The sequence below is a fragment of the Pinus tabuliformis genome, chromosome 9, assembly GCF_031772625.1.
Source record: "Pinus tabuliformis cultivar Carrire ecotype Pingquan chromosome 9, CPIR1, whole genome shotgun sequence".
In the NCBI taxonomy this organism is placed as follows: Eukaryota; Viridiplantae; Streptophyta; class Pinopsida; order Pinales; family Pinaceae; genus Pinus; species Pinus tabuliformis.
Genome location: NC_142307.1, coordinates 1,335,431,909 through 1,335,502,435, shown reverse-complemented (window position 1 = coordinate 1,335,502,435; position 70,527 = coordinate 1,335,431,909). Strand labels below are relative to the sequence as shown.

The window sequence follows — 70,527 nt, the reverse complement described above, 5'->3', positions numbered from 1 at the left end:
GGAATGTAAACAATCATAAATGATAGAACATTGAGTTGCGTCTATTATTCACAATGATACATATTTATAGTACATTGCTGTGACTCTTGGACTCCGATGGATGTTCACATTCCACACCAACTCATAGAGGATTAGGTGTCCAACAAAGGACAAAATTAAATTAGGATTTTCTTGTTACATTTTTTACACTCCCTCTCAACAAGAAAGAGATTATCTGCTACCCCGATCTTGCCTATGTGAAACTCGAATTTGCATCTTGACAATGCCTTTGTCCAAAATATCTGCAACCTGCTCCTTTATAGGAATGTACTCCAACAACATGATTCTGCTATGCACACAATCTCATAGATGGTGATACTGGATGCCGATATGCTTGGAGCAATCATGAAAAACTGGATTCTCAGAGTTTGATACAACTTTGATTGTCACAGTAAATCACTGTAGGATCCATTTGCTGACCAAATAACCCAACAAGGATCTTCCTCATCCAGATAGAATCACATGTTGGTTCACTAGCAACCGTGTACTCTGCTTCTGTTGAATTGAGTGCAACTGATCTCTGCTTCCCGTTGTACCAATAAACTGTTGCTGACCCAATGCTGGAGATTCCCCCTAATGTGCTCTTTCTATTAGATGGACTCCCTGCCCAATCTGAATTTGTGAAGCCTTAAAGCTTCACTCCCTCTGTCCCTCTATACCAAAGACCAAACTGAGTGGTGCCTCTTAGGTATCTCAACACATGTTTAGTTTCTTTCCAATAATGTTTGGTTGGCTTAACCATGGCTTGACTAAGTTGGTTAACTGCAAAACACATGTCTAGTAGTGTGTTCACCAAATACATAAGTGAACCCACAAGTTTTCTATAAATAGTATCCTCCACTACTTCACCTGAAGTAGCATCTTCCTTCCTCCAATTACCTACTAGGGGACTCTCCATGGGCTTGCTGCTCTCCATGATATATATATATATATAAACAGTCGTGCACACATATATTGGTATGTCCGACTCCGAGACCTCTCGACGCCTTGATTCCCAATGCATGACTCACTACAACAAAACCTTGTGATTATCATCCATTTTTTCTTCCTCTTTTGTGTCTAGAGCCCAGTTTTGGTGCTATTTGCATCCATTTATCAAATATGGTTCAAAAATTGATGCAAAAATTGCACCATGTTTTGCACCAAGTTTAGCACCAAGTGTTGCACAAGGTTTTGCGCCAACCTTTGCACCAAGTTTTGTGCCAGGTTTTGCGTCAAGTTTGGCACCTAATTTTGTTTCACCTACTTTTGCATCCTCTATTGAATCCATTTTTTTGTGCCTACACTTGCATCAACTTTTGCTTCATTTTTTGCATTCCCCTTTGCACCAAGTTTTGCATCGAGGTTTGTGCCTATTTTTTCTCTATGTTTGCATATACTTTTTTTGCATCCACTTTTGCATCTTGTTTTGAATCCACATTTGCATCTTCTATTGCATCTATTATTGTGTCCACTATTGCATCCACTTTTGTTGTGCCACAATTTGTGCCTATCTTTGCACCCACTTTTGCTTCTAATTTTTCATCCACGTTCGCATCCCCGTTTGCATCTAAGTTTGCATTTAATTTTTCATATATTTTTGCATCCTTTTTTGTATCCAATTTTGCGTTAGGTTTTGCATCAGGGTTTGCATCTACTTTTGCATCAACTTCTATTGCATCCACTTTTGTATCAAAATTTGCATCCACTGTTGCACCCATGTTTACATCCACTTTTGCATCAAAATTTGCTTCTTTTATCGCATCTTTCATTGCATCCACTTTTAATGTGCCACAATTTGCGCCATGTTTTTCATCTACTGTTGTACCCATGTTTGCTTCTAATTTTTCATCCACATTCCCATCCTCTTTAGCATTCAAATTTGCATCAAATATTGCATATTTTTTTGCATCCACTTTTGTGTCAGGTTTATGCATCAAGTTTTGTGTCCACAATTGCACCCATGTTTGCGTCCACTTTTTTTTTCCTTTTTTGCATCTTGTTTTGCATCGAAGTTTGCATCCTTTTTTTTGTCTACTATTTCATCTACTTTTGCATCTAATTTTGTTGTGCCATAATTTGTGCCATGTTTTGCACGTATCATTGCACCCATATTTGGTTCTACTTTTGGATCCACATTTGCATCCTATTTTGTGTCCAATTTTGAATCAAATATTGCATATGTTTTTACATCCACTTTTACGTCAAGTTTTTCATCATGTTTTGCATCTCATTTTACATATACTTTTCAACCTACTGCTATTGCATCCACTTTTACATCTAATTTTGTGTCCATTGTTGCACCCATGTTTATATCCTTTCTTGCATCTTATTTTGCATCCATGTTATGAAACCAACTCACAAAAAGATAGAAAAGATAGATCAACGCCTTAGAAACCGGCCTCTTCGAGGGGGCAACCTCCTTTTACATTACACAAATGAACAATTCTTGGATGATACAAATGAAAATACCTCCTTTCTATATATAGGAGTCTAAGGGGTCATAATATAATCAGATCTGACATAACAATAATAATGTAAGGGCACAACAATAACAATAGTGGGCTTTTATGGGGCGCAATAGCAACAATATGGGGACTACATGGGCACACCAATGTAATAAGGGGGTTGCACTAATAACAAGGGGTTACACTAGTAGTATAGGGACCTATATATCCAAGTCTTCCTCCTTTTTGCATCCAAGGTTATGTCCTTTTCTGCATCCGTTGTTGCATCCATTTTTGTTTCACCACAATTTGTGCCATGTTTTGCACCTACTATTGCCACCATGTTTGCTTCCACTTTTGCATCTGCGTTTGCATCATATTTTGTGTCTAAGTTTGTATTGACTATTGCTTCTTTTTTTGCATCCACTTTTGTGTCAGGTTTTGCATCTACTTCTATTGAATCGACTTTTGCAACCAATTTTACATCCATTGTTGCGCCCATTTTTGCATATGATTTTGAATCCATTTTCCAACGCTCATCAATTTTTTTGCATTGATGGTATTTCTTATGACATTTACAATTATGAAAAACTGATGACAATGCCAATAATCATTACGATGATGATAATGAAGATGATCATGATGACATGAATGGAGATTATGATGATAATGACAATGATGATGATGATGATGATGACGACAATGATTATGATGATGACGAGCTAATGACCTTAGAAAATATTCCCAATTTTAAATGTTGTCATTGTCATAATCATAATCATTATCTTTGGCATCATCATCCAAGTCATCATCACTTGATCATCATTATTATCATTGTCATCTAGGTCATCATCAACAATAATAATGGGAATAATGATGATGACGTCGATGATCATGATGTCCATGACGATGATGACAACAATGATGATAGAAATTACATTAAAGACGATGATGGGGATGATGACAAAGATAATGGTGGCGATGATGATGATGATCATCTATAAAAAAATAGAGTTGTTATTTCTCATGCATATATCATATGTGTCCTAAACAACCCTTTTCTAACACTCATCACATTTTTTTGGGTTGATGATATTTCTTACGATGCTGATAATTATGAACAATTGACGACAATGTTGATAATCATGATGATGATGATGATGACATGAATGGTGATTATGATGATAATGCTAATGATGACAATAGTGATACCAATGATGGTGGTGTTGATGATGATAATGAAGATGATGACAATGATTATGATGATGCCAATGACCCTACAATCTTATGGATTCATGAAATTACTAGTTTCAAGACCATATTTTGCATACATATTACACACAATTTTCATGTACCTCAATTTACACACACAAAAAAATTCTTTTGTAATACAGTAGACAATAATCACTCTCCAGTTGGGGAATACATCACTACAACCAAAAAGGTCATTGGTGAGGGTCATGTCTGTGATAGACCTTTAAGGTCTGTCACCAATGTCACATATGGTGACGGTCCTTAAAAAAACGTTGTTGTAAGTGCATATAGTGATGGTCCTTTAAGGTTTGTCACCAAAGCCATTTTTAATGACACTTTTGGTGAGAGTCGTTAAAGGACCATCATTAATTCTCTATTTTGAGACACTTCTAGTGATGATCTTTTATTGACCCTCACCAATGCTAGTTTTGGTTACTTTTGGTGACGGTTAAAAAATGTTTGTCATCATTGATCTTTCCAATGATTTTTTTTATGATGATATGTGCCCGTTACTATATTTTTTGTCAAAAGATAACGATTTAAGACCATTTTTGTGGAGTCTTTTTCATTATTTGTCCAAGGCCATAGTGGTTAGAGTTAGTCAACTTGTTAAGAAATAATCCGTGTGTATAATTTCCCTCAAGTAATGAGAATAGAGTTTTCCTATGAGTCAACACATGATTCATCTCTATTAGGTTTATTATTTAGAAAAATACCTTTAGATAAAGTTCCACTAGTGTGTAGGAAATATATTATTTAATACATAATCAAGCTCTGTCAGTTCTATTAATGAGAGAGACCTAACACTCCTCAACAATTCTGGCACACCTTAAGATGCTTTGGCACACACTAACATTTATTGGAACCTCACATGTCTTGGAACATCTTTCCATGACTAGGACGCCCAAACACATGTTGGCATGACCTAACACAACGTAGCACTCTCCTAGCATGTGTTGGCATGCCCTGTAGTCCCTAGCATGCCTTGGAACACCTTGGCATACATTGACATACATTAGCACTTGACACATATTGGAATTTGGCATGTATTGGAACCTATTATTAATGTGTCTAGCATGCCCCTTTTGAAAAAGATAAAGTCCTGACTCATTAACCCTCTTATGTGTCAATTTCCTTGCATTTTAGCTTGGTTCTTCCTTTTGTTGCCTTGACACATATTGACATACCCTGGTGCCTTGCACATCCTAGCATACCTTAGCACCTGTCATGTCTTGGCATATCTTGGCACATATTAGCACACCCTCAAACTCCCTAGAACACTCTGGCACTTCTTGACATGCCTTGATATTCCCTAGCACGCCTTACCAATGCTTAGCATACCTTGTCACTCCCTCCTTGACATGAAAGTTAACACTCATTGGCACTGCTTGGTGCACCCTCAATTCATTCACTTCCATGAATTTTGACCTAGTGCTCCCTTGTATTATCCTAGTACTCCCTAACACTCCTCAACATGCATTAGCACTATCTAGAACACCTTAGCACTCTTCGACATGCCCTGCCACTTCATAACATGCATAACACACCCTGACACATATTGGCACTTGCCATGTGTTGGCACTTGGCAAGTCTTAGCATGCCTAGAATGTGTTGAGATTCCTTGGTATGGTTTGACATGGTTTAATATTAAATTTATTTGAGATCAATTATTCGAAAGTAGATGAGAAGTAACAGAGGAAGATTTGACACTTAGAATGCACTAAGACTTGGCACTTGGCACCTATTGGTAGCTATTGTTGGTGTGCCTAGCATGGTCCTCTTGGCAAAGGTAAATTGATGAATTATTAACCCTCTTATGTGTTCATTTCCTTGTAGTTTAAATTGTTTATCCCTTTTGTCACCTTCACAGTTCCTCGCACGCATTGTCACACCCTTGCACATCTTTGAATTCCTTAGCACTTGGAACATCTTAGTATGTTTGGCATGCCTTCGCACTATCTGACACATGTTAGCATTCCCTAGCACGACTTGGGAACCTAATTAAGTCCTTGGCTACTACAGTTCATGTTACATTTGTCTACTTCAACCGCAACAACTTGACCAATTGCACCTACCACAAGTAGACCATGCCTTGTTCACCTAAGAATTGCCTATAACTCATCTTAAGCCACTCATGTCCAAGATCGACTTTTCCCACTTAACTAGTTACCAAGACAAGGATCACATCTAGCCATGGCCATAAAAAAAACTAAGCAACATAACTTACATAGATAATATTTCACATGTATTTTCAGTTCATATAAATAGTAGAGCATTTACTGAGAGTTTGTAAGAACAAAAATATGCACAAGACACACAAGATATAACCTGACACATGCTGAGTTTCCCAAAACTTATACACAACAATGTACAATATGTAATTGTCTAGAATAGTTTAAAACATGAGCATGCGGCCAAAGTGTGCCACATCTCATATAAAAATAATAGCTAAAGGAAAAACAATGTTGTCCCTAGCAAAAAGTATCCCTTTGTCTAAAACTTCTATGTCGAGACCCTTATTGCAACAATAGGCTTGCCTCCTGTAAATCCTATTATGAAATTCTCCTAACACACTTTGTTCTTGCCACACTTGAATTCGTTGACACTCCCTCGCACACACTCTTATTCATTTCTTTCCATGCATTTTGACCTAGTTCTCCCTTGTGATGCCCCGACACTCCCTAACACTCCTCAACATGCATCGACATTTTCCAAAATGTGTTAGCATGCCTTTTCATTCCTTGGCATGCTCTGATCCTCCCTAGCTATCATGCCCTCACAAATGCCCTTTCTTAATTTGCAACTTGGGAACCCAACCAAGTCCTCGCTTGACTACATGAGCTTGACCAGGTTACAATTACTACAACTAGGCTATGTTGTTGAATTATGTAGCTTGGGAGGTACTCCACAAGCTTAATGAGATGGGTTTGTGTGAGTTTGGTCACAAAACGATTTTTAGGCAAAGAACCCAAGCGAAGGGATTTTGGACCCAAGATGGGGTTTAAAATCTAGAAGAAAACTAAAAAGGAAAATTAATATTTCCTAAGGTCTAAGTGGATAAAACCCATAATTTATAGAGGGTTCCTAAGAGGGATAGGAAAAACTATTTAAAGAGGCTTTAGGATGAAGGCAAGAACATCAAGTGAGAAGGAGCTCATTTGACCAAGGAGGCCAGGAGAGATGTAGTACTAAAGTAGTTTAAGTTAGAGGGTTGAATAAGGGTTCCTAAAGGGAGGCCATGATCATCCACCAAGAGCAAGATCATCATGTTTTGGAGCCATGGTTGTTGGATGGATTATGGCCTATATTTCTTCTGTGAACTGCACCGTCATCATTAATGGGATCCCAACAGGTTTTTTCAAGGCATCTATAGGTCTAAGAGAGGGATGTGCTCTGTCACCTTTACTATTTCTTTTGGTCATTGATGGTCTGAACATAGGCCTCAATGAAGCACGATTAAAGGGAAATATAATTGGGTGTAGGATCACCAAGAATATTAGTATATCACACACTATGTTTGTAGATGATGTGCTTTTCATTGGGAAAGTATATATTTTAGAGTGGAAAGCCTTCCATCAGATTCTTAATAGTTTTAGAGAAGCTTCAGGTCTCTTTATGAACAAAGGTAATTCTGCACTTATCTCAGCAAACAAGGAGGAGGAGGTGATTAAGGAGATAGCTCAAATCTATGAGGTGGACATGATTCCTATGGAGGGAGGATTAAAATATCTGGGGTTCTATTTGAACATAATAAATATGAAATAAGGGACTGGGAATGGATGATAAAAAAATTTGAGCATAATATGTTTCAATGGTTGAATAAGTGGCTATCATTGGGAGCAAGTTTGGTTATGATCAAAGCAGTCCTTCAAAATATTTCTATATATTGGATGCATCTCTTCTATCTGCCTAAATATATAATTAAAATAACTAATGCTATTATAGCTAGGTACCTTTGGGTCGGGCATAGATCCATAAAGAAGATACATTTTGTTTGTTTAGAGGTGCTTGTGAGACATGAGAAGGATGAAGGGTCGGCTATAAAGGACACAAAATGTTTAGATAAGGATTTAATTTTCAAGAACTTATGAAGAGATTTATAGGGAAAAGGTATTTGGCAACAGGTTATTAAAGAAAAATATCTAGAAAATAGGAAGCTTGATGAATGGATTAAAGAGGGGGCTCCTGTGAAGAAGGTGGCATCTTATGTATGGAGAAACAAACATTGGCTACTAGGAAATCTGAGATGGGAGGTTGGAAGGGGTAATAGGATAGAAATTGGACTGGATGCTATTAAAAGAGTGAAGGGAATACATACTCTTTATGTTCCCATCCTTAAGCATTTACATAACAAAAGGATTTACTTTATGAACCAAATCTCTTATGACTTAATGCATTTGAACTTGGATTGTCGAAGGATCTATCAATGGAATGGGCATGTTTCACAACAAAAAAAGTGTAGTAGGTTAAGAACTGACTAAGAAGGAATATAAGCTATCATGTGCAGGTGTTATGTATAAAGAGAAAATCTCGGTTAAAGAGATTTATAAACATATTTCTCAGAGACGCGACCCAGACGATAATGCTTTTTGGTTTCATAAGACATGGAAATGGGATATACCTCTCAAATTAAAATGTTTTATGTGGCTAGTGGTCCACAATAAGCTTTCAACTTGGGATAATATCCATAAAATGGGCTTTCATGGTCCTCACAAGTGTTCTTTATGCAAAGAAGATTTATAAGACGTGGAAAATCTATTTATGACATGTCCTTTTGCGATCTCGGTATGGAGTGAGGTCCTCAAAATACTTAAAATACATGTAGTCTAGAACATGGTTTCCATTGAGAGATGTCTTGCTCAGTGGTTTGAAGGTTTCAAGACATATTGTTCCCCTGCATTTCTATATTTTGTGGGGCATATGGAGAAGCAAGAATGAGAATATTTTTGAACAAACATAACCAAATACTAGAGGCACCTATTTAAAGATCTGTGCATATTTTATGGAGATAGGGCCAATGAAGGAGGAACAACCTAGGAGACATTTTTGACTCATGGAGCTATGGTCACACTTTCCTATTTTTTTTTTTATGGAGCATCCACTAACACGGTTTGTAGAAGTGGGGCACATTTAGTTTTGAAGATGGACAACGCCTTCCATTTTAATTGGTATAGTGGCACAAGGTCAAATAATAGAGTTGAGCTAATCACACTTTGGGGGGCTCTTCTATGTGCTACCTAGCTTGGAATTGAATATTTAGCTGTGTTTGGAGATTCCAAGGTGATCTTGGATTGGGTACAGTTGAGAACAAAATTTGGATCACCTTCCTTTACTTTTTGGATGTAATGCCTAAGATCTTTGATGAAGACTTTCCAAAGACTGGCCTTTAATCACGTCTATAGAGAAAAAAATCAAGTGGAAAATCTCCTATCAAAGAAGGGATGCAATTGTGTGCCAGGGAGGATTCTACTAAGGTTTTGACAAAGTAATCCTTTTCATCTCGGGGAGTTTTAACTTATAAAGGGATGCCCTTGACAATTTTTCCTTCATCTGGTTTATTTGTCATCAGTCCATGACAGTTTCCATAGATCATGATATGTTTTTGTCATGTTTGAATCATATATGTTATATTTTTCATCATGAAGAATTTTAAGATCACATACAAATATTCTGTTGTGAAGATTGATATAGTAGACAATTGTCATAGATAGAAGAACTACAATTTAGAGTAGTAAGATACTTAGAGATTTAGACATTTTATTTTGAGATCTCATATGTGACTCACTAATGCAAAGACATGAGCAATGAAATACTATAATATATATCTACTTTTTATTAATAAAAATTAAATAGATTTTTTCTTATTAAAAAAATAAAAATTTAATCTATCGAAATATTAATTAACTTCTATCCATACTTGATTAATCCAAATTTAATAACAATGTTCAATTTCCAATTCCACTCGACTAGTGCACAATACCTCATTCAATAGCGTTGTGAACCACACAACATGTAGTTAGATAGAGTAGTCTCACCCAATTTTAAACTTAGCTTCATCAAAGAGCTCTAATTTCAATCTAGACCCGCACCTGGATCCCAAACGAATTTTTGTAACTTAGTTAATTGAGACACCAAATAACCAATGCTACCATGTACCACATGGTCAAAGTCGTCAACTGCGGATGCAATTTGACTTTCATCGTAACTAATAGCCCATTCGATTCATTAAACACACTAATTTTTCTCCGTTCTAATCACTCGGGGAGATTTTTAGTTTTGATTTAGAATTTCAATTGCGAGTAACCCAACTTCTTATTTTTGGACCTCCTGTTTCAATCATTAATTGTCTACATCCACACTAGGAATGTAAATTTCAAATTGGGCTATGAATACCTCATTTTATACCCCCACCATAGACATATATAATAGATCAGAGATTTTATTCGGTGGAATTTATATGCAATGGGGGTTGATTTTGAATCTGTGATAGAGGCAACTTCAGGAGCCATAGGAGGGCTCATCAACACTACCATATTGTATCCCTTAGATACATGTAAGAAAAAGTACCAGATACCAGGTAGAGGTTCATGCCGGTAGTCGACAAAAATACATGTCTATAGCTCCAACGCATATTTTCCTTAGAATTAATATGGGTTGTTTCTTCTTTTTTGGAATGGGTTTTGTAGAATTCAGTATCTAACACATGTATTGCCTTAGAAATCATCTGGGTTGAGTATTTTGAAATGGGTTTTTGTATCTGGTTGCAATTTGGGTCACTGGATCCTTGGGTTGGTGTGCTTAAAATTGGTAGGGCTAATCCTTCTGTAAGGATTTGTTGTATCTAGACGATCTATTGGGTGCATTGAAGATGGACACTAAAACTGACCCATATAAACCTTGCATATGTCAAATTCAGACAAATGGTCGACATTCAAATATTAGAGATAGTTGCAACCCCAAGGTGAAAATAAGACCTTGGTTTAGATGGTTTTGTGCCAATAATCATTCATTCTGCTTTGAAGATTAAAGCTCGATTGAGATTGAAATGCATGCAACCTATATATTTTGTTATGGATGGTTCTTGATCTAGGATTTATTGTCCCAATCTGGCATTTGTGTTTGATTTTGAGTTTGAAAAAGAATTGTCTAGCCATTCAACTTTGGTACAAAATTAATAGGTCCATGGATTCACCACATTTTGTTTTTGAGCTGTTAATTTGCATGGATTAAAAGTAACTCCATGCTAATTAGGCATCTATATTCTCACCATCTCATCATGGTTTAAGAGGGTTGCACTGTTTGCTTAAAGGTTTTTGGCCATCATTGCATATCTACTTAGAATTTTATTAATAATAATCACAGTAAACTATGGTACTTTCCCAATCACCCTCTCTAGAGGGTTTCACTATTTTCTTAAAGGTTTTTGACCATCATAGCCTATCTACTTAGCATTTTATCCATAATAGTCGCAGTAACCTATGGTACTTTCCAAATCACCCTCTCCAAAAGCATCCAATAAACACTTTCACTATGGAATAGGATGCATCTATTTTAGGAATTAGGTCCTTGAACACCTTGACTACTATATTTTAGTCTGAGTTGGAAAAGGTCATGGCTTAAAGGTAACTCCATGCTTATCAGGCACCCAGATTGTTAGGTTGTCTTAAGAAGCTTGTGCTGGTTGCTTATGAAGTTTTGATCATCATGGTTTATTTGCCTAGGATTTTGCTCAAAATGGTCATCATGATTCTGGGAATTCACTGAATTACCCTCCCCAAAGAGATCCAACAGATAGTCTCACCATGGAATTGAGTGTCTTAGATCCACAAGTGTGCCTTCTAGGTGAATTCATTGCTCAGAGTAGTTGCGGTGGACAAACTGTATATAGTATTTTACTATTTTGGATAAATAACAGATGTTATCATTTTTGAATTTTTAGGAGTACAAAGCTTTCTTCAAAGTTAGTGGTTTATAAAATAATAATTTAGTTATTTATCTATTTTGGAAAAACCCCAATACTTATATATCACTGAAAGGGATATAATTGTCATCTCTTCAAAGATTACATGCTAAGATATCATTACATCAAAATAGCTTCATCCCTATCACCCCTATGAAAGTGTGGCCTTCGTGAAATTTAGCTCACCTGTCTAGCTTGTTGTGGTCTTTTCTCAAGGCAATCAATTGAGTGGAACATTGAATAACTGCAGAATCCAAAAGAAAGAACATATTAATTCTAGCTCCCCTTTCTTTGGGCAAATCTTAAAAATTCTTGTCACATCTATTTTGCCATAGGAAATGGAGGGAAACCATCTTGATTACCTGCCAGACACTCCAGACAGATTTTTGGTAGTACCATGGGTTCTCGTGAAGAAACAAAAATGATTTATTAGCATTGTTTGTTTGTCTCGACCTGCAGTTATTTCCGTTTGCATGTTTTTTTTTGTCATATGAATCGATTAGCTGTAATTTTCAGCATGAGAGACATAAGTCTTCATTGCCTATGTTTGGGGACAAATCTTAAGATATCGCTCCACCATTTGATCAAAAAGTTGCAAAATATTTTATAGTAAAATTGTTCAGACAATCTGATAACATTCTTTTCTATCACCTATAATATGTATCAATAGATGAATATGATAAGGATTGGTTTAGCTATAGTGTTCTGAGGGTTGTCGTTTTTCTATTGATAATTGCATCTTGATCTTGTGGAGGTTTGTTGCTTTGGCATGTTCATTGTTTGCATTGCATATATGATATTATGATTGCTCAACGCTGCCTGCTGCTATTGAAATTTTTGTATACACTATGTTGTCAAGGTTTTGGAATTCACCTTAGTTTGAAATGTTTTAATGATTCCAGCTAATTCTAAGTAAATAGGATTTTTCATCCTAGTCTTCGAGGATTATGAGGGTTATTAGATAAATTATGTCTTCTTCCCTACCATAGGCTTGTAGAATAGTTATGCATCGATGAAAAGTACTATAACTCTAGAACCCCCACTGTAAATATGAGTCATTATTACTATAGTCTGCAATTGCACTTATGGAAATGAATTGTAAACAAAGCTGCACTTTTTACTGATTCTCGTTATATTTTGTGCTTGAATGTGCAGACATCTATCTGTTGTGTTGTGGGAGGTGGTTTCCACTAGGAAATTTCATTCTTTGTATCAGGACCTTGGCACCAAAAATTTACAATCATTCATATCTCAATATATTTACTTTTATAGCTATAGTTACTTTAAGAGATTTTACTTGAAACAAAGTAGGAACAAGTATATAGGAACAAAGGAAAATTTGGTTGTAGCCGCGGCAGCTAGAGCTTTCACAACGGTGATGACATAGGTAAAGCTTCTTTTCTTCCTGTGTTGCCCTAGTGATTTGGATTTTCTAGCCAAATTTTGGTATTTTGACTTGTACATTTCTTGTGCAAATTTATACATCAACACTTTGTTATGTGGTGGTTTATTTTGTTTTGGAAAGCCACTGGACATAGCTTCTACTCGGATGCAAACTAGCGCATTTGGGAAATCAAAGGGACTTTGGCAAACTCTTACTGAGGGTTCTTGGAAAGAGGCATTCGATGGACTTGGTGTGTCTTTACTACTGACATCAAATCTTGTTATACAGGTACTATTAACACCACATTGTCTATTGAGTTTCTGAGTTAAGACGTTCCATTCTGCATTTGTATATCCTTTATTTGTTCTATTTTGCATGCTTAGCTCTAATTGATATGTTCTTTGTTTGCTAATGGTTTGTTTTATTTCTTACTTGGTATGGGAAAATGCATAATTGAAACTAAACTATGAAAACTATATAAATCTAGAGAAAACCCTTTAACTATATTTCATCATGATCAAAGCTTATGGCTTTGCTAAAATATGCCTGCAACTTTAACAACAGAAAAGCTAGAGACTCATTGTAGGTTGAACATGGCTTTAAGGTTATATAGCATCAAATCAACACCTCTGAGTAATTGCATGTGTAGCTTAACAAAATACTAACATTTTGTTGTACATTAAGTCAATTTCCTCTCAATCTTGGGGTTTGAAACAATTTATTTTCCCATTGAGATGAATTTTCTTAGAACCATGCTGTAAATTTTGTGTTATCTATGGCAAACATTTATGAAAATAACATTAAATAATGCAGTGTATTGAATCACTATTCGATCTATACTTTGTTTGACTTAACTCTGTGTCTTCCCATGCTAGTCACTCTTTTAATGATTCAATTTATCACTATGGTAATATTTTTTTGATTAGTTGGTTCATATCCTTTGTTAGATTTTATACCTTGTTTAACTATGATAGTTTTCCCCACAGTACCAGGGTGCACTTAGTCGGTGGGCACAACAATAGTAAGGGTGTACTTTTTGTACGTCCATACAACAACAATAATGGCAACAGTTTGACATGGTTCTTGTGCACATTATAGTATGAGGGAGGTGATGTTATGTAGGAGATTAGAGGGTATATTTCCAGTTTGGCTACCCTCAGTTAATTTCAGTTTGCATGTTGTTTAAGATTTAGCAATTCCAATTTTTCTTCATTTAGTTCTGCATGCATGATCTAATATTTGGAGGGCACGAACCCCTAGTTAATTAGAGCGCTTTTGCATAAGGTTCCAGTCTAGGTAGGGGGCATAGTTCTCAAGGAAGGGGATGGATGTTTCTGTTTGTCTTCCAGTTGAGATGCACTTACTTGGCACACTTATCCATGCAAATAGGGTACACTAGATGATTAGACTTGAGCTAGGGTTTGATTGAGTCACCTTCGATGCTTCATGCATGTGACCAAATACTTTGTATCTTTTCTCATATTCCTTGTCTATAAAGGAGATGTAGGGTACACTACCGTGTTGTTTAGTGAGTTTTTGGTTTTGAGGTATTGCAATGTATTTTCTTTGCCCTGCATCTAATAGAAGATATATGTTATTGAGAGTTCAGATCCATGTACATGCTCTTATTATTTTTCTGTACAATGTTTTTGTAGATTCTAGTATACCCATCAAGGGCTTTAAATTACCTAGGATCTTAGGATTATTATTTTAGTGAAAAAATTACTTACTATTGTATGGATTACGTGGTATCAGAGCACTTTCAGTGAAACTAATAGGAAGTTGTGCATGGATAGGATTGCAACTTGTTAGAGGGAGTTGTTGAATAGTTTCAAGGGTGGGATGGCTGAGCTTCAGTTTGTGAAGCATATTTTATTTGGTTAAAGGTTGTGGCCCATGGGGTGTGATGTCCCAGTTTCTCCAGGGATTGGAGTGTTATTTTGTGTGTTTGCAAAAGGTGGCCTCCACTTATAAGAGGTTGTAGGTTTGATTCTTAGTTTTCGATATGTTTTCATGTTTGGTTGAAGAGTTGTAATCACAAGTAGTCAGAGTCTTTAGGATTGTCACATGTTGGAGGGAACTTCCAACTCTATATCATTATAGTTCAGGCTGCAACATCTCTTGGAAGAGGTTGAATTGTGGTACCTCGTGGAGAAGGAGGTCGTACTTTTCACAGATACCAAGGAGTTGGCTGAGCATAATTAGAAGTTGGTCATACTAGAATGAAAAGTTTTGGATTTGATGAAGGATCATATAATTCCTTTCATTGTAGAGAAGAAGATGGATAAGGAAATGCATATTGTCTTGATCACATTGTATTGGAGCGAGAACATGTCTAGGGGAATTCTCTTAATGAAGGAATCGTCCATTACTACATGAGAAACACTGCTACAGTAACTAGCTATCTGATAAAGATCAAGAGTTGAGCGATCAATGAGTTTCTCTTGGTGACAAGGTAGAAGAGAATGGACTAATTTGGATCAGTTTGAATGGCTTTGGTCCATCTTTGCACCATTTTGTACAGTATGTACGTGTTTGTGAAAATCTACCCTCAATCGAAAGGTTATGGGATGCATTTATTGAGGAGCAAATGAGATTGGAGATGGTTTCAGCCAGTGATGAGGATGTACCAGAGCTAACACTCATCGGGAGGGTGAGGAAAGGAGGAAATAAAATAGGCTTTGTGAAGGGTTAGAAGAAGAATAGGAAGGAAGATTCAAGCTCTTCTAACCATCAAAAGAAGAATTTGAGCCATATTAAGTTCAAGAAGCATGGCTAATATGATTCTTAGTATCTTGAGAAGTAGAGGAAGGGTAAGAAACAATAAAAGTAAAATAGTTTGCAAGAAGTGTAGGAGCTTAAAGTATGGATGGCCACTATGCTACTTAGTGTTATAAGAAGAAGGGGAAGGGGTAAGCAACAACATCAATAGAAACAATTTGTAGGAAGTCTAGAAGCTTCATATGCATACAAGTTTATTGACAGGTGTGGTACAAACTTTGCCATGGTGTCATGCCTTTCCACCAACACTGTTTCAAGTGTTGGTGGTATGTTGATAAGTGGAGCCTCAAGACATGACAATAAACAAATTATATTTTTTCAATTTAGAGGACAAGTTATTGGTATGCAGGGGTAGCTTAACTTTTGGTGTCTCTTATCTTTTTGTGAATTATATTTGTATAATTGTTTGATGACCTGTGAGTTGATTCCTCCAATTTTCCACTCTAAAAGCATTGAAATGGATCACAAATAATATAATGATCCAATACAAATCAAACCTCATTGAGAACACCTCTTGTTGGTCTCCCACAAGTAGCCTACCAAATGGTTTCACCATCTTATTTGACAATTCAGACATTTATCTTGAAAAACAAAGCTTGTACATTAAAAACAACATACTTCTCAACATTGTCCATTTTCCCTCCCATATATTGTTTCTCCCTTAAATGGAATAAATTTTAAAGGGCAAAAGAAAGAGGCATATGCTAATGTGGATCCGTCCATATCCATAAAAAAATGTATGTGTTTGCATGGATTTGTATGATCATTAATTAAAAATATGCATTTGTTTATGCTTTAACATTAAAAAAGAATAAGAAAGGAAACAACATTTTTCCTACCAGAAAATGCAAGGAAATTCCTAGGAAACATTCCCCAAGATCCTCCACTTTTCTATGCGGGTTTCTAGTGCAGACACCTGGAAAATCAAGACATTTCAGTGAATTTGGTATTTATCATAACAATCTCATTATAGTTTTAACTTCATAAACCCATATTCATGCATACATACACATTAACTCAAGACACAATCTCCTTGGGTAGATGTCAAACACAGACATGTAAGTATTTTGATTGCATGGCACTTAATCTGCCCCTCAAAACCTGAGGATTACAGATAAATCTTAAAGGTTTCCCTGAGGATTCCAAGTAATATTACCCCCATAACAAAAAAAATTGACACTGAAACTGATTAGCTACTAATTACAACAATAAAATAATCCCAATCTACCAAGGAAGTATACAAGTCTAGTTGTATGAGTCAAACCTACCAAATAAAAGAAGAATACATGACATATTTTATGTGTCCTATTTAAAAAGTTATACCCAATGCCCAGTTCAGATTGGGTTGCCAGTTCTCAACAAGGAAGGGAAAATGGTATTAGAACCCTAAAGCATTTTGCACACCTAAGCCAAATCACTAAGATTTGGATTGAAAATCAAATACTTAGTAAGGTGAAGAAACCTATCTTGGGGAAGCTAGAGGTTATAGGGGTGGAGAAGGGTAGAAGAGTCTCATTATCTACCAAGGAGGATGAATGATAACTAAGTTTGCTTGGAATATTGAATCAACTCCAAAAACATGGAAAAAAGGTTGGCTTTAGGCATTGGTCTACAATTTTCTTAGAACTCAAGCATCAAGTGCCATGGGGGTTCAATGGTCATCTTAGGCATTATGGATAAGGTCATAATCCCAAGAAATTAATATCAATAGGTTAAACCTTTGGAAGAAAGTGAATAAATCTTTTGAAATCATTTATTTTACACGTTTAAGGGGAGGTATAATTTCAATCGATGTTTGTGTTGATTCAATCTTTGAAGCAACTTCTGGCAATGGCAGGTTTTAGACTTTGGCTTGTGCATTTGGATGACAAGTTATGAAAAGTTTCAGTTAAGTTTTCAAATAAATTTTTTGGTTATGTTAAAAGACAAGTGGACATTTTTAAATTAGACTGAGAGGGCATTCTACATAGATACATATTATCTAGTTAATTAGTGTCTGAATTAAAATACCTATCAAATGTGTGAACAATTTATATATGTATGAAAAAATCCATGACATCAAAGGTATGCACCCTCGAAAAAATAAAAATAAAAAATTGAACCTCTAGATATGGCCAAGGTTCAAATTCATTTTACCTATTGTACAGTAAGATAGATAGCTTATGTTTCTATTAAAACCAAGGTGGAGAAACCTATCTACTGATGAAGCATCAAGGAGAATGAGTCACCACCATTTATTAATATGTTTCTATTAAAACCAAGGTGGAGAAACCTATCTACTGATGAAGCATCAAGGAGAATGAGTCACCACCATTCATTAATAGATTTATTCATCTAAGCCTTGTAAGACAATCATCATTAACATATACAATTATATATTTTTATATTTTCTCTACAACCTCAGATGTTAGCAGAGATAGCATCAGGGGATGTTGATCACCCCCTACAGGCTTGGATGATAGGAGATATAACATCAGGGGGTGTTGACAGAATTTGGTTCTCCGGAGTAATTGTATGTATCTACCCTACTGCTTTGTTTTCCTACTCCATGATCCTAGAATTTAGAACCTATATAGCTTGGATTAGATCTGAATTTATCATGATTTTCTAGGAGTGGCCTTTGCACTCCCACTTTGTATTCCACATTTTTGTACTTAGAAGTCCCATTGACCTATTTGTGGTCATTTTTTGAACATTAATAAAAGTATATTATCTTATCACTAACTGTCTAGTCCCTTCTCCTCAGCCCTTACTAGCATTTCAATCTCATGTAGTCTACAGGTGTTTGCTTGATAGAAAAACATGAATACTGACTTCCAAGGAAGCACCCTAGGTCAAGAATGGATGCAACACCTCTTCTCCAGTTAATGTAAAGGTGCTCGTGGAGAATTTCTCAAAGCCTTGAAACCTTTTCTAGAACTTCTGCATCTACCACTCCTGTTGTGTGTGGGCTACTAATTGGATGAGCCACACCTATTTAGCTGATTTTGGATCATATTACCAATTTTTGATAAGAATGTTAGCACGATAAAGATATTACATCCCATACTACAAGGACTAGCCATGCCACAATTTGAATTGCCTTAACATCTGTACAATGTATATTACCACAAGATTTAGGTTGCAAGTAATTTCAGTCACATTGATCGATTTCAGAGATTTGGGGATGTAATAATTCCCTTTGATTGTACTATGTGTCAATCATTACTGTAGTTTAGCATTTTATATGCAATGGTAAAAATTTCAGAGATGCCTTCTACAGTGCTTGCTAAAAAATGCTACATATAATAATTTCAATATTTAATTAAGATAAGATGATGAGAAAAAAAATGGGAGTCATACTTAACAAATAAACAAGGAACAATTGTTAAATAATAAGCAATTACTATGGTCATGTTGTTACCTCATTATATGTGGTCTAACCCTTGCTCTCAACCTTCTGACTGACTGAACATAGTTAAACAATTGACAGTAAGTGAAACAAACCCTCGAGGCTAATGTTTAATAAGACTATAATTACAAGCATGCCCTAAGGACACCATGTATAACAAACAAAAACATTATCTACCAGTGGACCAAGATTTTTTTTGAGTTAGTCAACCATAAGGATTAAACAAAACTCCACACATATTAGCTAGTACCCACATTTTCTCCATGGATGGGGAGGTCCACACCTGGCTTTCATTTGACCTCCTCCTGTGCCCCATGAATAGCATTACGAGAAAAAACACATATGAATCTACTATCGATTTATATCAATTCCATTACCTTTAGCAACATAAAGACGTCCATCCATCAACATGTACCAAAAGAAAATTTCAGTCAGAAAAAGAAAGAGAATAGGTGAATTGTGATGATACACCTTTCATGCTGAATTGTCGGAGTCCCCTCCCATCCTTCTCCCCACCATTGAATCTAGGAACTCTTTTTCTATTCCTTGTGTTGTTGAAGTGCAAAGGTACAATCGATCAATGATGCTCAATCTCAAACATGAAAAATACACAACCCCAAGAAACCAGCAACATAGAGTAAGGCATGAGACTCACTCTGCAGTCTCTGGAGAATCTAAGTCCTTCTCATGAATATCTAAATGTTGTACCCTTTCCATATGATTGTTTCTGGAAGGCGTTGCAATTGCTGCATCACTACCTCTTGATAAAGAGCCACCACCTCCACTTTCCACAGAAATTGATTTCCTTAGTGCACTTGCAGAAGTTCCTGAACATCTACCAGCAAATGCATTTGAAGGATATTCTCCTTCCCCTTGCTACAAAGTTGATTTATTTTCGTCAACATTCGTTCCTGCATAGAATAAAGTTAAACATTTGCTCAAATTAAGAAAGAAATTAAATATCTAGAACTTTGTTAGGAAAGAAGACTAAAATAAATTTACAATCCAAATTCCCATTAACAATTGATAGTAATTGGAAAGCATGATCCTTCATTGGCAACTATTCTCTTCTTATTAAATCCAAGCATGTTTCTATTAAATAGAAGGCTGGCCACTTCAACACCTTCACTGAGCTAGTAATCAGTACTATGATCCGATGTCCTTTTTTTCCCAGTGCAATATTATAAAATAAGTTTGTATTGTCAAGACCTGATGTCTTCTACAAGGGCAGAGGGGAAGAAGTAGGAGGTAGGAGTAAAGAACAACCAAGGAGAGGCATATGCCTAGTACAATCTTCTTAGTTTTGAATAATGTTGTTCAGAACTACTGTTGTTATAAGTACATAAATCTTACTCCTTTAAAGTTTTATGCTTTTATTGGTTTAATAATTAATTGCTAGCAAAATTTGGATGTCGACAGGTACATGGTCCAGGAGCAGATCTAGACACACTATGTGTAGGGCCTTGCTATGTGATTAGGGAGGTGAGTATTGAATGGATTTCTTCTTCTTCTTTTTTTTTTTTTTTTTTAATTTATCTTTTTATTTGTTCGTCAAATTTATTTTCATGGTGGTGGATTGATTTGACAATATATTGTGTCAATTTTCATAATACTATATGTGGGTGATTTCCTTGGACACAATTTGCTTGGTTGTCCACATGGATACAAAGTATGCAACTGGCTTATTCTGGTTGAATACTACTAATCTGAACAATAAATTTACATTGATCTTCCATAGGATTTTTTTGGCATTTTGCATGATATGTTAGTTGAATTGCCATAAGTCTCTGAACTTCGTCCTCTCCCTAATGCATATGTACTTGCCATGAAGTTTAAGATCAGAGGGATATCTATTTTTTTTTGGCCAGTTAGCTTAAAACCTATGTTTTAACATGGATACAAAGTATGCAACCGGCCTATTTTGGTTGAATACTACTAATTTGAACAATAAATTTACATTGCTCTTCCATAGGAGGATTTTTTTGGCATTTTGCATGATATGTTGGTTGAAATGCCAGAAGTCTCTGAACTCCATCCTCTCCCTAATGCATATGTACTTGTCATGAAGTTTAAGCTCAGAGGGATATCTATTTTTTTTTTGGCCAGTTAGCTTAAAACCTATGTTTCATTGAATGCTTAAGCCATACAATACAATAAAGATTATAAAATTCCTTATATATATCTCACTTCGATTCTAGAATTTGCACTTGAAAATTGGAAGCAAAGCTTTTCTTTCACTTCATAAAAATCTTAATGTTACAAGCTCATATGATACTTGCAGTAATAATAAAGCCATAGATCTACATCAGGGGGATTTATTTACAAAATGTATTGATCTGAATGGAAAATGGAATCCACTCATGGTATTCATCCACCCATGGTATTTATCCACCCATGGAATTTACCCCATAATATTGTAAGTGACATTCACCCATGGTATTTTCCCATGGTATTGTAAGTGACATCGACCCTTGGTATTCATCCTCCCATGGTATTTATCCATTCATGGAATTTACCCATGGTATTGTAAGTGACATCCATCCATGGTATTCATTCACCCATGGTATTTACCCACCCACAGAATTTACCTGTGGTATTGTAACCAAAAAAGGCTATAAGTAACAAGTTGTATTTTGTAAAAGGACAGATTGTTCACCACAATGTAGCTTTTACAGTTATTGTCATTTTTAATAAAAAAAAATCTTTGTGGTTTTGTCATTATGTGTTCTCCTCTTTTCTTCTCGCATTTGAATTTTTTAGACCTTGGGGGCCTCCCCCCCAAGATCTGGATTAGTGGTACCAAATTCAGGTTACGACTCCATGAGACTGAGGGTTTGATGCATATTTTAGTTTCAAATTTTTGCAGAAATATTCAACGAACTTTAGGCACATGCTACAACCTCCACATAACACTTTCTTGGACAAAGTGGGAAGATTTTTTTTAATTATTTTTTGTAGGAATTTTTTTGGGCGGTGAGTTTTCATATTAGATATAAAAATTTTGGTGCAAAATTTACAAAAATAAATAAAAAATATGGATTCCTTGCGAAAAATACCCAAAAAAATTTAAAAAAATCGGCTGAATTGAAGTCCGGATGAGGGAGATATCACTGATTTAAAATCAGCTATGTTGCTGATTTTTTTTCTAACGACAATTCATGGACAACATCTCTCCTATCATTTTTTGCAGTTTTTGTGCTAGATTTTAGAAAAATTATTGTCCATCTAAGCTCCTCTTGAAAAATCACCCAATTAAAAAAAGAAATTAGTCGAATCAAAGTTCGGATGAGGGGATATCGTTGATTTAAAATCGACTATTTTTTTCAGAGATTTTGTGACAGTTCGACAATTGCAACGCGAATCTGAGTTTCCAAAGTTTCCAGGTAGGGTTTTCAATCACATGGGAAGATGCAAATGGTCATTCTATTTCCAAAAATAGGTAATAATAAATATTTCGAGTTATATTGACCGAGTTATGCCCATTTTAAATCTGGAGTAGCATTGAAAGAGGGTTCCCTTTGGAGATGTGCCGCCCCACCCCGCTTTAGTAGGCACCTTCTTCACATTCATTAGTTTTAGCATAGAAACATCCGACTTGGGAGATGTGCCCTCCCGCGCTAGGCTATGTAGGCACTTGCTACTTTATCAACAATCAACATCACGATTATGGATTAACCACACAAATTCCTTGTCATCAAAGTCCATTTGTTAGGCTACACACTGTTAGTATCACAATTGGTCACAAGCATTACAAGGTATCTCTATCCTCGGATCTTCGTTTTTCATGGTTATGGGTCATCCACAAACCCACACTTCATCGAAGTCCATTTGCTAGGCCGCACACTGTTAGTATCATAGTTGGTCACAAACATTACATGGTATCTCTATCCTCGGAGCTTCATTTGTCATGGTTATGTGTCATCCACAAACCCACACTTTATCGAAGTCAATTTGCTAGGCTGCACATTGTTAGTATCGCAGTTGGTCACAAGCATTACAGGGTATCTCTATCCTCAGATCTTCGTTCATCATAGTTATGGGTTAACCACACAAAACCCTTCTTTTCAGTGCTTCTGCATATTCAACAAAGGTTTCTCAGGAGGGAACTTTATGCAATGTGGACCATTGCTTCTTAAGGAGGGAGGAATGATCCGAATGGACAATGGCATCCACCCATTGTATTCATCCACCCATGGTATTTATTCACCCATGGTATTTTCCTCTGGTATTGTAAGTGGCATCGACCATTGGTATTCATCCTTCCATGGTATTTATCCACTCATGGAATTTACCCATGGTATTGTAAGTGACATCCACCCATGGTATTCATTCACCCATGGTATTTACCCACCCATGGAATTTACCTGTGGTATCGTTACAAAAAAAACTATAAGTAACAAGTTTCATTTTGTAAAAGGACAAATTGTCCATCACAATGTAGATTTTACAGTTTTATCTGTTTTAATTAAAAAAGATTTTGTGGTTTTGTTATTGTGTGTTCTCCTCTTTTCTTCTGGCATTTGAATTTTTCAGATCTTGGGGGCCTCCCCCCAGGATCTGGATCATGTATGCATGCACGGGATAACACAAATATTTATGTCAACAAAATCCATTTAATTCCTTACCATTGTTTCTTGCCCTTTCTCTTTTTCTTGCTATTTTTGTCATGATTCCCATTCTTCATGCTCGCATTTTCTGGTACACCATTACTAGTGTCAAACATCCTAGATGCCACTACATTTTGAAACCAATCAAGAAACACTTTTGTCATATTTTCATCTAGGTTTGTAGGTACATCAATGTTTGTGCCAACTTTGTGAGTTGAAGTGCCTCCTCGAGAATAATCTTTTCCAATAAGGGTAGTATTCACATGAAAAGGTGGCTTGGTTGTGTTTGGAGGACACTTCATACCCTGTCAAATGGCCCGCTCAGTTGCATCATATACTTTGCTTAAAACACAGGCATATGCACATGGTGTGTCCACCTTTCTAAGCACCCCAAAAAAAAATGCATGGCCTGTTTTTTCAACCCATCCATCTCCATCTTTTGCTTGATGGTAATCTTGGCAATCCTAGCACCACCTAGCTTGTGCTTTTTTCCTGTCAGTATGTATCCAAATATGTGAACCATTGCATTTTTTGCAAGCTATTCTTCTTGAATTTGCTTGAAGACCATCCCTCTCATCCTCAACATTAGCATGCCTATATATAAAAGGGTTGTGCCTGCCACTCCTTTGAACACCACTTCTAAAACTATGAAGGTGACTGACTAGCTCCTCCCTCCTTAGTTCATTATCATAAATTTTCCTCTTAACTAAATCCAATAGAACCTCATATCCATTTTGGAGTTTCTTAAAAGCTTCCTTAGCTTTTACATTGTCCATATCTGTCAGGATGAACCAAAATTTCCTTTTCCTCTACTCCTTTTTTAGGACAACAATGTCTATGTTCTCATAATGAGATAAACCCAACACTGCATAGTGATCAAGGCTATCTAATAGTTAGAATAATTCCTCTTCAGAAGATGGATCTCCTCCAGCCAGGCCACTGGTTGAGGTCCCTCTTTCACTATCTCTAGACTGACTATACTGAGATCTTTCACCAAATTGTCTAGCTAAAGCAAAATTACCTTCTTCACCATGAGGACCACTGTATCCAAATGCATGAGAGAAATTTCTTGCCCTGCCATTAGTCCCTTCAGATTGTGGATCAAAACCTCTCCCTTTACCTTCTTTTGCATTGTTCTTTAGAAAGTAAATCAAAATGTCACTAGATATGAAAACCAAGTTCATGCACAGAACCATGCCAAGCCATCCCACATGAAATTTAGCAGAATATATAGAGTACATAATTGTAATCAACAATGCTAGATGTTCATGATTCATAGAAAAAGCAATACCCTTGCTGCTATAGTCTATAAGCTAGTCATCTGAAAGCTACCATGTATACATAGAACCACCATCCCAATAACAATTGTTGTCAAAATTGAAGTTGTGTAGCCAAAAACAAATGCCATTGTGCAAACTACACCCTGAATCAATAAATCCCAAGCTCAGAAAAACATTGAAAATGTCTGCCATTGCGGTGAAGCTAAGAAAGTTGCACCAAATAACCACAAAAGAGGATGATGTGCCCAAACGAAGAAATGAGTCCATGCCTATGAGACAACAGTCCAACCAGAATATGAAAAGTAGCAGGAATAACCTCCCCAAATGCAATAGCCATGTGCAAAATATGGGCCATGTATGCCAAATCCTATGAACAATAAAGTCTCTTGCCTGTAAAATAGTTGCAATGAATGTCGTTAATACAAGATTTTGCTATTGGATCCATTCTGAAGCTTGTCTAAACATAGTAGATGCACATGAAAATTTACTCATTCCCATTCCCTTCTAGCTGTTGGAAAATGACATGCATCCCATTCTCCATGCTTTCTTGCATCTCAGAGTACTGAGTATTGGTGGCTCGAGTGTATGTCTTTGTTGCAGCTTTCAACATTCATCAACCTTTCCTCATACTCCCTTGCCTCATCGACATTAGTTCCATCACCATCTCCAACAGTTATTTTCCCTCCATTTTCTTTGGATGTACTTACTTCTTTTTACTTAGAAGAATTTAGTTTTGTACTTGGTTGTTGTCCGGATAGGGAAGTCTTGCCCTTAGAAATGTTGGGTTCTATAGGTGTTGCACCATGTTTAGGAACTCTATGATTTGGTCCTATAAACATTGCTCTGATTGTCTGGGAAATCAATATTCTGAGCATTCTCACCATTGTTTCCATATCCCTTGTGTATGACTAAAGTTGCAAACCTTGAACCCATTTTTCTTGAGGGCATACCAGTTGACTTTGAAGAGGCAACATTGTCCACTAATCCATTCTTTTCAAACCCCTTACCATGAAAGTTACCCTTTCTATCCATGAAACCAAAATCTACATGCCTTCTGATCAGTCCCATGCTAACTCCAATATGAATGATTCACCACCATAGGTTTCCACAAAGGCAAGAACTACATATTTATGTTTAATATTTTCTTTGGTACAATGGAACTAGAGTCTCAACATGGGGAGAGTTAAATGGATTTCAAACCTTGTTGGAAATTGTTTTTCCACTACCTTCTTCTGCCAGGACCAGCTAGAGAAAAAGCAAAGTCAAATGTATTCAATAAGTCATTCGATAGCCAAAGGAACCACTTAAAAATGGCACCAACTAGGCATCGAATATGTCCATCATCAGTCATTAAATGAACCTTAGTCTACACTGGAGATGTTGCAGTTTGCGACTTTTTGGTTCAGCTTTCACTTATGTGAAAGTAGAGTAATGGGGCTTCACTCCAGGTGCAAGGCCCTATGGAGAGGGAGGTCGTGAGGGATATCTATTGATTTGATCTATGCTAGCATATCACTTTGGGTTATTATGAAATAATTAGACTGATAGGCCTTTCTTTTGAATCAGTTCATTTCATAATTTTTTTTTACCTTTTTCCTCTGCACATGTGTGTACCATAACCACATTTATGCCTGATATCAATGTCTTGCTATACGAAATCCATAGAGTTTGTGTTGGGTCGTTGAACGCACGTCCTGCCTTAGGCTTTTCCAACAACATAAGGTGAAGAAAACCATGTGTAACGCATGAGTTTGATCATTGCGATACCAGATCAAAGATCGAATCCGAAATGGGGCACTCAACAACTTAAAGCAAAAAAAGCCGGAGGAATCGCTGAGCATTATCCAGGCCCTGTTGCAATCGACATAGTTGAAGTTGTGTCCATAGTCTCAGGGTTCCATGGCCATGTCGATCGCAGCGGGAGTTGCATTTTATATGCTACCTTCGTTGTCCCCCTCCTTAGAATTGAATAAGTGTAAGCCCTTGAATTCTAATACCCACATTCACTTCAACCATAACAGGAGCCTAAACACTGCCAGATTATTAGCGAGAGCCATGTCCTCATTGACCAACATCTTGACGCAGGATCAGTTGAAGAAATTGGCTACAGAGAAAGCTATGGAATATGTGGAGAGTGGAATGGTATTGGGATTGGGCACCGACTCCACTGCTGCCTTTGCCAAGGCCATAATCGGAGAGCTTATGAAGGTTGGGGAGCTGAAAGACATCATGGGCGTCCCCACCTCCAAGTGCACTATCGAGTAGGTCGTGTATCTGAGCATCCCACTCTCAGTGCTTGATGATCACCCCAACATTACTCTCGCCATTGATGGAGTTGACGAAGTTGACCCGGAGCTCAATCTCGTTAAGGGCCGCGGTGGCATGTTTCTCTGATTAGAGGATGGTGGAGGCTGCCTCTGCCAAGTTCGTGGTCATCGTCAACGAATCAAAGCTCATCAGTGACCTCAGTGACAACGGACTGGAAATGCCTGTGGAGGTGGTGCCCTTTTTCTGGAAGTACAATGCTTCAAGGTTGCAATCCCTCTTTCAAGCCAAGGGTTGCGAGGCGAAGCTTAGGATGGACCATGACAAGTTGTACGTTACGTATAACGCCAATTACATCGTGGATTTGTATTTCAAGACTTCGATCAAAGATTCGAGGGCCACGTCCAAAGCCATGTTGGATTTTGAGGGTGTGGTCGACCACGGGCTCTTCTTGGACATGGCCACGGCTGTAATCGTTGTTGGGGCAAAAGATGTTAGGGTCAATACCAAGTGAGAATTTTTTGGGTTGCCATGATGAATGTTGGTGTCCGGGTAGTTTTCTGTAATCAGTCAGAAATAAATGCAATATAAATATTGCATGCATTTGTATCCAGTTAGTAGGTAATGTGTTTGATTAAATTCAAATCGTTTAGGCCATTTGGTGCTTTGGGAATTTGGATCACTGTACCTATTTGGCAAGAGACCAATTGTTTCCTTTCGACGATATTTTACATTGAATGAGGTATACAGTTTCTCTTAAAACCCTGCAAATGTTGAAGAAGTTGTTTGAGATTAGCAAATGACAAACTTTTCTATCCAGTTATTATTCAATTGCAGAGGCAAAGTTGCTAGATGTTTCTTTGTGATGCTTTTTTCCCTTTAAAGGCAACATTTTCCATCCTTTGCTATAAGATGCTACATGTTTTTTATTTAGTTGCAACACTTATCTAAAACATTTTGTCAACAAAATCATATTTCTTGTTCTACTATCTGTTGTTTAAATGTTTAGCAATTAAGATTGTTCCATTTCAGTAGAAAGATTTGGTATTGGATGTATCAAATATATTTAATTTGATTATCATTTTACACTAGTCAAAAATATTGTTGCTCAAACCAAAGTCTTGCACTTAAATTTTATGCTTCATGTCATACGTTTAGAACAGTGTTTTGTGATTTTGCTTATCTATTTGCATTAGTAGATGATGGTCTTAAAATGATGCACTAAACTAGTCCATAAATTTGAATTTTCCTCCACCGTACTTGCGAGTACGCTGGTTACTAATGGAAAATTGGAATCTTTTATCGCATTTATCTGTGATTGATAATTTGTTCTTCTGATTGTTTGCAACATGTTTTGCATATTGTGCCATCTGACCATGGAACATATTTCATTTCTAACAACTACAAAGTGGTATATTTATTTTTCAGAAAAACCACTTCTTGTTTGAGATTTTTGGGTACAAAATAAGTAAAAAAATTTGGATATTTCACACGTTTTTACATATTTTATATCTAGAAAGCTCAAGCAACATGATGACTAACTATGAAAACTTACACACTCAAACCACTTATTCTTTGCATAACAGCTCTAAGATCTTCCCAAGCTCTTCTAATAAAAGGTAAACTGATTTTCCTACGTATGGCCATTGCATATGTGGTGCACAATGTTCAAGGATTGCTAAAAATTGCTTGTGAGCTTATAAGTCTGGTGTCTCGCCATGCCAATCCTTTGGAGTATTTCTAAAGTCGGATCAAATTCTTAATGCAACATTGGAAAACTTTAGCATTGCATATTTGCAAATTTTTTGGTTGAAGGAAATTTGTTTATAAATGATCTTTGAAGGTTCAGGAATAGGAACCATCTTCAAATCACCAGAGATGTTAATTCAACAATCTTTTTTGACAATATTGTATGCCAAAATAAGAATTTTGTGTATAGAATGTTAGTTCATCATTAAATTATAGTCTAAACATATGACCTACTCGTATCAGTTTTAAAAATTATTGGATTCTATTCAATTGCGTTGAGAATCATCTCTTATGATGTTTTTGAGCCACATTAGTATGTGTAGGTTTGTGGATAATGAAAATCCAATGAGAGATGGGGTTCATGTTATTCTTGTTCAAAGGTAATCTGTTTCCTCTTAGTAGAAATTTCCCATTCTAGAAAATCAATATTTCTTCACAATGGTTTTAAATATTTCATTGGTAAAAAAGTGGCAAATTATATCTCAGTCAACTTTCACCATCTCAATATTTCAATTATTATTTTAATTGTGTATTACCAACTTAACACAAAAACGCTAAACAACATAAATCTAATACAACAATTATTATTTCAAATCAAAGTGCAAATTTTCCAATTTAACAATCCTATCGACCTATCTTTGCACGTTTTGGGGCAATTGCTAGTTTACTCCTACACATAGGATAAATCAAATATTCATATTCAGAAAATAATGCTATGGTTGGTTCTATTTTTTTAATCATTTTTGCATTTCATTGGAGGCTAATTATGGCGTCTCCCTCCTGCCACTAATTATTTTGTTTAGAATCAGTGCATATTTTTTAATTTGAGTTGTGCATATCATTTGATCCTCATTAGGGAATTCATTTCTGATTTACAATTTTTGTATTGGCATGTATATAGGATTTTAATATCTCTCAAGATTCAGTACTTTGTGATGTTGATGAACAAAGTGCAAGGATTATGAATAAAAATTAGAGAATAAAAATGTGCAAAAGCAAAAGCAAAGTGGGCTTATGTTTTTGTTAGTTGTGTAGAACTAAGCGTTTGAATTGGTATAACAATATTTACTAACAAAGTATAATAAAACTAGCTTGGAATTGTTCTTTGTACTTTTGGTTTACACTGGTAAATCATTCAAGGATTTTTGTCTATTAATTTGTTCTTGGTGGATCATAACTGGAGACATAAATGAATCTTTTTATCAGAGGTTATTGTCATTTTTTGACCAGAAAAACAATTCCATGGAACTTACATGCCTTATTTTCAATAAATTTGATGAGTGATGTAAAACTTAAAGGGAAAGCATTTGTATTCATGTTTTGAATGGAAATGCAGTGCCTTTTGTAGGGTGTAATTGTGTGCATTCCTTAGTGATGGAAGAAAAACTCCATCTTATGATTTGCACAAAAGGAAATGGATTTAGTATGACATGGTGCCTTCTTGGTGCCAAAGACTGTCGCTTTTTCTTACCTTTGCCTAGTTTTTCTCATATACCTTGATAGGTTCACCATTGAGTTATTAATTTTTCTAGTGGCATATTAACCAATAAATATTAGATTTGGAAACTGGCCTTACATATCATTGTTTTCACATACTGCCCCTTTATGTTAATGTTGTAAACTTAGCCACATTTTTAACAAATGAAGTTGCAACCACTACATTATACTGAGGGATTTCATCTGCTTTGTTGCTTTATATTTTTTAAATTTCCTTATTGCTAAAGTTGGATGAACCTTTTGGGGATTAGTTTAGTCTGGACTTGCTACACAAAAGATATGTCAGGTTTTCTTTATTGGATTTTCATTCCTATGGTCCTTTCATATGAATTTAATCCAAGATTGGAATTGTCACTAAATATGTTAAAAATGTCAATAATGGATTCAGGTTATGCTTTTACAGTAATTATTAAAAAAATCCCTCCTTATGAGTGGTATGGTCATCCTTCTATGTGACTGGAATTTATGAGGCACTTGCAACTGATATATGCATGGTTGCTTCTATTTATGCAGGTATTATAGTCTGGTATCCTCCATGGTAAAAACTGGAGAGTGGGAGAATGAAGATGATATCACCTTGCTAAGGAGGTATGGAGTCAAGCAATACTGATTATTTATATTAGTTGATTGATGAGTTATTTAAACCTGAGTTGGTAATCTTTGAATTCGTAATGTTGATTTACTTGGCAGAGAAGCTACTGAAAATCTATGTTATGATAATAATCATTCCATTCTTCACTTAATACCTTGTTAGACAACTTTAAGGTCAACATTATCCTATTCTTTACTCTCACTGCAAAGTGATTGTATCATAATCTCTACACATAGGTGTCATTTTGGTCAAGTTATTTAGTCAATTGGAATTTTTCATTCAAATGACTCCATTCTTACCACTTGCATGTGTATTGTGGAACTACCAGTACTGAGAAATATATGTTTTAACCTTTTCATTGATTTGAAGTCATTTCATTTATTTAATTTCTAAATAACTGAGACCTTTTTCAATTAATTTCTTCTATCAGGATTCAATATGTTAGTGGTGTTTCCCATGTTCTTTCTCATAGATGATGCAACTTTCATAAATTTGGTAAGGAAATGACATAGGACATTTTAGCAGAATGCTTTGTTTGAAACTGGGTTTACTGAAATACATTTATTTAATAATATAACTGAATCCATCACAAAAATATCAACCCTCATCACTATCTTATTGCTTGATGGGGTATTCATACCTAAGTACACACTTTTCCCTCATCTTTCAGAGGGAGAAGACCCTGTAGACTGTGTCCTTTCTACAACCACATTGGTATAGATTCACTTAAGAAATACTAATGCTTGTCTACTACTCAGAAATAAGAACTTGCAGTAATGACAGGTTAGTTTAATCACTATTACTTGGTTTGGTGGGAAAAACCATGGGTCAACCTTTATACCATTACACCAAAGACGTAAAGTCTCAGTTGCTGCAAATAAAATTATTAGTCAATTTCTCTAGGTTATTTGAGTTGACTGAGGGTGGAGATTCTTTGTCTTTGGAGTCACTCATTGGATAAAAGGGTGAGGCCTCATGCTGCCCTAGATTAGTTTCCTTTCCATTTCCTTGTTGAGTGCTCAGAGTTGGAATACTCTATATTCCCAGCATTGGGTGGAGTTGCTGAGAAACCTCAGGGTGGAGGCAAATCTCTGGAACCCCTGAGATGAGGGTGGATATTTTTATCTCTTGAATCCCTTACTGGTTGATGGGTGGATATTTTTATCTCTTGAATCCCTTACTGACTTATGGGTGGAGATTTTTATATCTGGAGTCCCTTGTTGGCTGATGGGTGGAGAAAAAACTACCTCTGGAACCCCTATATAAGCCTTCAATTAAACAACAATATGCAGGGTGGGGGTGGGCAAACCTCTGGAATCCCTGGTCTAATCATTGGGATAGGTTTTACAAGCTAGGGGGTGGCAGTTGCATGGTTGGCAGTTGTCAATGGTTGGGAGGAAAATCATGAAGCCGATCCATATGTCCATTCAGAGGTATCCTACTAACTATGATGCTCAGAATTCATCTAGATAGTTCACCACATATCATGGTTACAAAATTGCAAGTACTTCTTAAATTGCATGATATTTCATAGTTAATTTGAAGCCATATATAGGCGTGGACAATTTGCAGTCATGGACAATGTTGTCCATTTAGGTACTATGGCTGATTTTGTAGTCATGGACACTGTTGTACAATTAGTCATTGTGGCTACCCCATATGATAAATGTATTTCCCCAAGCGAGATATTTTACATGACCTATGGGTCGATATTGTTCTTAGGGAACATTAAACCTAAGGCAAGGTCTGGCAAGGTCTTAAGTCTCATTAAGACTGGGCACTTTAACAAACCTTATGATATTAGGGTAGAATATTCCTTATTGCCTCGATTGCAATTCGTGAGGTTCATAGGAAAATAGCCTAGTGTTTTGAGGACACCTTGAGTGACATTACTTATTTTATGCACAAAATTGGGCATATTAATGGTGGCTTGCTATAACTTTGTTCCTGATGTAGCATTGATTGAAGGTGGCCTATGATAACTCTATCCCTGTTAGTTCCTTGTATAAGATCAGTTGTTATTACTACTATTCCTAGCATTCATTTTTATGCGACCTCTCTAATAACTGCACAACTACTAGTCTTCTCATACATATGTATAAAATCGAGAAGAGGAGCTCGTACTATATTAGTCGCTATAATTTTACTAGACTTCCTTCATAGACAACAAAGAAACTTGGGACTGTATGCAATTTTTGTACCTTTCTAATTGTGTAGCCATTGAGTGAAATTGTTATGCATTACTCTATTACAAGCATTGCTACAGACAAATGATAGATAAAATAGGCTATCCTTGTGTAATCACGGTTGGGCATGATGTCAAAGTGATGCCATGGTGTATTTCTCATTGGCTATGATGTCATAAGTAATCGAAACATATTGTTGCTAGATGTGGTGTCCTTTATGGTTAAGCATGATGTTATTATTTACATTATTATAGGGTACAAAGCGATGTTACCAAACCTATGTAGTCATGTTTTGTTACTGGGCAGAATGTCTTGCTATAGCAACAGGGAAATGGTCATCGTTGAACTGCTCATCTAGTGGATCAACACTATTATTGTCACCAACGTGTTGCCCATTGATAACCAAACTAGTGGACTATCCAAACTTTGGTATGTTCGTGTTAATCCACTGAAATTAGATGTGCATTATGCTTACAAATTTTGCAAAAGACAGTTGAGTCATGGAATCTTTTAAACTGTAATAGTAGCTCAACACTAATTTGAACATTTTGTGTAATTTCATATGCATAGGTTGATATTTGTATGAGATATATCCATCACTTGAGTGTGTAACCATGCTAAGCACCAGTACATAGACAATCAATTCTTGATATGGTATCTGTAGCATTAGGAACTTAGAATGTTAATTGATGGTTCAATTTCAATAATGCATATGGATTGTAACATAGAAAAATATAGGTATAGATATTGTCTATCTTTTCACAGGCCAAGTGGTACAACCATACTTAATATAGATTCTCTGTATACTAATTTGAACTAGGTGTATCACATCCTATCCTTAATGTTGGTCTCAGGTTCCTTAGAGATTGATTTCTAAAGGTTACTATGATGGTCTATTGCCTTAAAGGCTTTGTGTATAACACCTGCATAACATCTTGGTCTATCACTTCAAGCTTATATTAGGGTGAAAATTTCCCTAGTCGCTTTAAGTGCTAGCATGTGGAGCTCTGGAATATGGAAAGTACCTCTAACTATTTCTTAAATATGCAAACAAAACCCAAGTTTTCATTGCAAGCACCATTATTGATTTCCATATATTCATATATGTGAAGAGAATTTATTCATCATGATACCTTATTAGTAATAGGCTCAATATCATGAATTGCACATTTGGCAATCTGGTGGATTAGACATAAATCTATGTACATACACATAGAATTATTCCTTGATTACAATTAATTATTCTAACTAGCACATGAGTCTACAAGTTAAAACCATTCTACAGTTAGCACATGTACAACCAACATACAGGTTGAAATTGTAGGGTTTATTTGGGCTTGTAGCAGCCATTGCATCAATGTTATAGTTGCTCCTTATGCCATATGAGTCGTAAAAACGAGAGGCCCACAACATGAAGCCACAAAGGGGTTGTGCCCTTAATAAAACAAAGTGGTTAACATTTGTAATGGAAATAAAAGCACACTCTAAATATCCATATGGTTGTATAACATATTTTCACACAACAAACAAATTAAAGTTCACTTAGGCTATAAAGTACACCTCATGAAATTATATGGATTACATTATAAGCTTCGAAAACCTCTCTATTACAAATGTGTATGAGGGTTATTAGTATGTGATACACCCTCTATGTATTTAATGTAGTCATCACCATATGACTTACAACATCAGTAGTAATGCGATAAGGAGTCATCTCCAAAATTTACACATCCAGTCCTTCAAGGAGTGGTGTTACAAAATGGGTAACCCAAGTGTAAAAGAAAATCTACTCAATTTAGAATTATGCCATGACCATGATATAGTCTCACTAATGCTAAAATTAGAATAATAATAATAATAATAATAATTTAAGAGGGTTTGTTACAGGTACGATACAATATATTTAGTAATTATTTCTGTTGTTATCTTCCGATATCTTTGTGATGGAGCTATGATAATATTCACAAACCATTTTTAAATAGTTGTGTACTATGCAATTATGATATACCCTTTCATATGTAGCATGGTCTAAGATTTATCATGTTGACCTATTTAATGTAGGGTTTTACTATTGTGTTATTGGTGGTCTGCATTTCCATGGACATCTTGAATATCCTACAACTTCTTTAGGCTGAGATTGTTGTATCGTGTAATCTAGCTTCTCTAGGTTGACACTGTTGCATCATGTAAACTAGTTGAGATTGATGATAACTTGAATTAGTAGCCAATTTATTGTAGAAGTTGAGGCCGATCATTTTCCTTTCAAATTACGAATGTGATAATTGTTTTCATCTTGATTCTTAACCCAGTAATGATAACCTGAATCATGGTGGTAGATTCTTGTTGTGAGTCCCTTGTGCAAAATGTTCACAATTTGTGATTAAGAAGATTAGTCACTTCTAAATTACAATTGTAATTTGAACTAAAGCTTCTAGTAAATTTTAATTTACCAATGGTGTATGGACATCATAAGAATCATTCACAATAAAATATGAAGAACAATTGAGTACCTACTTCATATGCATTAAAAATTGATTCTACTAGTTAATGTGAATTACAAGCATAATCTTAGCTGGATCTTCAATATATCTTCAACCAAATTTTCATTTTATTTTTTAGTACTATTATATGTTATTGTATCCTACCTCATTTTATGGTTAGCATTGTGACCAAAATACGCATTGTGCTATGGAATTAATACTAACATGTAATATTGATTTTTTTCTTTCAAGAATGCTATAGGTAATGACTCTGGAGATGATGATTCAGACTATGTTGAACATATATTAAATATAGGAGACGATGATGATGAGGATGGTGATAGCGTTGGTGATGATGATGATGGTTATAGAATTGATGATGATGATGTGGATGAAATTGATCATGATGGTCAAGATGATGATCATGAGGATGACCTTGGTAGTGCTAACTAGTGACATCCTGATAATCTTGGAACTTTCTATTTTTAGATGGATGCTATGAATTTATCTTAGAGTAATGGTATTTATGAAATATGAAACATTTTGATTTGATTATCATACATTGAATTTTAGTTGATTTGATTAAAGAAGATGATGATATTATCATTATTATTTTGTTACTTAATGAATATATTGAAAATTATCAACATTGTTTTGATGGAGAATTATTATGTATGATAATATTACTATTTTTGAATGGATGTTGTGAATTTACCTTAGAATACTGATATTCATGAAATATTTTGATTTGGTAATCACACATTTAAATTTTAGTTGATTTGATTAAACATGATAATGATATTATTAGCATTATCTTGTTACTTTATATATTTGTTGAAAATTGTCATTGTTTTCTGATGGAGAATCATTATGTATGATGATATTACTATTTTTGGATGAATGTTGTGAATTTATCTAGGGTGTAGCACTATACACAAAGAAGGGAACCAAACATGGCAGACAAAAGGATGCCAAATTGGGTGCAAGAACGAACACAAAAATGGACACCAAACTAAATACAAAAAAGGACAAACAACTAGACATAAAATTGGATGCAAAAGAGGATGCCAAGTTGGGTGCTAAAAATAAGAAAAAAAGGATGCAAATTTAGATGCCAAATGAGTATGCAATGAATGGTGTAAAATTTGGATGAAAAATTCGGTGCAAAAATGGATGTAAGAAAAGACACAAAAAAGGATGCAAAATGGGGATAAAAAAATGGTGATACAATGACGTTTGGCATAATATTGGATGCCAAAAATAATGCATAACTAGATGCAAATTTAGACTCAAACCTAGGCAAAAATGAGATGTTAATGTGGACACAAAATGGAGTGGAAAAAAGGATGCAAATTTGGATGCCGAAAAAGATGCAAAATTAGACAACAAAAATGATGCAAAAATGGGATGTAAAAGAGGGTGCAAAAGTGGACACATAAGTAAACAAAAAAATAGTGCAAAAATGGGCATAATAATGGCTCCAAATTGGATGCAAATTGAAATGCAATGTCGGATGCAAAATGAGGCGCAATAAGAGATGCAAAACTTGGTGCAAAAACGAATGCAAAAGTAGACATAAAAGATGGCTCAAAATTGAATGCAACATTAGACACAAAATGGGATGCAAAGATGGACAAAACAAATGACTCAACATAAGATGAAAATCTAGATGAAAACTTGGATGCTCAAAAAGATGCAAAATTGGATACAACAAATAATGCGAAATATGGTGCGAAAAAGGGAGACAAATTAATGCAAAAGTGGTGCAAAAAAATATGCAAAAATGGACACAGAAATGGATGCAAAATTTGACGTTAAATCATATTCAATCTATGGTGCAAAATTGGATGTAAAAAATGGTACAAAATTAGAAGAAAATTTGGTGTAAAACCCGATGAAAATGATTGCGCAAAACTATAAGCAAAGAATGGTACAAAATTGGAAGCAAAAAATGATGCTAAAACATATGCAAAAATTGGCACAAAACTAGAAGCAAAATCTATCGTAAAACCAGATGTAAATCCTATTGCAAAATTAGAAGCAAAAGTTGTCGTAAAACAAGGTGCAAAAGTAGATGCAAAAAGTGACGCAAAATTAGACGCAAAATCTGATGCAAAATTTGGTGTATGAATTTTGGCTCTTCATGAAATATTAACCCCTATTTAGGTTTTTTTATGATGATTACTAGTGAAATTAAATTCTTCAAGAGTACTTTCTCCTTCTCCCCATCTCTTTATCCCAAGTACCCTTATGGAATTTATCCATAATAAAAGTGTTTATCTCTTTATTATTTGTGGGGCACATGTTCAAGTGAATACCCCATTTACTAAACCATTTGTTATTTTGTGGCATCAAGTCTTCTTTCTTTTGCGCAATGTCATTGAAGACAACTTAGGCCATGTGTTATCTACCATTTGCTCAAATTCTTTAAATATCTTATGAGTGGTACCATAGCAATTGCTTCAATAGGAATAGCCCCCACTTCACTTAATAAGATATCATAGGAGACTTAACTTTTGATTTTGAACTTGTTTGTAATAAAAAGTTTTTGAATTTTCCCAATTTGTTTCCACTAGAAGCTAGATGTATTGTTGGCTCACAATTCACATCCATAAAAAACCCACCAGAATCACTAATAGCCCAAACAAAATTTGAATGCTCTTCCATCCACTCTCTCTCCCCACCTATTTTGAAAAACATAAAATGCTTTCCAACGTCCCAAAAATCATTTCTTTCTACAACATTCCCAACTTTCATTTCTTTCTACAACCTTCCAAACTAAAACAACTAAAATTTATAATGAAGCTAGACCAAACATGAAGTTGTCATGATGACCATCACTATGCCACATGGGTATGCCACAAGAATTACTATAATCACCAAACAAAGATCCATTTCAAGGTTACCAAGTATGTCAAAGCACAAGAGTCACTTTGATACCATTTCAAAGTTATCGGCTATGTCATAGAACACGATAGTCAGTTGGATATAATACTTTTTACTAGTGTTCCATGGGGACGCGTCCCCCAGGGCTGGGTGCGCACACCCCACGCACTTGAGAGGGGACGTTTGGGGAACCCTTGGGGAGATGCAGAGGGGGACGTTTCCCCAATGTGGGGGATGCAACTCTCCAAAAGGGGGACACCCCCTCAAAATGGGCTATGCGTCCCCCCCTTAAATTTGCTTGTAACCAATGATTTATGACAGGGAAAACCTAGTATTTGACCATATTTCTCTACTAATGCTATGCAATTCATGGTAATGTTAAATTCTTAAAGTAAAAGTGACATTCTCCTTTATTTTTCATTTTCATCTTTTTACTTAAATTTTTAACATTACCATGAAATGACTCAAGATGTTTGAGAGTGGTTTCTACCTCATTGGATCTCATATGGAGAAAGTAAAATCTTCGATCTGACTCAAAATCCAACAGACTTAACAGTTTTTCAAGAATTCAAGATTCGATAGATTGCAATGTTTCCATTGGCATTTTGTCATGTACAAGGAGGTATGGAATTAGTATTTAATCAAAAGCACCGATCCCTCTGTGTATTTTAGAGTGACTTTTAGACTCACCACTCCACTGTTTTTGAGTTTTAGCTATATCAATTTACTATTCCAGACTTTATATTTAAATATCTATTATAGTCTATTTTTCTTAGTACTAATTAGATTCTAGAATGATGAATGATGAATTTAAATTTCAAATCAATTTAGAATCTAGAATGATGAATTTAATTTTTAAATCAATGTAGATTCTAGAATGGTGAATAACGAATAATGAATATGGATCAAAGTATTTCATTATTGAATCTCGTGGTCTATGGATGAATCATGTATGTATTAGTAAGGATGATGAGCATGGATCAATGTATTTCATTATCTAATTCAAATATGTATGTATTATTGTATTTATGAAAGTTAGAATATGAATTTGATATATACCGTGACATCTCCAGTGCCCTCTAAATTTCTCTAAAATTTTAGGGATGCAACAAACAACAGTGAAACGTGGCAGAATTTAATAAAAACATGCAAAAATTAGTAATAAGGATTTTTTGAATTTGTTATCACTTTTATCAGATTGCACTAGTATTTAGAGATCAGAGAAAATAATTGTTGGTATAACTACTGAGGAAAAACAAAAGACCTTAGAAATAATCAATTATTGGTCGAATGGAATAATTATATAAGTCTTTATTAGTCATTTGCAGTTATATAAGAGGCTGTTTATACAGCTGTTTCATACACTAAATGTAACAGTTCGAAATGGAATGAAAAGGTAAAATTTAACAGATTTTTCGTTATCAAAAGTGCTACTATCCCAATGTAGCTGCTTCTTATCTATTTGCATGTTTATTACAGGCTTTCACTTTTATTAAACCCCTTCGAACAAGAAAATTTTCAGATGAGACCAAAAATTGTTGTGACAAAATATGCCGAATCATAAAAAAAAATATTGTGGGATGTAAAAAAGGCAAGATTCAATTGCAATGCCCCATCACAGCTAAATCCCAATAACTTCCGTTGGGAAACAAAATCCGGAACTGGTTCTACATATTGCACTTTTGATAAATGTCAAAATACTATCTAAAAAGGATCAAAATATGATAAAAATCCTACCTCTAGCCAGACTTGAACAACACTGGCACTTAAATCAGGTATTCGAAGAATCAGATATGAAACCCATAATCGAGGTTGCCATATTCAATAGTTTGTTGACAAAATTTGAAAATAGTGAACCCTAATGAACCCCAAAAAACGCAGTCTGCTTTCAAGGAAAAATCCATCTGCGTCTTACCTCACAGTTTCAAGCTTTCTCCCACTTCAGGACCTTTACAGTCTCCCAAGTGAAATCAGGATCCTCCCGACCAAAATGGCCATATGCAGCTGTTTTCTGGAACCTCATATTGCCTCCCCGTTTTAGGTCAAGATTGATAGAAATCATGCCAGGGCGGAAGTCGAAATTTTCCTTGATCAACTGCAGGATTTCAGTATCTGCAATTTTTCCAGTTCCATATGTGTCAACAAACACAGAAAGTGGCTCAGGGACACCAATGGCATATGAAACCTGCACAAGGCAGCGGCGTGCTAGCCCAGCAGCAACAACACTCTTGGCAGCTTGCCTAACAATGTAGGCACCACTACGATCCACCTTGGTGGGATCCTTTCCAGAAAAGGCTCCTCCACCATGAGCACCCCAACCACCATATGTATCAATAATAATTTTCCTCCCAGTGAGTCCTGCATCGCCATGGGGCCCTCCAATTACAAAACGCCCAGATGGGTTCAAATGAAATATTGTATTTTCATCTAGATATTGAGAAGGAACAACCGGCTTAATGACATGCTCCTTGAGATCAGCTGCAATCTGATCATTGGTAACAGTTTCATCATGTTGAGTAGAGATGAGAACAGTGTGAACTCTTAACGGGACCATTGCCCCTCCCTCATTTTTATACTCAACAGTAACTTGGGTCTTTCCATCTGGTCTCAACCAAGGGCAGGTTCCATTCTTTCTTACTTCAGTCAGCCGTGCTCCAAGCTTTGTTGCTAGCACATGAGTGAGAGGCATCAACTCCGGGGTCTCATCTGTAGCATACCCGAACATGTGGCCCTGATCCCCTGCACCAATCTCTTCAGGCTTCTTGGTAAGATGGCCATGGACACCCTGTGCAATGTCAGGGCTTTGCTGTTCAATGTTCACCAGGACCTTGCAATTGTCTGCATCCAAGCCAACATCCGCTGATACGAATCCAATTCCTCTACAGGTGTCCCTCACTATCTTCTCATAGTCTATATTAGCTTTAGTTGTGATTTCTCCAAAGATCATTACCATGTTTGTCTTTGTACAGGTCTCGCATGCAACCTTGCTTTCGGGATCTTGCTCCAAGCAAGCATCCAAGATGGCATCAGAAACCTGATCACAAAGCTTGTCCGGGTGTCCCTCGTTGACAGACTCCGATGTGAAGAGAAAGGTGTCCATCTAAAAAATACAGGTACATCAAAAGATCAGCGGGGATTAAAAAATATGACCAAATATGAAACAATATGACTGCAATTAACTACAATTCTAGCTGAAGCTTATTGAAAAACTTGACTCCTTGGATAAATCTTTGGCCAAAGCCCAACCAGTCTATCACCATTCGAATACAGCTTAATTCTTCAGATACAATCTGTGATTCGCTAGGATACAAGACCAGAAGATGCGCTATAGTGTCTAAGAAGAAAAGGGATTTTGAATGGGATCCTTTTCCTGGGAAAGATATGAAACTAGGTTTAAACAGGGTTGTCAAGGAATGAAATGGCTGCAAGAACTTGTCTATAGCAGGCAAGGTGAAAGTAATTAATTACGAGTTAATTGGCATAGATATGTGCTGCTAAGCATATCAGTGCCCCTCCAAAGGTGTTTATGATAGCGTCATCTAGCTTATAAGATGCTTCCTCTGGACAAAGCAGGATGGATACAAAGGACCCCTGGGCCAGAACTAAGGAAAGTATGTTGGCGATTGTTTTTTTAAACGTGAGGATAGTCAGCTGAAAGTGTTGTCATCCAATTCTAGGCTTGAAATCATCCAATTTTATTTACAGAAATCACCCCATTTCTGGCCCAGCAAATTGTATACTCCCGAGACATGTCGGTTCAGGGATTCTCAGAGTCCATACAGCAATGCGCTAGAGAATCTATCCTGAGCTTGTTGTGGTAAACTCCGACATATTTACAGATCTAAATAATGTAGAAAGATAAGATCCATCGTTCTAACCTTTGGAATAAATAGAAACAGCCAAGAAAACCTAAAGAAAAACCTAGCCTCAGCAGAAGCAGCTTGAGGGATTAAAAAACAAGGACAATACGGGAAAAGTGCAAAAAAAAAAAAAAAAATATTTATAATGTATGTGACGTGACAGAGAAAAATATGTTTCAGAAGTTTGGCAATGGTTGAAATCTCATATAAAACATGATGTCCCTGAAAACCTTCGTCAAAATGAGCTCAAATGTTTACAGATATTAAGAATTCATCTGATTAGATCGCATCCAGAAAAGGAAAGGAAAAATAAAAAATAAATAGATTCATAAGAAGATATCGGTGCAGAAATTGTACCTTAGCTTAAAACTGAGATGAATGGTATCCCTCCCGAGTCCGGAGCGTAAGAGGTATCAGATGAAAAAGAGAGTGAAGTGATAGAAACGGAAGATCGCTCTCTGCTTTTATAGTCGTCACTTATCGCATGAGTTCAATGAATCTGGACGCAATTTCAAGCTACCGACGGTCAAAACATATACATCATGATTCATGGTCATGGTGGGACCTTACTAGCTCCAACAACCCACTTACTAAACGCGTAGTCCAAGGAGGCGGGGAGTTGCCCGGAAAGTTATGGAAATTCCGGTTATATTTAGAGAAAATTTGGGAAGGATTTTTGTAAATCCAAGTTATAGATGTTAAAATTTAAAATTTTAAGTTTCCTAGACGTTTTTGATGGTGCTGAATTCATTTCCACCATCAAAAACACGATTCAGATACTGCTTCTACAAGATTTTTTGAAATTTTTTTGCCCAAATTCCAACCACTTTTCACTCTCCGAACAATTCCCCCACCTCTCCAAACAAAACACTCACTAGAATTGACTTTACCTTCTAATATATATATTCCTTCCTATAAAAGCATTAAAATATATTTAAGAGATATATTCCTTCATATAAAAGCATTAAAATATATTTAACATTAATTTATTCATTAGAACTAAAAATTAAAAAGCTATGAGAAAGTTTTTATATAGTATTTTTTATTATAAAAAAAAATAAATATCATCAAAATTGATGGACGTTGAGGCCACAACACCGCTCACGTGTAGATAGGTATCTTATGTAGTTATGGAAGGCGTTGTGTACGAGGTCAGTTTTGTTTAGATAGACAAGTTTTGTTTTGGAAGTTGGTGATTTTTTTTCTTTGGTTTTTTAAAATTTGGTTGACAGAGTGTTTCAATTATTTTTTTTTTATTTTTTAAATGCTAAAATAGATTTAGTATTATTAAGAACTTAAGGCTACTTAAAATTTGGAAGTTTTATAATTGTAACTCATAATTTTAGAAATACTTATCTGATTTTTTTTAAATTTTGGTAATTCGGAAGTTTTATAATTGTAATTCATAATTTTAGAAATTTTTAGTTGTTTTTTTTTAAATTTTGATAAATTGAGCAAAATTTGTTCTCTTTAAATTATTAATTCAAATTTATTTACTTTAAATTATTAATTCAAATTTATTTATTAGAGAAAGATAACATCCAAGGTTTTGATCTCTTTATGAGGTAGCAAGAATATTTTCAATGTAATTTTAGTTTTACATTTATTTTTGAGTACTTTATTTTCAAGCATTACGAGAAAAGTTTGTTAAGAAATCAACATATAAATGTGTAGGAGACATCGATACTTTGTTTGTCTAAATCTACTAAATAAATTCCCTACTACTTCTTAGTCTCATTTAGAAGTTCTATAAAACACTTCCGTGTCTTGCTTATTACCTTCTCTCCTCTATCTGAAATTTAGTATAGAAATGATGACCAAAGGAAACAATTTCTTGGCCAGTGAGAAAAGGAAAAGCAAAGTGGAAGGAAGGGCAAAAGCATGCCTCTAAGTTAAGAATAACCTTAATATATTACTAAAAGTGAAGTCAAATGATGAAAAAGAGGCAAGGGAGTGGTTAATTTCTACTTATCAAGTTTTCCAAATCAAGGAAAAATTACATGATTCGGAAAAAAAACATTAAAAAAAAAACTAAAAATTGTAAAAAAAAAAATTCAAAAAGCTTGAAAGTCACCCACAAGGCATTAAAATTTCACATAAACTAAATAATAAGTTTATTAAAATTACTAAATTTTATGAGTAAATCAAAACCCTTATTACCTAAGTTAGAAAAGAAAAAACTTCCATTAATAAGTTTCTTTACAAAATCAATTTGTTAGATAACAAATTTATAGTAAAGTAAAAAAACTTGTAATAATAAGTTTTCTCTACAAAATTAATTTATTGAAGGTTTTTTCTTGGATGAAAAATTTATAGTAATTTTTAAAACAGTCGAAATTATACTCTATAATTTCAAAATAAAAGACATTAACACAATAAAAATGAAAAATAACCATGGTACTTTTACTAACACAAACAACTTTATTTTTAGAAAAACTAACTCTCACTTACCCAATAATTCACTTGGATAGCCACTGTTATAGGAATGTTTAGAAATATATTTGTTTTATCTAACTCTTTTATCAGGTTGTAAGTTACTAGCAAGTACACTTAATCCTTTTATGCAGAAGACAATAGCATGTTGTGAGTTACTAGCAAGTACATTTAATCCTTTTATGCTCAAGACAGTATAAGACAAAAATATAATGGAGTGATGTTTTTTTTCCAGCTGTTAGAGGCCTTGGTTTCCTCTATCTTCATGAGGAATGCTAGTATTCATTTATATAATATAAATATATATTTGAGTTTTAATTTTAAAAAATATTAATATTTTAATAAATTAAAATAGGTTTTAATAAATTAAAATAGATTTTGGATTTGAAAAGGAGGATGGAGATTGCAAGCGAGGGTTTCAGTTAGGGTTTCTATCTGCAGTGGTTACTCAGACCAGCCGCTGTATACCGCCCGGTCCGCATCCCGTTCTGTCGTTTTACTCTCCGCCCTCAGCTTAACCTGTTGCGGTCACTACACCGGAGGCACCTGTATTGTGCGGGATTCTCGGAGTTTATTCTTTCTGTTCCTCAACCGTTCCTTTCGTGGCGTGCTTGCGGTTACTGTGTTGACCGGTTTGAGGGTGCCTGCTTTCCGTCTACCAGCAGCCGCGAGGAGTTTTTTCTCTATTCCAAGGTGCAGCTGTCATCATGGAGGACTTGGATGCCGTCGATTACTCCGAAGACCTGTTGGAAGGGGTTTCCATCTGGCGTACCCCTTTTTCCACGTCGACCAGCTTATTCAGCTCCGGATTCTCCCTGGCTGAACCCTCCCGGCCTCCTGTGGTCCTGCTGGACGATCCCCCCACTTGGCCTGCGCTTTCCACTCCTCCGGCATCTCTGTCTACACTTGGTTTTGTCTCCGCTTGTCTAAACCCTAACCCTGGTTTAGACCCCCCTTACCCGGGCTCTAACCCTAGCATTCTTTCACCGATGACCGGGTATCCTCCTGTTTCGTACACCCTCACATCCCTGGCTCCCCCTTCTGGCAGTTTCTCCGTTGTCCGGCCGCTCGCCGGATCCCTCCTTTTTGCTGATAATATTCCCCCCTCCTCGTACAGCCATTGCCCCACCCATACTTCATCAGATCCGTCTCATAACAGGGCATCGCATCCCCCTCCCCCTCTGGGTACTAAGAAGAAGCACAAGTGTTTTAAATCTAAAGCAGACGACATTTTTTTGAGACTTGAAGAGGACATACAGTGGGGAGAAGCCATGGACTTCGCGGACAGAGTCCTCGTCAGTCGCATCAGGGGAAGAAATTACTCAGCCGCGCGACTGAAGGCCTGGGCAACTGAAGTATGGGGTCACCATCTGGTCGACATCCCATTCGTGCAGACTTTTGTGAGAGGATGGTTCGCTCTGAGATTCGCTCGTGCCGACCACACAAATTGGGTCCTATCCTCCTACTGGCATTTCGAGCACGCCCCGGTACTGCTGAAACGTTGGACACCCCTCTTTGATCCCGAGACTGAACAGATCGGTATAGGACCTGTATGGATTCGACTGCCGGGCCTCCCATTACAATACTGGTCCGAGGACATCTTCAAACGGATCGGTAACGCGATTGGCACTTATATGGAGTACGACAAATCATACCTACAAACGGGTATGATGGCCTACGCTCGAATCCTTATTAATCTTGACACCAGAGGAGGTCTATTGGAATACATCACCATCCAATGGAGGGACACATCTCGTAAGCAGATTATAGATTATGAAGGTATTCCGTACCGCTGTCGCAGATGCCATAAGGTTGGGCACCTATACAGGGATTGCCCTCTCCTCCACAAAAAGAGGGGCCCTGAGCAGAATCGTGAACCTGAACCGACGGAGGGTGGTCCATTACAGCCCCAGGAGACGGAAGGAGGGCTCACACAGCAACCGGTGGACAATGCACCCGAAGATTCGAGAGATATGCAGGGCACTACCGTCACTGAGGCATCAGATAAGCGTCCAGCGGACTCCATACCTTCCTCGCCTCCTCCGCCTATCAGCTCGGGCACTACAAGAGATATCGCCTCGACTGCGGGTATGTTTCTCCCTATCTCTTCCTCTGTATCTGGAATATCACATATTTTTGCATCGCTCTCATGCATGGGTATCTCCTCCCCCCTCATCCCTTCTGGTTCCCTTCCGATACCCCCTTTCCCTCTGGGCTTCACCCCCCCTCCTCCCTCCTCTGCACCCTTCCCTTTCCCTCCCTCTCTCCTTCCCTCTGTCCCCCCTCCCTGATATCCTCCCCCTCCCCTTCCATCCCCCCCCCCCTCTGCCCACCATACCCCCCCCCCTCTCCCTCCTCCATCCCCCCCCCCCCTCTTCCCCTCGGTACCCTCTACGGTCCAGAACAAAGGGAAAGGATGCCGACGCGATTGGTATTGAACCTATATGCCCCCCGTCCTCCCTTAAATCGGCTAGAGGCCGCCCCTCCCGGCTCTCTAAGGCCAGACATACTGCGGGGGAAGAAGTTGCCCTTGGGCGACAGCAAACGATTGACAGGGCCCTTAGAGCAAGGGATGGCCCTCTGCCTATCCCTCCATGAAATTTTTATCCTTCAACTGCCGAGGGGTTGCTAGCCCCCAAAAAAAACTAGCCCTGAGAAGACTGCTCACCTCGACTGATTTGGAAGTGATTTTTCTACAAGAAACTCTCTGCTCGGCTGCCACCCTCATTCCTATTCTTCACTCTTGGCTTCCGAACTGGACATTCCATGCTATGGATGCATCAGGGAGATCGGGGGGTATTGCTATCGGATTCTGTAACAAATCCTTGGTACTTCGGAACACCTGGGGAGGCAGAGGTTACATCGGTATGGACTTATTGGCCCACTCACTTGATGCTGAGATTCGTATCATCAATGTATATGGACCTTGTGTGGACAGGGAACCATTTTGGAGAACCCTGTTCGCATCTGAACTTTTCCGGGCGGACAACATCATCCTGGGAGGGGATTTGAACTTCTCCTTGGGGCACTGTGAATCCTGGGGACACTCGGCCCAAGTGGATAACCTTTCTGACTCGATCTCCACCTTACTCGAAGCACATCAATGGGTAGACATCCCTCCTGTCAAGCTTCATTACACCTGGACCAATAATAGAAGTGGTGATCATAGTCTAGCAAGAAGACTCGACAGATTCCTCATCAAAGAGGCTTTCCTCACTCTCCACCCTCGTATTAGGCAGTGGGTTGGCTCTGGAGGTTTATCTGATCACAGGCCTATCTTCCTGGAACTCTCAGATGATACCCCGAAGATCAAAAGCCCTTTTAAATTCAATGCTTCTTGGCTCAAGGACCCCAGCTATCATCAGCTTGTATCGGAGTATTGGAGATCCAATCCTATCATGGACGAGGAGGAACATACTACTGGTTTTATAAGGAAATTATCTGAACTCAAGAGGCTCTCCAGAAATTGGGCACACTTGAAGCGGATTAATGATGATAAGATACTGAAGGAGGCCGAACGAGCCATTACCACATTTGAGGATTCGTCAGATGGCACCTTTACAGCACCGGACAACAAAGACCTATACACTACTCTTATTTCTAAGCGCACACAAATTCTAAAGGAAAGAGAGGAGAGCTGGCGCCTTAGAAGTAGAGCCATATGGTTGGCTGAAGGGGACAATAACACTAAGTTCTACCATAAATTTGCAAATGGCAGGAAAGCCATTAACACCATCTGGGAGCTTCAAAATGATCAGGGACAGAGGATCACTGAACAACAGGGTCTGGCCAGACTTGCTAATGAACACTTCAAATCCATCTACAAGGCACCCCGTGAGGCTAACATTCTAGAGATAATGCGGGTCGCTGAATACTTCCCCAGATTTGTAGAACAGGAGGATTCGGAGAATCTGATGATGGCTGTATCGAAGGAGGAACTCGAGGCCACCATTAAATGGTTTAAAAAAGACAAGAGCCCTGGACCGGATGGGTGGACCATCGAATTCTTTATTGCTTTTTTTGACATCTTGGGGGATGATCTTCTCAGAATCGTGGAGGACAGTAGGAGGAATGGTAGCATACATGCAGCCATCAAATCCACCTTTATTGCCCTAATTCCGAAATCTGATTCTCCTACCTCCTTCAATGACTTTAGACCCATCTCTCTCTGTAATGTTCTGTACAAGATTATTGCCAAAATCATTGCAAATCGCCTGAAGCCTATACTGTCTAGTCATATATCCCCCGAACAATTTGCCTTTCTCCAGCATCGACAGATACATGAAGCGATTGCCACTGCACAGGAACTTCTCCATACTCTGAAGACTAAGAAACAGAAGGGCATGATTCTCAAGGTGGACCTTTCTAAGGCATTTGACAGAGCAAATTGGCTCTATATCAGGTTAATTCTTACTCACCTTGGCTTCCCTTTTGCTTACATCAAATGGATTATGAGTTGTATTAAGGATGTATCCTATAGTGTCCTCCTTAACGGTGAAGCTACCCCTTTCTTCCTATCAGAAAGGGGGCTCAGACAGGGCTGCCCCCTCTCCCCACTACTCTTCCTTCTTATTATGGAAGGACTGAGCAGATCCATCACTGCTGCACGGGACAGATATCAGCTTTTTGGCATCAAGATTTCGGAGAATTTCTTTTTGACACACCTACTGTTCGTTGATGATGTTCTGATATTCTTAAATGGAAGCATCAGAGATTCTTCAATAATGCATAATATTTTCAAGCTCTTTCAACAGGCTACGGGGATGATGATTAACGAAGGAAAATCCACCATCACCATTATCGGTTGTTCTCAGCATGAGTCTATATATACTACCCAGCGGTTTCCTTTCTCTGTACTCAATTTGGATGACGGGCTTAAATATTTGGGCTTCCGATTAAAGCCTCTCGGGTACAGGATTGCAGACTGGACGTGGCTTATCGCAAAAGTGGAGAAACGATTACAGATCTGGTACCACAAATATATTTCTAGGGTAGGCAGATTAACCCTCATCAAGGCAGTTATTGAGGCCACCCCAGTATTCTGGATGACACTCGCATGGATACCAAAAGGCATACTAAACAGACTTCAAAATATTTGTTGTATATTCTTATGGAAGGGAAATCAACCTGGGAAAACTTTTGCTTGGGTCAAATGGGACCGCATCGCTATACCAAAACGATGGGGAGGATGGGGCATAAAAAGACTTGAGCTATTCTCGAAAGCCTTGGCTGCTAAGCTGGGCTGGCAGCTCATCAGCTCAAACAGTCTCTGGACCCGGGTAGCTCAAGCAAAATACATATGGCCTTCAAATTTGATGGATTGGTTCAGACAGTCTCGGCCCCCGGCTAGTAATATCTCCAACATATGGAAGGCAATGATGAATGTGCTCCCCCTGCTGCGACTTGGAATTACCTGGAGAATAAAGGAAGGCAACGTTGTTCGCATTGGAACGGACCCATGGGTGGGATGCGGGAACGCTCACAGATTACCAGCCGACTTAATCAGTTTCCTAAATGACAGAGGCATCATCTACATCAAGCATATTGGCGACCACATCAACTCCACAGTCCTTCAACAGGCTTGGAAATCCGCTTATGATTTAGACATACCTGATCATTGGAGACAAGACTGGCAACTATATACAGAAGCCCTCACACAGGCCCATATCCGCTTAACAGAGGAACCCGATGAAATCATCTGGGCCCTTGCCAAGACTGGTCATTATTCCCCAAAAGAGGGATACATCAGCCTCATGGATCCCCATAAACCTCAATCTATAGACCCAAATTGGAAATCTTTCTGGAAACTCAAGGCCGCCCCTCGCACCCGCCTGTTAATGTGGAACATACTCTTTGACAAGATCCCTACTGGTGCCAATTTGATGAAGAGATCCTTTCATGGCCCCTTCCGTTGCCATCTTTGTCGTATGGATGAAGAAAACACTGAACATCTCTTCCTGAACTGTACTTCATCTAAAGAGTTATGGAATGGTATTACTACCCACTACCCTTCCCTACAACCCTGGCATGGCAACAATATCCAAGATGCTTCGAATTCATGGTGCCTTGCCCACAAAGGCAAAGCCAGGAGCATGCCTCTCCTTGTCAGCTGGGCCATTTGGATAGCCAGAAATCAGTCCATTTTCAATCTCAAAGAACCACACTGGCCTTCTATCGCTCATCACATAATCTCTGATTATGATCACCTACCAGAAGATGACATCGTAGCCCCTCAGCGCATCATCACCCCTGAAATCATTGATAAATCTAAACCTTGGGCATATTTTGATGGTTCTGCTTAGGAAGCAGGGTGTGGAGGGGGAGCCATTCTATACCTGAATGAAAAACACTGGTACAAAATTCAAATAAACTTGGGGATGGGCACAAACAATTTTGCCGAACTCTGCTCTGCGAAACATCTCATATATTTTGCATTATCTCATCATTGCACACATCTTCAGTTATTTGGTGATTCTAAAATCGTATGTAATTGGCTCAATAATGCATCTCATTGCAATGCATATACTCTCAGGCATATCCTAGGGGAAGCTCACAGAATGATAGACATATTTGACTCTTTTGTCTATCGACATATCTACAGGGAACAAAACTCGGAGGCTGATCAACTTTCAAAAGAGGCAACGCATCTACAGGACAATGTCTGGTTGATACAGGAGGAGATTGATGGTACTCACCATCAATATTACCACAAACCGTTTATAGAACAAGGACAAATTGGGCTTTAAGCCCATGTTTTTGTAGAGCTCATTGTAAAAACATGTTTAATTTTCTTATATCTATCAGTCGGCTGTAGAAACAGTTCTTGTATAGACATATATAATACTCTCTCTGCGTAGAGAAGATATATATATTTTGCATCTTTTTCCCTCTCTCTGTTGAGGGTAGTTTTGATACAACTCTGATTTCAGACTCCCTGCGTGGAGGTTCACCACTCAGCAGTTTAAGTTTTTGTAAACAGACTTATATGTATCCTGATATGGCAAGTAATGCCTCCATATGTATATGCCTTGGCATCTACAAAATGTAATTTCTTAATATTAATAGAAATTACGACTTTTTCCATGGGAAAAAAAAAATTAAAATAGATTTTAATTTTGATGAAATTAAAATAAATATTAATTTTGATAAAAGTGGATATTAGAATTGGTAAAAAATAGTGTTAATAATATGAAAATTTGTTTTAAAAATATTTATTATTTTTAAAGAGAAATATATTTTAAATTAATTAAGTTTAATTTGAAAAATTATAGGTAGTAATGTAATATTTTTACTTAAATTGAGTTCCATAGATATATATAATATTTTTATCAGTGAGTAATATTATTGTTAGAATAGATTTTTTTTAATAATAAGAAAAGTTACTCATATATATATATATATATATGTGGTGGTCAATTTTAATGTTGTATAAAATAATGATATATGTGTTTAGTCTAATTAATAAATAAAATTAATTTTTTCCAAGTTTTTTTTTTTTTTTTTGGTCAATTTTGCCCAAAGTTTATTAGAGATTGATTTTTAAGAATCATAAGTTTAACTTGTTTAATCTGCAAAATTTGAGCGCCTCAAGAGTTTTTAGAGTGTTGATCCATTTATGCATTTAAAAGTACAGTTTAAATTAATATATATCTATCTCAACCATGGATCTAGCGAGAGCCGAGAGGGATCAAATCTCTTGAGGTACAAACCTTTTATAATGCAAAACTTGAAAAAAATTGATCACTCAAGAAGTAATTGGGAATTTGATCATATAATAATTTCAATAGAGATGTCTTCTTAATGAACTTTCTGTTTTTAATTATTTTTCCTTTTTCATATATGAACTAATCAAATGAATTCTTAATATCTTTGAACATTTGAGCCCATTTTGGTGACGGTTTTGGGTACCTTAGTTTAACTAATAGATGAACTAGCATTTTTTTGGAGTATGTTTTTTGGTCAAATTTGCCCAAAATCCAATAGAAATAGATTTTTAAGAATCATATGTTTAACTTATTTAATTTGCAAAATTTGAGTGTCTCACCAATTGTCTAGAAGTTGAACCTATTTATGTATTTAAAAATACATTTTAAATAAAAAGAAATCACAATCTTACTTAAAACTATATTTTTAGATTCCAACCAAAAAACCCATTTAATCTATTAATTACACTAATACTTATAATACTATGATACACCCAAGTGCCCCATAATCATTGAATTAAACGCTATATCGCTATTCGTGGCTAAGTTTTATTGGAGTAGTTTGTATTGCTGCTACTTGCTCGACCACAACAGGATACGAAAACCCTCCTTGAAAAAGAGGTGGTTACGTAGATTTCGTTTGTTGGATTCAGTCAAAGATGGTAGTTAAGAAATCAACTCATAGGTGAGAGGAGAGGATCACTATCAAAATATTGAGCATTATTAATCATAGAGAAAGAGGAAATAAGATTTTTATAAAAGGTAAAAGAAATTGGATTTAGAAAGCCATGAATATTTTAGTTTTTCACTGAAATAGATGTACTGATTTTAGTGTAGATCTTAGTTCATAATCCTATTTGTTCGATTACACTGGATGCATTGACTTTAGTGTTGTTGTTGATTCTTAATCCTATTTGATTACTTGCACTAAATACATTGATTTCGGTGTAGTTGTTGATTTCTAGTCCTATTTGGATGCTTCCACTAGATGCATAATTGATTTAATTGTAGATGTTGATTTCTAATCCTATTTGATTGTTTGCATTACATGCATTGAATCAGTATAGATGTTGATTTATGATTTGATGTAACTAGATGTATGGTGTACATCAATTTCAAAGTAATTAGATTAATAATGTGCATTGATTTCAGTGTAAGCACAAAAAAATTATTGATGACATGAATTGATTTCATCTCAAGCCTGGATCTAAATCCAAAATATTTAGACACCTTTAGATTGATCATAGACATATTTAGCATATTTAAAATGATCAAAATAATTAGATGTTCAACAAATTTTGTATGACCACACAAGAATGAAATTAGCCTAGATCCATCTTAACCCGAGGTATATCAAGTCGCATGACAGATTAAATCTCTTAAAGTGCAAACATTTCATCAATTTTTTTCACTCGAGAAAGAGGTTTGCACCTCATCGGATTTGATCCCTCTTGATACTTGATAGATACAGGGTTAAGATGGATCTAAGTTGGTTAATTATGTGATTTTGTTTGTTTTTATATTAAAAGTGTAGTGACATATATTATTGTAAAATTATTAATTGGTTTTATTTTGTGTGGTTGGGATAAATAATTATTTTGTGTCATTGGGATTCCTTAAGTGTTCATCCTTTGTCTAATTGTACACCAAGATATGATCTAAATACACAATAACAAACTTTTTAGTGAACTCCTTCAAAACTTCTTTCATCGACCTCATAAAGGTATTAATGAGACCAAAATGTATCACTAACCATTCATATAGTCCATGCTTTGTTTGGAAGGTTGTCTTCTATTTATCCCCTTCTTTAATTCTGATATGGTGTTATCCACTTCTTAGATCAATTTTAGAAAAATATTTAGCACCACTTAGACAATCAATTAAGTCATCTATGCAAGGAAGTGGAAATATATACCTAATTGTGATCTTATTGATGGTCGTTGAATCAATGCACATCCTCCATTCACCATCCTTCTTTGAACTAAGCATTGTTGGTATAGCACATGGAATCATAGTTTCTTTGATAAGATGTTTGTCCAATAGCTCTTGAACTTGCCTCTTTATTTCCTCATTTTCCCGTGGAGACATCCTATATGTTGCTTTGTTTGGAAGACTTGACCATGAGATTAAGTCTATATGATGGCTAACACTTCTAATAGGAGGAAAACTATTTGGTAAATTGTCAACAATTATATTAACAAACCCATCCAACATACTTCTAATTTCTTCAGGTAGATCATCTATATTGGTGTTGGTAAGGATTACCCGAGGCTTCCCAATCAAAGCAAAGTGTACCTCCTTTTTCTTAACCTCTTGCAGTAGTTCTTTTCCACTCATTAGCAACACACTTGGACTAACTTCATCTCTGACTCCTTCATCTAGCAGGGGCAATGGGGTATGTTTCTAGCCATCTTTCTCAAGAGTATATCTATTCTTCTACAAGCATTGTTAGATTTCCTATCATATTTCCATTTTCTTCCCAATAAAACATGGCAAACATTCATTGGCATCACATCACATACAATGTCATATTTAAATCTCTTGGTATGAAATTCTAGTATGCATTGTTCATTAACTAGAACTTGATTCCTTTTTGCAACCATGATACCTTGTAAGGATTGGTGTGTTGTCCTTTTCAAATCTAGCTTCTCAACCATTTTAGTGGAAACTAAATTGTCTATGTTACCACTGTCAATTACAACTTTACAACATCACCTTTAGATTTGCACGTAGTTTTGAATAGACTCTTCCTCTAAGTTGGTTCTTTAACTTCCTTCTATGACTTAATCAACACTTTTTTCATTAATAGAGACTCCTCTACTTTAGGAAATTCTTCAATTGTATTTGGGTTTGCATTCTCCTCCTTTACTTTTGCAACATGAACAACTCTCTGGGACGCTAAGACATTTCAAGACATTCCTAAGATATGTATCCCAATTTTCCACATCAATAGCATCTAGGTTGATAGTCTCTACCTCGAACTTTACCTTTGGAAAATGATCTTCTTCCTCTTGAATCACCCTCTCTTGATGAACTTCCACTAGAAATTCCACTCTCTTCTTTTGGAGATTGAAATCTCCATTTGTTGCCTACTTGTCCTTTGCCTCTTGTAGAACTTCTTCCCCTATTCTTTTGACTCTACTTCCTAGTGATCTTTTCTTCTACTTTTAAAGTAGCTTGATATCCATCATCTATTATCCTCAATGATAAGATATTGATATCATCATGAATCTCAAATCTTAGACCATTAATGTATCTTACAACTTTCTTAGCGTCCTTCTCTACATGACCAACTCTAATATTCAACCTATAAAAGTCTTCAGTGTATTGTTTAACTATCATAAACTTCTATATGAGTTTTTGCAATTGTATAAAACGATTGAGTGACTAATCTTTGGGCATAAAGTTACCTTTAAATTTTTCCATCATTATGTCCCACTCTTTGATTCTGGAATTTCCTTTCCTCTTTCATTATGCCTATACTTTATCCCACCACACGGTTGCATGTCCTTTTAGTCTTGTGACTACAAACTTCACCTTGTATCAACATCTTCATATTCAAAGTACTTATCCATATCATTGATTCAATCCATCAATTCACCAACATTCAAGTTACCTTCATAGGCAAATACCTCCATCTTTGAGCTGGAAAACATCTTGACTATCATCTTCAACATTTTTTCTTTTGTGGATGCTTTTCTTTCTTCCTTGTTGCAAGATTATTCTTCTTTTGACTCACTGACATTCCCCATGTCAACTCCCCTTCTTTGGGTAGTTTCCATTGCCTCTAACCTATGTTGAAGGAATCTCATCTTTGCTTGTAGGGATACATATTCTACATGCCTTCCTCTTCCTACACCTCAAGTTACTCCTCTTTTCCTTTCTGCCATTTTTGAGAGAAAAATATGCTTTACTTTGATACCAAAATTGGATGCCAGCTAGTCTCACTAATTGATTTCTTCTTAGAAATATGAGATTGAATCTCCTCATACCAGAACTAGTACTTGACTCAAGTCTTAACACTAACAACACTTTCAAACAAAACAGCAAAATATCTTTCTCATATGGCGGAAGCTCCAATTTAATTGTAATAGCACAAACTCCAAATTTCATGGTATCTAGTATTTTGATATTCCACAACACTTATCTTTGATTTTTCATGCGGATGTATTCCGCTTTAGATTCAAACCTTGGTGTGGCTAGAAATAACCACTTGCATCTAGAATTTGGGGTCAGGATTGATCGGAAAGTGTAATAATCCTTTTGAGGTATGGATCCTTTTAGGCCCAAATTACCTTTACTAAATGATACTTGTATCTAGTTATCTAGAATCTGAAGGTCACAAGAGTGATCACCTTTCCACAAGACTGGATACAACATGACTAGATATAACTTTTACACCTTAATGTGGGGTCCATGTTGGATAAATATGTAAAGGATTGAATCTAGGAATTTGGTAATCAAGCTTTGTAAATGGGTCGAGCCTTTTTGAAGGGTCGAAATTATCTAAACCCATATAATTTAAAATCAAACTAGATGTGGGTCCTATGTTAATTAATTACGAATGAATTTTTCCTATCTGGGGCTCACTCCTTGTCTTTTCTTTGAATAGACCTAGATATATATGATTCTGAATATCTATTGTTCTTATTTGGATACTCTTCAAACTGGTGGCTCCATATTTGATGTTATTTTTGCTAACCTTTAATTTCATTCAAAAATCAAATTATAGTTATAGAGAATAAGATAAAGCAATCTATTCTTATTCAAATAGAAATCAATCACACAATTAAATACACACACTATGAAAGAGATATGAGATTTGATCATTTCTATTCAGGAAGATTACAAAGAATTTTTTTCAATTACATACTCAATTTTCCTTTTCTTCACACACACTTGCTCCTCTTGCTCTCTCCTAATTACATAAAAACCCATGAACTCTCATTCTCAATTCAACAAACTTAATTATGTTTCCATAATTGCCTAATAAAAGCCCTAAATTATCTAACTATATTTTAATATAGCTATCTAATAACAATCGTCTTATCTTTTCCAACAATACAAATTCCTTCTAAATTAAATTTTAGAAATATTGTAAATTTAAATAAAAACTTTAAGGGAACCAACTCCCTTTGGTAAAAATGGGTTGACCTAAAGAGGTCAAAGATGAATTCTAGTTGGTAGATTCTCTTACGTCATAACTTTTCTAAAAATTATGAGGAATTCGCCACATATGTTAGTGCCTCAACCTAACATGGGGAGGTCAAGAAACTTCACTCTAAAAAATTATGAGGAATTCACCACATATGTCAATGCCTCAACCTAACATGTGGAGGTCAAGCAAAGTCACTCTAGAAAGTTTTTATGATCATTTCGATTCAGTAGAAAAAAAGGAGAGAAGAAAGAGAAATAGAGCATAAAATATAATTATTAAAACGCTTGAAAACAAATTCAAACTATTAGAAACTAAAATATTAAGGTTCAAGGCCGAGATAAAAATAATTAAAGATATGATATAAGAATTGGAAAAGCAGAAACAATCAAAGGTTGAAGAAAATTGCACCTTGAGAGATGAGATTAAAGAGATAAAAGAAAAAATATATGGTCATAAGTAGTACATATAATAAATTAGACATCAAACTCATCAAAGAGGAAATGAAAAAGTTGATTGAACTAGATCATGAGCAAAATAAATGAGACTTCAATCTTATAATTGTTGGTATAAAAGAACATAAAGATGAGGATACGCTAGAAATAGTAAAATAATAACTAAAAATTAAGACACAAGTTGAAACAGATAACCTCATATAAGCAATAAGGTTGCGAAAGATGATCATAAAGATACCTTGATCCATGTTAGGATAAGCTATATTGACCTTAAATTTGTCTTAGTTAGTAAATAGCAAAGCCTAAAAGGGATGGGAATGTTTATAAACTTAGGAACTCATCCTAGCAACCCAAGCTAGATTAAGGAAAATGGTCCAAAAGGTAAACGTGTTGATAAATCTATGGGGCAGCTAAATCGATTATTTCTCTTACTTTGATAACTACTTGTGATGTATTTTTACATGACTAGCTTCTTCTTTCAATTGATTAATATTAGTGTTCTCTATCATCAAACATCTACCAAACAAATGAGACAAGATGATACAAGATATAGGCTATAAGCCAAGGCCAAAACCTCTCCTCTTGAAGGGAAAACCCACAAGAACCCTTCTCTTCTTACAGAACTTCAAATGGCGAATTCCAAGACCTAAGACCTTTTTCAAAGACCCCCACCCCCAAGACCAAGTCAATCCTTCCTCCTTGATGATCTTTCCTTCCAACAAATTCTATAGCAACTTTGACCTGAACAACTTCTACAACTTCGACCCCACTAGTTTCTTTTGAAACTTTGACCCCCAACAGTTTCTTCTGCAGAAACCTTAGGCCTTGCACGTGTCACAAATATGGTGATTGTTGAAGAATCTAGGGCATGCATAGTTAGGGTGATTCTTCTTTACATGATAACAGTTTGTGAAGTGTTTATGCAATTTTTTTTAATCTTAGCTTGATGTTTACTTCATTATTAGCATGTGTACGTTTAACTTCATCAAACTGCGATCAAAACAAAAGAGACAAGAACACAAATATTTGGCTTTCTGCCAAGGCCAAAACCTCTCCCTCTTGGAGAGGAAAACCCACACGAAAATTATTCTTATAGAGATTCCAATTGACGAATACCAAGACCATGGCCCTTGACATAATCTGCCTCTCCAAGACCAAACCACCAATATTCTTCCACGAGCACTAAGATCATCATCTTGCTGCTCCTTTAGAGGTCACCATCATTGTGATCATTATCATTGTTGCAACAACATGATCTTCATCATTGCTTCAACCTTATTGTTGTAACATAGAGGCCTTCACAGTAGTATCATCAGGATCATTTTCTAATGCATCTCTTGGTGCACTGAGATCCTGTGAGAGAGTGAGATCACTGATATATATACATGATCATGATCTATAATTATTGTGATTACAATTAAGTCGGGATCAAGGCTATGATCCTTGTCACTATTCTTCGAAGCATGTTGAGACTGCCTTATATAAGATCTGAATACTGTGATGACTTAGTCTCCTTCTCTATGTATTTCGAGAATCTCTTTACTGAACCCTTATTTCATTATCATGGCAAGAATGTAATATATATATATATATATAGATAGATAGATATAAGAGACAACATCTGACATACTCTACATTGATCGAAGAGAGTAGATCTATCATTGTTGTCTAACGACTAGTCTGCTACAGCAGTGCCACCGAGATCTTGATGCGAAGACTGCTCCTTGTCATGCCGAGAATATCCAGACTTCATGCCACCTCATCCGAGATCTTCACTACTTCTTCTATTTGAGTTTCTACACTTAAAAAGGAGATATATTTAGCCTCAATACATTCCTCACAGTTGCGTCATTATTTCTCCATATATGTGAGGTCTTGACTGCACTTAAACCCCAACTGAGGTGTAGTCAAGCCCTAAATGCAGCTCTGCTCCTCCATACGAAATTTCAGAGCAATCCGAATTTTTTCCTTAATATTTTTCGTTGACCCTAGATGGGTATTTATAGTGGTTATGTCTAGATTGGAGCTGACGTGTACTTATGAACCGACATGTCCTTTTTCAAGCCAACGTGACATCCATTTATATATTTTATTCATTTTGGAGCCGACATAAGATTTCTTTGTTGTTTTTCTTGCAGATTTCGGTGAGCTTGCTTCTGAGGCATTGATCTTGGTCTTGGAGGGTTGTTACACAACTTTGAAGACTTGTACATATTTACATGAACTCATAAAGAGTTTCTATACACATGACATGACTCTTTGACATTTAAATAAATCCTAAAGACATCAAGAAGAAGTCTTTTACCTAGAGACACTTCTTGCTCATGAAACCCATGTAGCAAGATTACAAAAATAAATTATTTCCTTTTATTACATCAAATACAAAGATCATGTCATTATGAAGACCGAATCTAGTTACACTTTCTTCAACACTCCCTCTTAACTAGGGAGGTATTCATAATGGTACTTGGTCATTCTCAATCTGAAGAATTTCTCATAAGAAGAATCGGATTTGCAATCCATTTGTTATAGCATCATTTCAACCAACATTTTTTCCATTTAGCAAGGCCTTGACTAACAGCTCCATCTCTCACTTAGATCATAGCACACAATGTTGGTGAGACCAATGACTGATAGACACGCATCATCATTGTCTCTCTTAGGGTCATACCCACCTGGGTGTTCTCCGAGTATGCCCTACTAGGACTATTCTCATCTTGGGTTCCCAACCCTCAAGAATATCGGTCCTATTTCCCACTCTTGTCTTGGATGCCCTACCACATCCTCAAAGAGTGTTGGATGCTAGATGATTACACAATCCTCCATTCTTTCTTCCAAACTAAAGACAAGAATGTCGTGTCTAACTCTCCCTCTTAACCAGAGATGAGTTCCAAGTTTCTCTTCGCTCAGAAACTTGCTCGAGTTTCGTTACTCGTAGGAACCTCCGAGAGCTCCCTCTTATCCAAGGATTCTATCATCAATTCTCTATAGGGTCTTCTAGTTGATTGGTTATCCAAGACTTCAATGTCATCAATTTCTTCACATGTAAGGTTCAGCCATCCATCACTTTCCTCCGTCATGTCATTCCTACTTTCCCGGAAAGTATCCTCCTTGGCTTTACATATGGGGCTTCCTTCATAAGGCCATCTATCTTCACCTTTTCTTTAACGATGATTCACATAGTTGTGACATCCTTCACAATTATCCTTACCTTGGCCCTACACACATGCCCAGTCTTTTCCAAGAGGTCAGACACCAAAAACAAATCACATATTACCTTTTGGTGATGGCCTTTTTCCAGTGACATATTCTAGTAGGTATCAACATCTTGCATACATGTTGACACATCTCCCAACGATATATGTTGCCAAGGGTCTTCACCTTTTCATACTTCCATCAGAATTTTCACATCATTCGAGAGATTTCCTGGTCAAGTCTTCCTGATCCTCTGGATGTCAATTTCCTTTATCATGATTGCATGTTTCACGATCTCTTCCATCCTCATGTCTTTCATTCCCAGGAGCTCTCAGAGTTCTTCAATTGTAATCAACTACCTCATACTTCATTATAAGGACATATTATGTTGATTTCATCTAGTTTGACTTATGTCTTTCTGCATCCTTTTAGAGGATGAGATCCTTTCCCTTTTGATCATGCTCGATCCATTTTACCTGCAACCATATATCATGAAGTTACAATATCAAATAAAAATACAAATACAAGCATACATACCTCATTTTTCCTTCAGGCTACTTTTGACAGCTTTCTTGACTGAACGAATCTTCAATCCCTTGATCTGCTTCATTATGTCATCAGTCCTTCATCTCATGATTTCCATAAGTTGGAATTCTTGATGAAGCACTTGCTGCCTTCCCAGTCTTAGGGGATCCTCCACTGAGATTTCCATCCGAGAATCTTCAAGATCTGGTATATCCCCATCTGACAAATACTTCCTTTGTCCTAGATGATTTCTTCCTTTCCTTTAATGTACAATGAGATTCCCAAGAGCTATATCATTCATGATTCTTACGAGCTCTTGTTTTCATGATGCCATGATGCATCTTCTTACTATGATCATATCTGCAAGGACTTCTGATAGGATCCATCTCATTCATAATTGAGATCTATTACTCCCTCTTTCACTGATCCTTTCTTCAACTTCCTCCATCCTTCTGGCGATATGAGCTTCTTTCCATAATCTTCCCATAGAATTAATTATTCTGTCTTGTTTGAGGACCACACTTCCCTTTCCTTTTGCACATAGTTGAGTCCCTTCAACTTACCTTTCTCTATCTGGCATAGAGACCACAAACTATTGATTGAGGTGACCTTCCTGTTCATAGACATTTGTCACTTTTCTTATCAATGATGATTGTCTGTTCATCACTTTCCCAGATCTCTCAGTTGAGATCTCATGAAGACATTTCTTCATTCTTTGGCACCTTCTGCACTGGATTCTAGAGAGTATATCCTCTAGTATTTCATGTATCCTTCTTATGTCTCCTTTCTTACTTTATAGAACCTTAAGAGTTCTCATGAATTCAAAGGAGACCTTGATGTACTAACTTCTCTAAGGATTATGACAATCCTTCTCATTCCATGCAAGAACCTTTGACAACCCAACCAATATATAGGTCTACTTGCAATCATGAAGTCATAAAACCAAATTTGATTATAAAATGAAAAGGTACTTACTTGATATGTGAAGATGAGATCTTCACCCTGATCATGATGGTTGTTGGAAGGAAAATTTGATGCTTCCACCAGATGAGATCTTTGATAGGAAGATTGCCTTCCAACGGACTGCTGAAACTTTATGAATTGAAGTTGCTTGCCATGATGCATAGAGATCCATATTCCAAGATGAATGTTGGGCAAAATCCTAGTGATGGGGATCACTTGTGATTGTTTATGGATAAGGAAATGGCTAAGGCTTTGGAAAGGAAAAATGGCATTTTTGGCACATTTATTTATGAAAATAATGGAAATTAGGAGAAAAGGGAAGTGAAGGATCACAAGTTGCATGTGGGGAGGAAATTGAAGGAAAATAATGGAAAATCAAGAAAATAGAGGCCCCATTCATAAAAAGGATTCTGAGGATCAGTTGGTAACCTTTTGTCAGTCCATTTTTGGAGCTCTCACATTATTCTCTCTCTCTCTCTCTCTTACTCTTGGAGACTTAGAGTTTTCTTGGAGCACTCTGGTAGGGTGTGGCATACTTGGATTCTTGGAGCAAGAAGACAAAGGAAGAGAAGGAAAGTGCAAGAGGGAATTCGGATCAACAACTACATTATATTTTCTTGCAGATACTGAGTTGCATGTATGATTTCTTCACTTGTTTTGGCATGCATGGCATATAAATGTGGATTCTTGGTCATGATATGTCATTGGCGTGGAGGATTGCCTGGATTGACAATGGATTTCCTAGCCTTGCCATTTCTTGGATAGGCATGGTGATTGTGGGTTTGCTTTCATTGTTTTGTTTTGGTTGGTTCTCATGTTTCCTTATCTTAGGTTGAGTTATTAGTTCCTAGAAGCCCTAGTTGGACAAACGCTCTGGAAGCCCTGTAACAGCTTGGGTTGAGATACTAGTCCGGGAAGCCTTGGTTGGAAAAACGCTCTGGAAGCCCTTGGTGTGTTGAGTTACTAGTCCTGGAAGCCTTGGTTGGACAAACATTCTAAAAGCCCAATGATAGTTGTGGGTTGAGTTACTAGTCCTGGAAGCCTTGGTTGGAACAAACACTCTGGAAGCCCTGGAAGGCTTAGATGGAGACCAATCTGATGATGGTTTTATGATGTTCGAACGTGAGGTGGAATCACTATTTGATGGGTTGAGGTGGATGGCCTCTATAATCCCTCGATGAGTTTTGATTGATGTGTTCTATGAGATCCCACATTCATGCTTGGAATATGGCATGAGGGTGAATAACTAAAGAGAGATTTGGCTCGGCCATTCTACAGTCGAGTGGAACGTGGAAGTCCCATCCTAAGTTTGGATTTTGCATCATTAATGAAAGGTTATTTCTCCTTGTATTTCTATGAGTATTTTGATGGATTATATGTGGTCTATATGATTGTACTTTCATGAGTATTTGTGATGCTATTATGTTGGTGATGTATGTGTTTTATGACAACAACCATGTATGGTTTTCATCGTGTTTTTACTTGTAATTGAATGATCAATGTATCTATGACCTAATGGATGTAATGGCAGTTGATGTGTTGAGACATCAATGGTTCTTATCGATTCTCAACTAAGTATGAGACCCCTGTGCTCAGAACTGTTATTTACACATTTAGTTTACATATTCATGATATGTTTGACGAAATTCATGTCATGGCTAGTAGGGGTTCAGTCAAGGTTTCATTCAATCATTTTCTCTATCATTGTCATTTCATCGTTATTTTACTGTTATGAAGGTGTCATGACATTCTGGGCAGTGACCTAGGCTCTGGGCCTGAAAAAGTGGCTCAAATCCCAGGGATGCTAGTATAGCACTGACAAATTTACTCTCTGGACACTAGCAAGCAAGCCTGTGAGAGAGAATTTGGGTTTCTGGACGTTATCATGCCTATTGCATGAAAGTGACTGAGGCTTAAATTGTCCAAAAGTTCAGTGGGACCCAAGGGCAAGCTGTCTGAAGTGTTGGATTGGTTCTTGAGAGTCCTGAAGCTGACATTGAATGTTTGTATGGTGTGTTTCTGTTGGTTCCACTTCCTTAACGTGACTTAGGAGGTCGAACCATATCATAGTGGCCTCTCGTCGCATGTTTACCCCGCCTGGTCGGTTACTTGGGTATATGTGGGAGGAGGGTGTTACAAAAACGGTGGTCATTTCTTTATCAGACACTATTTCTCCTAGTTCTTGTAGTTGATCTCTTATTTGTGATACCCTCATAAGGTATTAGGTTATCCCTTCTTTATTTGATAGCTTCATTTTGTATAATTTGGTTCTTAATGATATGACTTCTCCTGCAGTGCTTACATAAATCAATTGTACCAACTTTTCATAGATTTCTTTCGATGTCTCTATCTTTGTTACATAAGGGATGAGTGTATCCTTAATTGATTTTAAGAGGATTCTTTGAGCCCTTATTTCCCCTTTCATATATTTTGATAGTGCTTGAGCTTGCTCTTGAGATGTTTGGATATTGACCCCTTAACATATTCAATAAATTCATTCTTTATGAGGATTAACTCTATCCTCTTCTTCCATGCAAGGAAATTTGATGACACAACCAGTTTGTTGCTTTCCTTGCAGAATGAATTCATTTTGATAGTAGATTTGGAAATAGATGTAAATATACTTACTTGTCAAGTGAATATGATCCTAGATGATGATATCTTCAACTTGATTCCTTCGTGATGATCTTCTTCAAGGATATTTAAGATGTGATATTTGCTTCAATGTGAGGGATATCACCTTGATGTCTTTGATGATGATGACAATGCTTCTTCTTGCTTCCTTATAGAATGTGAAGGCTTCCCAAGGTATTTTAAATGTAGAGTCCTTCTTTCAATGGAGGTAGGGTTTTTGAGGTCTTTTTCTTCTTTCAAGAGTCATGATGTTGTGATCCTTATGATGTGATGGATGGTCCTTCTTGATGCTCCTTAATTTGATCGACCCTTATGTATCCTTCTTCAATTGGATGATCTTCTTCAAGTTTACTTTCCTTGTTGTAGTCACCTTAGCTCTGATACCATGTTGAGAAATCTACCGGGCAACTAAATAGATGAATTCTCTTACTTTGATAAATTCTTGTGATGTACTTTTACTTAAATTGATTAGATTCTTCATTAAATTGATTAATTTTAGTGTTCTCTATCATCAAACAACTACCAAACAAATGAGACAAGATGAAACAATATATAGGCTATTATCCAGGGCCAAAATCTCTCCTCTTTAGAGGAAAACCCACAGGAGCTTTTCCCTTCTTATAGAAATTCAAATGATGAATTCCAATACTTAAGACCCTTGTCAAAGGCCCCTCCAAAACAATGTCAATCCTTCCTCCTTGATAAGATTTCCTTCCAACAACTTCTTTAACAACTTAGACACTAGCAACTTTTATAACTTTGACCCCAACAACTTCTGCAACTTCTACTCCAACAACTTCAACCCCCAATAGTTTCTTCTACAGAAACCATAGCTATTGCACATGTCACAAAGTTGGTGATTTCTTCTTTTCTTTTCCTTCACTTCATTTGGTTCTTTCTTCTAAGGAATTCAACTTGCAAAGTATACCTTTTTATGCCCAAACTCAACTTCTACAATTAGATCTAACTGTTGCAATAGGTTCCCTAGTTTTCTCGCACGTGTGAAGGATAGTAGCCCAAAGACAGTCCAAAACATTGTGTTTCCTCTTTGTCTTCTAGTCCTCCTCTTCTTCACACCTTTTGATCTCTTTATCTTACTTTATCGAATAGCTTGTGAGATGAATAGATGATCTTCATGTGAGGTCAATGTCTTCTTATATATAGGCTTCACAAGGTGGTCGAATATCCCTTCATGAGGCTGACTTGCTCTTCCGTGTAGGCTAACCTGTTGCAGCTCATTGACAAGGTCATGGAGGGTCTTTTATGACTAATAAATTTCTTTTACATAATACAAGATGCCCAAAGGGCCTTCCATACATGAAAATGACGCAATTGACTTGTTGACTCAATGACAAGCCCTAGAAGCACTCAATGGGTGCTTAAACTATAAATAAATTTACCTTCAACATGAAACCCATGCCTTGAGAGGGACAATAATAAATTTCTTTTTCTATTTACATAAAATACATAAAATCATCATTACATATGTCATTATGAAGACCCAACCTAGTTACATATTTAAAGAAAAGGAAGCCAGAAAGGAAGGAAAATGGGCAATCATTAGAAATAGGAAAGCTATTATTAGAGATAGAGACAAAAAGGAGAGCAATAAATAGGAATTTGAAACACTTTAGATCCTCTTTTAAAGGTTTCATGGCTTTCCATGGTGTAAAGGTGCTATATTAGTTTAGATATTAAGTGAAATTAATATTATTTTTTTCGTTGAAACTTGGGAGTATGATGATTCTAAGGTCCATCACATAGATGGATTCATTTTCTGGTCAACTTCGAACAAGAAATCCTCTTGCAAATAAATTAGAGGAATAACTTGTTATATAAAAAAGGCAGTCTCTCCTCACACTTGGCTTCATAAGATAGGCCCCCTCAAATGATACATTTGGATTGAAATCTTTACCATTAATGCTAAGATAATTTATATCACAATTTGTTATTTCACCCCTGTCAACTCTTCCTTTTATAAGAAAATTAATAAAGATAATAAATCCACTTATAATACCTTACAACAAGATATTCATAGTCTAAGGAATAAAGGTAATATCATCTTGTTAAGATAATTTAAACTTATAACCACATTGTTATGTAGAATTTACGATTGCAGACAAAAGAAATTTCCCTATACCTAGTGGTGGTCTAGAACAACATAAGGCAAAGAATGTAGAGTTTTCCTTAGAGAAATTGAAAAATGGGAAAGAATCCTACTTGAAATCCGCTGCAAGCTTTACTTTACTCCTTGCTTGTAAGCTCCAATCGTAGCTATGATACTATAATTAGAACCTACACATGCAACTAAAAAAAGCTAAGGATCCACAACATCTACGTAGCATAATTCAATTACTATATCCAATGAATCAAGAAGGAATTGCAATACATGAACGTAAATATAACACAACACATATAGGAAAACAATATACTCTTTGTATTAATAGAAATAGGAGAGATTTTACAACCAAGAATAGTACCTGATCTTGTAAAGATCTCCCCAAGTTGACTTATACTTCCTTGTCACAAAGCACACCTCAATGTCACCCTAATGCACGAAGATGATGACTCCTTTAGATGAAAGGAAGCAACTTGAGGGAATAATCAATCTCCAAAAGCCAACCATGATGTTATGGATGGCAGTAAATTTATAGGAGAGGGATGGTAATTTAGGATTAACCATAATGAGCTTGAGATCCACTTATGATGGGAGGATGAACTCAAGGGATAAGAGGTGAAGTATCCAAAGTAGGATCAGATATGACTCGAGCTTCTTATCCAAGGTAATTGTTTTAAAAAACCCCTGGAAGCTTCTGGAAGAGGATGCTTCAGAAATCTTTTTAATTTATTTAATCTCAGAAATTCATACTTTTTGGAAAGGTCATGCTTAGGGATTTGTGTGGGAATGATGACAAAATGTTCACACATGTGGATTGATCTGGTTTGTAGGCCTATTGACCAGATGTGACAAAATGGCCTATAACATATTACCCCCTACAACACAAAGCTAGAAATGGTAGCTAATGACTAAAGTGATTTACCTTATGACAAGTCCGGATCAAGAACAACTAGTCGAGATCATCATCTGTTACAATAATTTTCATCATGATATATTTATTGAGGGAGGCATACCCATGCTCAACACATAAGCTAACATTACATGTACAATGATCAAGATTTTTTTCCATTGATGACAAAGAGTGGATCCATGCTTGGATGATTGTCTGTGTGATCATAGCCATCATAATTTCGTAATATTGTATTAATCCTAAAAGCATAGCCCAGATGGACGGAACTAGATCCGAGGTCTTCTATCTCGTTCAGTTGATCCTCCAATGTACATATCTAATCATGCGAATAAATGAGATAAATTCGAACAAGGTAGACACCATCTGATTACTATCCAATGATGTAAATTGTTAACAAACACGAGAGAAACGATTGATGATGTTAATGGTTCTCAAGGTACTGCAATACAATCTATATGGTGTGAATGAATGAGATGAATTCAAACACCACATAGAATCTTACAGTCAAAGGCCAATGATGAAAACATGTCGCTGAGAGCGAGAAGAATCGCCATTGATGTATGCAAGACCCAAGGTACCGAAGGGATTTTCAAAGTCAACTTCCTTGATAATGAGCCGATGTCGATAGGAAGCGACCCGTCGTAGGAGGGCCTTGATGTTTCCCCCATCAACGACACGAAACATTGTAGAGTCTCCAAAATGTATTCAAAATATCATCCACTTTCACCTTTATGACCACCATTTCACTCACATGTCAGAACTCCATGACCATATAACCTTTAATTAGCCTCCATTTTCATAATTATATTGGTTACCTTCGTGTTTTCCAAAAGTTAACGATTTCTAGTATTATAAGTGAATTAAATGGTTAAAACTTAGAAAAATGACATATACTTGCTAATACTTAAAAGTGGCTTGAGTTTCATGACATGTGTAGGTCATTTGGAAGCTTCCAAGGCACCCTTATATGGCCTCCAATACTCAAATTCGAATTATCTTCAAGATATGGAAGAAGATTTGGATAAAGGTCAAAGGGGATATGTGTCTCATCATTACCTATTTAAATTATAACTCTATGAGATTTTCTAGGGATCTAGGGAGAGAATAATGGACCTCCATTAATGAGGTAGCTTCTTATGTTTTTGTATAAATAGAAGAGCCTTCTCCTTTGAAAGGCATGTGTAAAGTTGGGGAAATGCTCATGTTTTGAATATAGAATTTGGATTTGGCACCATGCTCATAAGTGATGTTCACTTTGATTTGGTTATGCTTGCATTTGGAGCCTCTCAACTTTCCATCTCTCATGCTTTTGGATTGGCCACCTATAATGTGTGAGATTTATTGTTTTTCGTAGATTAAGATTTATTTATTTCATATCTTTTCCTATGTGAGAGATTAAGAGTGATTGTCTTTATTTGCTTTCTACCTAGAAGTTAAGAGCATTTGTTTTTATTTGCTTTCATATCTTTTCCTGTGTGAGAGGTTAAGAGTGATTGTCTTTATTTGCTTTCTACCTAGAAGTTAAGAGCATTTGTTTTTATTTGCTTTCATATCTTTTCCTGTGTGAGAGGTTAAGAATGATTGTTTTTGCTTTCATTTCTGAAAGAGTGGTGTGCTTTTTAGTTCCTACAAGATTGAAAGATTAAGATTTCAATTTCGCGCGTTGTACTATAATTGTACTATAATTTCTTTTGAATTGAGTGTTGAATTAGAATAGGTGAATTTGGTTTTTCATTATTTGGTTTCGTAGTTAGATTGATCTAAATTGAAAGTTAATTTCTAGCATATATAGTGCACG

General features: G+C 36.4%; 4 pseudogenes across 1 annotated transcript; 2 read left to right on the top strand and 2 right to left on the bottom strand.

Moving 5' to 3' along the window:
• The first annotated feature begins 10,181 nt into the window (after positions 1–10,181).
• On the top strand, positions 10,182–15,758 carry LOC149153454 (peroxisomal adenine nucleotide carrier 1-like; annotated as a pseudogene).
• An 8,098-nt stretch (positions 15,759–23,856) lies between these two features.
• On the bottom strand, positions 23,857–26,154 carry LOC149153453 (uncharacterized; annotated as a pseudogene).
• Positions 26,155–27,021: 867 nt separating this feature from the next.
• On the top strand, positions 27,022–27,901 carry LOC149153452 (putative ribose-5-phosphate isomerase 3, chloroplastic pseudogene; annotated as a pseudogene).
• Positions 27,902–40,350: 12,449 nt separating this feature from the next.
• LOC149153451 (S-adenosylmethionine synthase 1 pseudogene) lies at positions 40,351–43,131 on the bottom strand (annotated as a pseudogene). The gene is made up of 2 exons (XR_016262239.1): positions 42,995–43,131; positions 40,351–41,877 (listed from the first exon to the last, which is right to left on the bottom strand). The product of XR_016262239.1 is annotated as an S-adenosylmethionine synthase 1 pseudogene (transcript).
• Between the last annotated feature and the right edge of the window lie 27,396 nt (positions 43,132–70,527).